General features: G+C 43.6%; 3 long non-coding RNA genes across 3 annotated transcripts; all 3 read left to right on the plus strand.

Moving 5' to 3' along the window:
- Positions 1 to 11,737: 11,737 nt before the first annotated feature.
- Positions 11,738 to 12,471, plus strand: LOC146959799 (uncharacterized). Its single transcript, XR_015035590.1, has 3 exons — positions 11,738 to 11,853; positions 12,125 to 12,317; positions 12,445 to 12,471. It is a non-coding gene; the product is annotated as an uncharacterized LOC146959799 (long non-coding RNA).
- Positions 12,472 to 18,112: 5,641 nt separating this feature from the next.
- On the plus strand, positions 18,113 to 20,604 carry LOC146959800 (uncharacterized). The gene is made up of 7 exons (XR_015035592.1): positions 18,113 to 18,175; positions 18,507 to 18,584; positions 18,712 to 18,864; positions 19,330 to 19,365; positions 19,549 to 19,632; positions 20,051 to 20,149; positions 20,376 to 20,604. It is a non-coding gene; the product is annotated as an uncharacterized LOC146959800 (long non-coding RNA).
- Positions 20,605 to 20,946: 342 nt separating this feature from the next.
- Positions 20,947 to 23,731, plus strand: LOC146959801 (uncharacterized). Its single transcript, XR_015035591.1, has 4 exons — positions 20,947 to 21,222; positions 21,649 to 21,726; positions 21,760 to 21,849; positions 23,425 to 23,731. It is a non-coding gene; the product is annotated as an uncharacterized LOC146959801 (long non-coding RNA).
- The last annotated feature ends 48,358 nt before the right edge of the window (positions 23,732 to 72,089 follow it).

Here is a 72,089-nt window from a genome sequence, read left to right on the forward strand (position 1 = left end):
AAGAGTTTGAAAAATTCCTGAATTAGGAAAAAAGTTAATGCCTACTGAAATACATTGTAAACTGACAGCAGAAGAACATTGTTGAAGAATATAGATGGAGCATTAGCTGAGGAGTAGAACATGTAAACAGCGGGTTTAATGGTGTGAAATGGTTGAGAAGAGCCTCAGTAGTTTAGGATACGTGTAAAACAATGTGTTCAACATGACCAAAATGGGGAAATGTGTATTTTCAGTTTAAATAGCTAAAGAACAAAATTAACAGCAACGAGTCCATTAACTACAACAGGAAGATAGAGAGGTACATACAAAACAGTCAGACAACTGTAGGAAAAGTGTGTGTGTGTGTGTGTGTTTGTGTGTGTGTGTGTGTGTGTGTGTGTGTGTGTGTCACTGACAGAGAGAGAATGTGTGTGATAGATATATGAATTGTTGAAATAGCACAAAGTATGAAGGAGGAGTTAGATCCTGAAAAAGAGCGGAAGAAGTAAGAATAATAATAAGTTAGATAGATAGATAGATAGATAGATAGATAGATAGATAGATAGATAGATAGATAGATAGATAGATAGATAGATGGACAAAGAGAGAGAGAGAGACAGATAGAGAGGGTGACAGAGGGAGAAAGAGAGGCAGAGAGTGAAACACACACACACACACACACACACACACACAGGTATGGGGGCGGGACTAGATAAGCTTTTGCTTCTCCCACTTTCCCTTTCGGCCATGTATTGTATTATTTGATGATGAAGTGTGATGATGATGATTTAAATTGACATGCCCGAAATAAACAAATTGATTGATTGATTGATTGGTAGATAGATAGACAGACAGATAGATAAATAGACAAACAGACAGATAGATAGATAGATATAGAGAGAAGGAGAGAGGGAGAGAGAGGGAGGGAGAAGAGAGAGAGAGAGAAGGAGAGGGAAGGATAGAGAGAGGGAGGAAGGGAGGGAGAGAGGGAGGGAAGGATAGAGGGAGGGAGACAGAAGAGAGATAGGGAAGGATAGAGAGAGGGAAGAAGGGAGGGAGAGAGGGAAGGATAGAGAGAGGGAGGAAGGGAAGGAGAGAGGGAAGGATAGAGAGAGGGAGGAAGGGAGGGAGAGAGGGAAGGAGGGAGACAGAAGAGAGAGAGGGAAGGATAGCGAGAGGGAGGAAGGGAGGGAGAGAGGGAAGGATAGAGAGAGGGAGGAAGGGAGGGATTATAATTATTATTATTATTATTTAGAAGTATATAGTATTGAATAATATCATTCCAGACAGACAGACAGACCCAGAGAGAACAAGAGAGAGAGACAAATAGAGAGGGTGACACAGAGAGAGAGAAAGAGAGAGAGAGAGAGAGAGAGATAGACAGACAGACAGACAGACAGACAGACGGACAAAGAGAGAGAGACAGATAGAGAGGGTGACACACACCCATAGATAGATAGATAGATAGATAGATAGATAGAGAGAGAGAGAGAGAGAGAGAGAGAGAGAGAGAGAGAGAGAGAGAGAGAGAGAGAGAGAGAGAGACAGACAGACCATGCCACAGCATGGTGGCAGCTTTAACCATAGGCTTTAACTGCTCTGTGACACCCTCAAACAGATCTAATGTACGACAAATCTGTACTTAGTACGAGCAAAAGGTTTACATTTTCCGAACCATAAGACCTTGCTGAACGCGTCCGTGTCACTTTCGTGTTTCTAGAGTAAAAATTGTTGATTGTGTCGCAGGTTGGAAACTTTGGGACGTTTAGAAAATCAGCGCCTACTTTTGAATGGGAGTCAATGAGAGGAGAGAGGGAAATGGCTGCACTCAGAGGCTCCCAGTTTAAATTGTGTTCGTCTCTCTGGTTTTTTGAGCACATGAAGAGATCAAGGATGAGCTTGTCTACAAACGTGGCCGAAATTATGTGTGTTGAGTATAATCTGTGGCCGTACTGACAGGATAGAGAGAAAAATGTGAGAGGATTTTTAGACCCTCTGTCACTCTGCCAACTGCCAACGTCCGAACATTCCGTCCCATTGACTTTCATGTTAAATCTGAATTTTGTCAGAAATTTTAATGATTTTAAAACTATACATATATCTAAAACTGTTGAAGATATCAATAAGCTGAGATAGAGCTGAATAGTTGAAAGGTTTGTGAACAGTTTAAAAGTTGAATGAAGTCTGTAGCTGAAAGTATGCTGAAGCTATTAGAGGCTGAATGAAGCAGAAAATTTGAAGAGTTTGAAGACTGTTTCAATGTATTCCTATGGGAGAAAAATTGCAGAAAAAGTTAAATATTTTAAAAAGTATAAATAGTTGAAAAGAGTAAAATAATAGCAGAATTGTCCAGAAAAAGCTGCACGTTTTGATATATGAATTGTTGAAATAGCACAAAGTATGAAGGAGCAGAAAACTGCTGAAAAAGGGAAGAAGAAGTAAGAATAATAACTAGAAAAAGATAGCATTTCCTGCAGAAAATGCGTGTGAATGCTGAAAGCAGCTGAACGCTGTTGCTGAAGCAATGCTGAATGAGCTGAAGAAATTGTTGAATCAATGCTAAATTAGTTGACGAAACTGCTAAAGCAATGTTGAAAAGACTAATGCTAGAGTAGAGTAGAGAGTAGAGGAATACTTTATTCATCCCTAGGAGGGAAAAAGCTGAAACATATAACTTGTAGTGTGAGATGAATGCCTTTTTAAAGGTAAAAAGCAGTAGAAATGCTAAAGGGAGAAGAAAACATTGAAATTCTGCATGTTTAAATGTAATGGTTAAATAGTTTAAATCTGTAGCTAACCTGACAGGAAGGACAACTGATGAACCAGCACTAACATAGCCGAAGCAATGGCTGAGAATATATTTAAAAGTAGAAGATGTGAGACTTTGTATGAAATGGCTGGAAATTACTTGAATTGTCAAAGAAGAGTTTGAAAAATTCCTGAATTAGGAAAAAAGTTAATGCCTACTGAAATACATTGTAAACTGACAGCAGAAGAACATTGTTGAAGAATATAGATGGAGCATTAGCTGAGGAGTAGAACATGTAAACAGCGGGTTTAATGGTGTGAAATGGTTGAGAAGAGCCTCAGTAGTTTAGGATACGTGTAAAACAATGTGTTCAACATGACCAAAATGGGGAAATGTGTATTTTCAGTTTAAATAGCTAAAGAACAAAATTAACAGCAACGAGTCAATTAACTACAACAGGAAGATAGAGAGGTACATACAAAACAGTCAGACAACTGTAGGAAAAGTGTGTGTGTGTGTGTGTGTGTGTGTGTGTGTGTGTGTGTGAGAGTGAGGAAGATATACAAAAGTGTGTGTGTGTGTGTGAGTGAGGAAGATATACAAAAAGTTCTGACCTGACAACTGTATGAAATGTGTGTGTGTTGGACGTGTGTGTCTGTTTGTGTATGGTTAGTGTGTGTCCATTTGTGTGTGTGTTTGTTGTGTGTGCATGTGTGTCTGTTTGTGTGTAATTGTGTAAATTGTGTATGTGTTTGGTAAGTGGTTGTATGTTTGTTGGGTGTGTGTGTGTGTGTGTGTTTGTGTGTGTGTGGTAGTTAGTGTGTGTCCATTTGTGTGTGTGTGTTGGATGTGTGTGTATGGTGAGTGTGTGTGCGTGTGTGTGTGTGTGTGTGTGTGTGTGTGTGTGTATGGTGTGTGTGTGTGTGTGTAGTAGTTAGTGTGTGTCCATTTGTGTGTGTTGGATGTGTATGCATGGTGAGTGTGTGTCCATTTGTGTGTGTGTGTGTGTGTGTGTGTGTGTGTGTGTGTGTGTGTTGGATGTGTGTGTATGGTGAGTGTGTGTCCATTTGTGTGTGTGTGTGTGTCCATTTGTGTGTGTGTGTGTGTGTGTGTTGGATGTGCCCTTACTTAAGCCTAGATTGGGGACTTTCATCAGCACACACACCAGTTGTTTGGGGACGCCTTTGCCTTTGGGGACCAAAACCACCGTCCCCAATTAGATTTCAATTGAATCGTATTCAGCACGCTCCAAAATGTGTTTTTTTCTTAAAATCTCAGTTGTCCCTAAAAGTGACTTATTTCAGACTTTTTGTGTATCTGTGTGTCGCCCCCCCACCCCCCCCACTCAATCTGTGTATCCCTCTACATTGCCCCTAGTGGAAGTGTGTGGAATTGTCTAGGACCCCATAGGTGGTCCACATTCTGCCTGACAATAAAGAAGCGGTATAGGTAGCCTGCATTTTGCCTGATAAGAAAGATAGCTATAGATGGATGGATGGATGGATGGGTGGATGGATAGATAGATGGATAGATAGCCAAGCAAAATATAGTTTGGCTACATTTTCATAGCAGAGCACTAGCAATGTGTTAAAATGAGTTAGCTAATATTAGCATGCTAGCGCTACATGCTAACACAACATGCTAACTACTTTGATGATGTGAATTGGCAAATAGAGAGCTAATAGATAGCCTGTATTATGCCTGATAGATAGATAGATAGATAGATAGATAGATAGATAGATAGATAGATAGATAGATAGATAGATAGATAGATAGATAGATAGATAGATAGATAGATAGATAGTCAAGATCTATATGTAGCCTGTATTTTGCCTGATAATATATATATATATATATATATATATATATATATATATATATATATATATATATATATATATATATATATATATATTTTACAGTTTTCTATCTCCTGATATCACATTCTTGCATCACATATTTTAAAAATCACAATTTGTAGGCTATGTATATAATAGGTATATAAGCGAAACCCCTCCTTGGGTTGGCTGTATAAAGAAGGCTACATCCACATACATAAAAGGTTTTCATGTCAGAAAGGACATTTTGACAACAGTATACCAGTCAGTTATAAAAATAGTTCTCACATTCAACATGGACAACATCAAACATCAAAACACAACACAGAGACTGTTGACTGCTACCACTATCATATGTACTGTAAGGAGATTCAACAGGTGTATTATGAACTGTAAGATCGACACAACATCAGCCATACAGTTGCATCAGAGAGAATCTTGACCAGCTACATCACTGTGTGGTATGAACCACAGTGACATGGACCACAAATGCTTGCAGAGAGTGGTAAAAACTGCTGAGAGGATTGTCAAGATGCCCCTACCATCTCTGCAGGACATCATCATCAAAGACTCCCCCAAACTGCAACACAAGCTTTTCACACGTATGCCCTCTGACAGAAGGTACAAACGATGCAGGACCTCTAGGCAGAGGGACAGTTTTTATCCTCAGCCCTCAGACTGATCAATAGATCTAATCCACTGCCCCTACCACAACCCTAACCCACCTCATCATACAGGAAGGTTCACTTTGGATACATTACACAATCTCATACGTACTGCACAATCACAGACAGATTTTGCCTGGACAGACTTTGCACAGATATTAGTTGCTCGTATTGTATATTGTATATTGATATTGTAAAGTATATATTGTACACAGACTATTGTGTTCTTCGGATACTTTTCTTTCTTTATCTCTCCAAATATCTTAATTTATTTTATTGTATTTTGAATGGCATTCAGAGTGGAAGGAAATGTAAGACGTTTATTGTACAGGGAAAGTTGGTTTTCACTGTACATAACAATAAATGCTTTGATTTGAATTGAATTGTACACAGTATAGTGTGAATAGCTAGCCAGTACAGTAGGCTATGCGCTATGTGAAAGCAGGTGCAAGTAAAGCCATCATTATCATTTCATCAATGCACATGTGCATGATAGTAACATATGGGATTAGCATTCAGGACTCCAATGGGGGAATCATCAACCCATCACCATGGACACACAGCAGGTGTACCTATCTAATATACTGTAAGCTAATTGATAAATCCTATAGGCGTGAACTGTTGCCTATATTATTTATTTATATCTTATAATCACTGTATAATATTTATAAACTAAACACAAATTACAAACTCATGCAATACATTGATCAATCCAAAATCAACTACAAAGAAGTGGGGATGATAGAGGGTTTTCACCTACGTCACGTTCTGGGCGGTAACCCGGGTGCACGGCCATATTGGAGGCACTCGGAGGTAAACACTGCGATCATACATACAGGATTGCGATGGATAAATGTCCGAAACCACAGAAAAGCTCCTCAAAATGTGTTGTAGACGCAAAGGCATACAGGGAAGGACTTGGTCCTCAGGAAAAGGCACGATATTTGGAAAAGTTACGGTTTATTGGTGGTACAGATCCATACGAGTTGGCTCCCTCATCTTGGATCAATGACGACCTGGAGAGTCTTCCATCAATTGTGTATCCTGATATCGTAAACTACCTGGTTTTCTCGCCAAGCCCATACACAGCGGAAGACCTTAAATCTTATAAAAGTTTGAAGGCCTATAACCAGATGGTCTGTGGATGGGTGAGGGAGATGCAGTATCAAGTCATCAACGACAGATGTGTTGTGAATGCCAAAGTAAGTAATGCAATAACGTCTTTAATCAACCTAAATGATGATGATATCATGAATACCCAGGTGTAACGTTAGCCAAGAGTTTTTAATTTCAAGGACCTCCAGTTTGATATGCATTAGTATATGATATGCACAGTCTACATTTCTATATACACTGTACAAAACTACAGAGCACTCATCACTATCAGAGTTAAAAACCCCTGGGAGGCCTGGACCTTATTGTGAACAAGTGATGCAGATAAGGCTACGTTACCTGTTATTTTTTTTAAAGTGAAATGGTGAGAAACTATTTTGTTATTCTTACGGTATTATTTTGTTGCTTTGTCTTTTATTCAGGTACTCCATTCTCAATCAATCCGAGCAACACCCCCTATAGAAAGATAAAAGTGAAGTCCCTCAAAATTAATTGGATTAGCGTTACCTCAAGTTTCCAACCTCTAAATGGAACTTTATTCCCCATTATGATTTTTCTTCAGTCGGCGGGCTCCAGTTCTTGTTGCTCTGCACTTACAATGCTGACAAACTTCCCCTCAAACTTTCCTCATTCCACAAACAAATGCTGCTAGCATGGTGTTTAATTTACAAGCATAACTTTACTCCGTAAAGGTTCTTTATCTGGAACAATATATATCTTTTGTACAAAAATAAATCTAAAAAATAAATCTACTCCAACAATGGTTTGATAACAATATACTTTTACTGAGTCAGTTGTTTGACCGACATGGACGTCTTTACAGTTATGTTGAATTTATGCAACAGTATGGAGTAAGGATTTTTCTATTGTTTTTGATGCTGTGCCTTCGGGTATTATTTCCCTCTTTAAAAATCTTAATGTAAACAACAACTTGCCCATATATTTAAACATTACTGAAACAGTAATGGGGAAAGCTTGTTTCACGGGTAATAATAAAAATAAAAATAAGTTTATTCGTCAACTATTTCAACAAGATATTGTAAGTTAACCTTCTGCTTTATCCTACTGGTCTACATTTGTTGGAAATATTAATTAGGAAAAAGTCTGGCTACTACCTAATAAGTTTTTTTTAACCAACAAGGTCAAAGAGATTTCATTTAAAATGCTTCATAGTTTTTACCCAACTAATCATTATACACAAAGGCTTAAGAAGGACATTGATGTGAACTGTACCCACTGTGTCTCTGTCAACGAAACCTTGGTTCATTTATTTTGGTCTGGCCCACACACCAGACAACTCTGGAGCAGACTGGCACGCTTTATCACTGATCATATTTATCCCCAGTTTAATTTATGCTGGAAAAATGTTTTGTTTGGCTACACTGAATATGATAAAAAACTAAATTCTCAGTTTTATATGATTAACTTGTTAATTATTTTATTCAAATTTTATATAAATAAATCTAAATTTTCTGGTAAGAAGCCAAACTTCTTGGAACTGTCTGCATATGTTGGTCAATATATCTCCTCCCTCTGTGATTGTGAGAATAAAAAAGCTGTTAAAACGTATGATCTTTGTAAGCTTTACAAAATATTTATTTAAGTTTATGTTTTTTCAGTTTTGCTGTCATCCCCTGGGCGTATTTATGATGGTTTGGTTGTGTATTAATGTTGTATACACTTATTTCATCTAACTGTATTCAGTCCTGTGTATACTCTTGTTGTCAATAAAGTTGTACAAAAAAAAAGTGAAGTCCCCCCTCCATGACGTGCGCAAGCCCCGCCTAGAATGCATGAGGCACGGAGATGGACAGCAGGGAGATGACATGAGGAGCAGCATTTAAGGTAAGCAAACATGATGTGTCTTGAAAATGTATCAGGTTTTTATGCCATGTGTCATGTTATGACAGGGAACTCATAGAAAATGTGAGACTGACCATTTTCTGTCGAGTTGGTAACGATAAATTGATATTTATCCACAAAGCTAGCTAGGAATCTGTCGAGTGTCTGCTATCCTGTGGCTACAATTAGCTCCTGGTCAGATCAGAGAAGGCTGTTTGCTGGCTCGTTTCTCTGTCTAGCTCCTTTTTCGGTGTTTGTTCGTCCGTCCTACGGATGGTTTATATGAACGTTTAGCGGAGATTCTCAACTTTCTGTTGATATGCAGCATGTCTGTGTGTGTGCTACGGGCTTGTTGCTTGTGCGGAAGTTGTTGTTGTGTTGTCGGAGAGCCCCCTGATACGGGGGCTTCAGGGAAGAACAGTGCCAATTTTCAGGAATTGCTTGGCATGAGATTAGTTAGCAGGGAGTGGTAGGATGGGCACGGGTCATAAATTATTAAATACAGTAATATTGAAAAGCTCTGACATGATTCTGAGGTTCTTTTATCTGTACTTTTTTAATGTTTTGGTGTAATTTCTCAAGCTGCAGCCTCTCCACTCCTCTCTGTCAGGGCTGACAGCTCAGACACTGAGAGGAGAGGAGCTCCTTATGCTATGCTCTTTACTGTAAGTGCAATACATTTTCAGGAGAGAAATGCCAGTGCTTTATCAATATACCTGTTCAACAAGCATAAACATGTAAATATGTAGAAAGCGGTATTTTCCCAGGTCAATTGACTGTTTAGCTTACTGTGCCAGAATCTTAAAATCTGACAAATACTAACTGACGTCTGTGTTCTAAATTATTTCTTAACTTCACTCAGTATTTTGATGTTGGGAATATGATTTACTATATACATAGATAAATTCTTGTGTGCACAATAAAATAACGAGTGTGTGAGACACAACAGGTGTCCTCCAGGTAAATCCACTGCAAATTTGCTACTTAAGAGTTTTGATTAAGAGGGTAAAAAGCCTGCATTAGTTTGTGACTAAGCTATCAACATAAAAATTATATCCTGGTATAAAGGAAACCAATAAAGGTATGTCAGCTAAACTGGATGGCTCATATATGTTAATTATACATGAAATATTCTGTCAAACAGATGATATGGCTGGCAATGAAGCGATCATGGAGAGATCTGTAAGGAGAAGACGGGTCCGTCCTCAACAGGATGCCGAACAACACATTAAACTGAAAACTGATAAGGCTGGTCTCACAGAGCATTTTATCAACCCATACAAAGGTACGTTCTTACATTTTGCAAGTAGTGTTAGTGTCAGTTGTACACATCCTATTAATAATTATGTTGAATTACACTATGCAAATTCAAAATTCATCATTGCTTCCTATGCATATCTCATTTACACAAGGCTTCTTTGTACTGCCAGTGTGGATTGGCTATTAACATTTTAAAGCTGGGTTAGACAACTTTTTAGAACAATTTTGGTTATATTTAGTTAGTCTTTTTACCTTGCAGAACATGGGAGTTGCTAGTCTACCACTGCCTGCCTGATTCGTTAGTTTGTGTTTTTGTGTGACTTTGGTGTTGTAAGCCCAGTTCAGACCAAAGATTTGCGATGAGATGAAACTAAACCATTTTAGAACGCTGCAGATACCCTAAATTCCAGACTATAGAGCGCACCTGAATATGAGCCGCACCACCTCATTTTTAAGTGAAAAAAATTGTACATATAGGCCGCACTTGACTATAAGCCGCACGTGTCCAGGTCTGCCCTCTGTGTGTTCACGGGGGATGGAAATTAACACCTGCTACCCGCCAAATGCGTGTGAATTTGTGTGCTGGCGGGTAGGGATGTGCACGGTTACCCGGCTACTCGAGTACTCGAGTAGCAATCTGCTACTCGGTTATGAATTTATTACTCGGGTACCCGAGGATTAAAAAAAACGGCACGTCAGAGCGCAATCTAGTGTCGGATCAAACTACATTATCATGCCCTGGGTCGGCTTTTTGTAGTGTTAAACAGTTTCGGATCAAGCAACGTGATTTTCTGCTGTGTAAAAGTGTTTTTGGATCGAGCCTCAGACTTTCAAACCTTTTACAATAATTCTCCCTCCCTCCCTCGGCGACGTACGCCGTCGGGAGGGAGACGACAGGTCTCAAGTCTGGTAGAAAATATACTTTCACTTTACAAACACTCTGAAACCTCCCCTGTTATTTCCTGAAACGATGCGAGGCAGAGAGGACCGAAGGCACCAACATGTGTAGTGTGGACTAATAAATAAGCACCGCTAATGATTTAAAAAAGAAAAGAAAAAAAAAGTTTTCTCCTCCGTGGCAGCCGCGGCATAAATGCGCTGCACTCAGCGCTCAGAGCGCATGCAGCGCATTTATTCCCCGGCATAAAGATGCACATCTGCCTCGTATGTGCATCTTAAACTCCAGTCTCTACTCTTATTATCCACCTGACATTGTGTGTGACGACGCTGTGTGTCAGTAATGCGGACTGTCTGACGGACAGAGCGCATTTATGCACCGGCTGCGCTCTGTCCGTCAGACATGACGTAATTTTATTTTTTATTACAGTACTCGATTACCCGATTAGTACCAGCTTCGGTTACTCGATTAGTAAATTAGTCGAAATGCCCATCCCTACTGGCGGGTGAATTGATTCAGTTTTCCAGCCACTGTGGTGGGTTCATTCCAGTCAGACCAGAAAACTCTGAACAAGAAAATTAACACAGTCAGAGTCGCATCATTTCAACACCTTGTGCTGAACAGGGGGAACTCCCGTTTTTGTTTGCCCATGGTGCCAACCAGGCTATATAATACAACTATATAATAATTAACTCACAAGTAAATTCGCAAAGAAGCACAGCTGGAGAACGTTTAAGTTAGAGACAAGAGAGACAATGAAAGAAGCAAACCGCGCGAAAAATGCTACAATGAAACCCTGTGAAATGATGAACAGTCATTATGACCGCTTAAAAAACATATCATATTTTGTGTAATTTACATAAAAACAATTCTAGATTAAAATACAGACAGTTTTAGGAAAAGTCATGTAACAGCAGTATTTCTCTATAGGTATTGATGTTTTCCTCAATTCCTAATATACAATTAATGAAAAGAAATGAAATGTTAAATAAACTTGGTTTAACACGGTAGATCCTTTTGTATTGTTTTTCATATGCAGTTATAATGCAACATTTGGAATTGGGACATTGAGGTTAATGGGTAATTGTGGTAAGGACTTGGTGTTAACTTTCCCCTAAAGGTCATTAGCTTGTAATAATCTATAGTTTAGCCGCATCATATTATAGGCCGCAGGGTCCAAAGCGTGGGAAAAAAGAAGCGGCTTATAGTCCGGAATTTACGGTAAACGTGTGAACTGGCCCGTTTTGTCTCGACTCAAACCGTCTGATGTTGTCCCCTTCAACTCAGCTTGTCAAGTCTCCAGCAGCTGGTTTTAGAATGTAAATCACATCATGTTCTTTTTAATTTTAAAGGTCGAGGTGTGCTTGCTGTGGAAGTTTTCAACCAAGGAGATTTTGTGCTTGAATACCGTGGTAAACTTTTCAAACAAGATGGTCTTCTTACGAAGAACTACAATGACACAGAAGCAGTATTCCTGTTTGACTTCAAATGGAAAGGGGGATGTTGGTGGTAAGTTATATTAAATATGCTTTTGTTGGCAGGTGTAATACATTGCAATAGTTTTAGGAGATGAGCTTTGAATGACCTGTTAACCTAAGGACATCCCAATTCCTAACAAACCATGCAAGAAACTCATCACCCCAATAATACTGCAAATGTGTATTGCTGCAAGCTACCTCAATTGCTTGCTCAACTTCCAAATAAAATGTGTCCTTCTTAACACTGTATCCAAACAAAGTAGGTTATTTCTACTCTTAACATCAGTATTCTCTTCTTTAAGTCTTGATGCATCTGTTGAAGACAAGTCTCTGGGAAGGCTTGTGAATGATGACCACATCAAGCCTAACTGCAAGATAAAAGTTATTGATGTTGGTGGGATGCCACATCTTTGCCTGTTTGCCCTAAGAGACATCACCCCAGGTGAAGAAATGACTTACAATTACGGGGATTCAGACTGGCCTTGGCGCAGACAGGTACAATTTGTTTAATGTTGATAGTAGTTGTTTTAGTAATTTTCAGATGAAACTGTTCTCATTGTGTCTTGAGATTTCACCTATATCATAATTGTTTTAATTTTTTTCCTGTTTCTGTTTCCAGCAGAAAATGGCACCTGATGTCAGCAAGCAGCTGACACCTGAAGTGAGCAAGCAGCTGATACCTGATAACAGGGACAGACCTCAGGTAGGGGCCAGTTTATAAAATACTACTTAGGGCCCTAGTTTCCTAGACCGAGCGAAGTCTAAGCGCAGCTTTGCCACGCCAACAAGGCGTGTCCAGGTCCATTTTGCAAGTTTGGTGGGCAGCGCAGTCCGATGCAGGCCAGCGCAAGCCCTCCCCTCGTCCCTCCTACCGGCGCAAACGGCAAAGGGGAGGGAGACAGGAGGAGGAGAGAAAGGCCGATTCTGATCTTCACCGCGCTGCAAGTTTGTCATTTTATACTTAGACATGGACGAAGGAGACAGCGACGCCAGGGGCCGAACCTCTCCCCGTAGGAAACAGCTGTTTTGGTCCGGAGGTCCGAGCTCAGAGTGACAGAATAATGAGTTTACTAATATATATAATAATACTAATACTAATATCCTTAATCAGTTCCTTAAACAATTGATCTGATACACTGAGAACCGCTGCCCAGTGTAAAAAACTACAACTACTAAACAATAATAAAGAAACTCATATTTATTCACACCCTGTGTAAGAAAGATGAGAGGTGTAACACCACCACAACATAAACAAACACCATGGTAACAGGGATGAAATCAGCATAAAGGACGCTCTCTCTCTCTCTCTCTGTCTGTCTGTCCTCCTCCTCTCTTTTTTTTCTGTGATAGAGATGCTGAGTATACTGTAGTAGGCTATATACTGACTATCTGATACCGAGGCTGTTGTGGTGGACTAAGAGAGATTATGATTTGTGTTTTGTTTTTCATTACGGCTGCGTGATGCGGTCGCTCACCCTCTAATGAATTAATAAGTAAATAAATAAATAAAGCGATCATCACAAGGGCAGAGTGGTATCTCAACACGGCAGCGACATGCAGTCATCCACCCTCAGTCCTGCTTTTGGGACATCCACAGCTGCTTTTCAGTGCCAGTTCGTCCCTGCTGTGTTAATTCAGGTGGAGTTTCCTTTACGCACCGACAGCCTTTGATCTCTGCTTTGATCTGACGTCAGATGTGACAGGACAACCTATATAGATATAAATTCACGTGTTGATTCCGTTAGTTGCATTAAATAGTGGTTATTGTGGATATTTATTGCATTGAAATGTGTCTGGAACTGTGGAGATCTGCCTGTGAGGTCTTGGTGACGTGTGTGCACTGCAGGTCAGTCAGCCAAACTTCCACTGCACCTGCTGCGCTTCGCGCTGCGCTGAGATTAGACCTGGTTGGAGGTGGCGAGCTTTCAGCGCAACCTCGGCGGGACATTTTCGCACAAAACTTCCACTGCGCCAAGCTGAATCTGTGACACCTCCCCCTGCTGCGCGGCCACGCCTATCTCAGCGCAGCGCGATCTACCAATCTGACCTTGAGCCAGGCTGCGCTGGTCCAAACTTGCATTACACCGGCTGCGCTACCTTGCGCCACCTGCGCTGCGCCACCAAACTAGGGCCCTTAATCTCTTAGAGATTATATGGTATTTGTTCTCAGTGTAGTACTCAGTGGGTGTAAGTGTATGTTTCATTATCCAGTGTTTATCTTATGACAACCCAGGTAGTAATGGACTATAAGGACAATGATCTGTGTTTGGAACATCTCCTAAAGTACTGATAGACTTACATATTGGTGTCCTAACAATATACATAGATGAATGTCCCCAATTGGCTATGAGTAGCTTGTGTGTGTGTGTGTTTGAAACGACCCCAAAAGTACTGATAGACTTACATATTGGTGTCCTAACAATATACATAGATGAATGTCCCCAGTTGGGTATGAGTAGCTTGTGTGTGTGTGTGTTTGAAACGACCCCAAAAGTAGTAAAAATGGTAAATAACATTGTTTTTCCTTTTCCAGCAGCAGTTGGCACCTGATGATAGCCAGCTGATTGAGGAAGAGAGTGATAGACCTCAGGTAGGGGCCAGTTTATAAAATACTACTGAAAGACCTGTTGAGCAAGAATTTCTTAATTTAAATAGCAAGAAATTCTCCAAAAATGGTCCTACTCATTCATTCCTGTGTGACAGTGTTTGTGTCCACAGAGAGACTGCCTTTACCTGTATTTTCTTATTTCTTCGTGTTGGGGGTCTATGCCTGCCACCTAAACCACTGCTGAATCCCTTTATATTAGTGTGTTTTATTGTCCAGTGTTTATCTTATGACAACCCAGGTAGTAATGGACTATAAGGACAATGATCTGTGTTTGGAACATCTCCCAAAATACTGATAGACTTACATATTGGTGGCTTAACAATATACATAGATGAATGTCCCCAATTGGGTATGAGTAGCTTGTGTGTGTGTGTGTTTGAAACGACCCCAAAAGTACTGATAGACTTACATATTGGTGGCTTAACAATATATATAGATGAATGTCCCCAATTGGGTATGAGTAGCTTGTGTGTGTGTGTTTGAAACGACCCCAAAAGTAGTAAAAATGGTAAATAACATTGTTTTTCCTTTTCCAGCAGCAGTTGGCACCTGATGATAGCCAGCTGATTGAGGAAGAGAGTGATAGACCTCAGGTAGGGGCCAGTTTATAAAATACTACTGAAAGACCTGTTGAGCAAGAATTTCTTAATTTAAATAGCAAGAAATTCTCCAAAAATGGTCCTACTCATTCATTCCTGTGTGACAGTGTTTGTGTCCACAGAGAGACTGCCTTTACCTGTATTTTCTTATTTCTTCGTGTTGGGGGTCTATGCCTGCCACCTAAACCACTGCTGAATCCCTTTATATTAGTGTGTTTTATTGTCCAGTGTTTATCTTATGACAACCCAGGTAGTAATGGACTATAAGGACAATGATCTGTGTTTGGAACATCTCCCAAAATACTGATAGACTTACATATTGGTGGCTTAACAATATACATAGATGAATGTCCCCAATTGGGTATGAGTAGCTTGTGTGTGTGTGTGTTTGAAACGACCCCAAAAGTACTGATAGACTTACATATTGGTGGCTTAACAATATATATAGATGAATGTCCCCAGTTGGGTATGAGTAGCTTGTGTGTGTGTGTGTTTGAAACGACCCCAAAAGTACTGATAGACTTACATATTGGTGGCTTAACAATATACATAGATGAATGTCCCCAATTGGGTATGAGTAGCTTGTGTGTGTGTGTGTTTGAAACGACCCCAAAAGTACTGATAGACTTACATATTGGTGTCCTAACAATACTGTATACATAGATGAATGTCCCCAATTGGGTATGAGTAGCTTGTGTGTGTGTGTGTTTGAAACGACCCCAAAAGTAGTAAAAATGGTAAATAACATTGTTTTTCCTTTTCCAGCAGCAGTTGGCACCTGATGATAGCCAGCTGATTGAGGAAGAGAGTGATAGACCTCAGGTAGGGGCCAGTTTATAAAATACTACTGAAAGACCTGTTGAGCAAGAATTTCTTAATTTAAATAGCAAGAAATTCTCCAAAAATGGTCCTACTCATTCATTCCTGTGTGACAGTGTTTGTGTCCACAGAGAGACTGCCTTTACCTGTATTTTCTTATTTCTTCGTGTTGGGGGTCTATGCCTGCCACCTAAACCACTGCTGAATCCCTTTATATTAGTGTGTTTTATTGTCCAGTGTTTATCTTATGACAACCCAGGTAGTAATGGACTATAAGGACAATGATCTGTGTTTGGAACATCTCCCAAAATACTGATAGACTTACATATTGGTGGCTTAACAATATACATAGATGAATGTCCCCAATTGGGTATGAGTAGCTTGTGTGTGTGTGTGTGTTTGAAACGACCCCAAAAGTACTGATAGACTTACATATTGGTGGCTTAACAATATATATAGATGAATGTCCCCAATTGGGTATGAGTAGCTTGTGTGTGTGTGTTTGAAACGACCCCAAAAGTAGTAAAAATGGTAAATAACATTGTTTTTCCTTTTCCAGCAGCAGTTGGCACCTGATGATAGCCAGCTGATTGAGGAAGAGAGTGATAGACCTCAGGTAGGGGCCAGTTTATAAAATACTACTTAAAGACCTGTTGAGCAAGAATTTCTTCATTTAAATAGCAGGAAATTCTCCAAAAATGGTCCTACTCATTCATTCCTGTGTGACAGTGTTTGTGTCCACAGAGAGACTGCCTTTACCTGTATTTTCTTATTTCTTCGTGTTGGGGGTCTATGCCTGCCACCTAAACCACTGCTGAATCCCTTTATATTAGTGTGTTTTATTGTCCAGTGTTTATCTTATGACAACCCAGGTAGTAATGGACTATAAGGACAATGATCTGTGTTTGGAACATCTCCCAAAATACTGATAGACTTACATATTGGTGGCTTAACAATATACATAGATGAATGTCCCCAATTGGCTATGAGTAGCTTGTGTGTGTGTGTGTGTTTGAAACGACCCCAAAAGTACTGATAGACTTACATATTGGTGTCCTAACAATATACATAGATGAATGTCCCCAGTTGGGTATGAGTAGCTTGTGTGTGTGTGTGTTTGAAACGACCCCAAAAGTAGTAAAAATGGTAAATAACATTGTTTTTCCTTTTCCAGCAGCAGTTGGCACCTGATGATAGCCAGCTGATTGAGGAAGAGAGTGATAGACCTCAGGTAGGGGCCAGTTTATAAAATACTACTTAAAGACCTGTTGAGCAAGAATTTCTTCATTTAAATAGCAGGAAATTCTCCAAAAATGGTCCTACTCATTCATTCCTGTGTGACAGTGTTTGTGTCCACAGAGAGACTGCCTTTACCTGTATTTTCTTATTTCTTCGTGTTGGGGGTCTATGCCTGCCACCTAAACCACTGCTGAATCCCTTTATATTAGTGTGTTTTATTGTCCAGTGTTTATCTTATGACAACCCAGGTAGTAATGGACTATAAGGACAATGATCTGTGTTTGGAACATCTCCCAAAATACTGATAGACTTACATATTGGTGGCTTAACAATATACATAGATGAATGTCCCCAATTGGGTATGAGTAGCTTGTGTGTGTGTGTGTTTGAAACGACCCCAAAAGTACTGATAGACTTACATATTGGTGGCTTAACAATATACATAGATGAATGTCCCCAATTGGGTATGAGTAGCTTGTGTGTGCGTATGTGTGTTTGAAATGACCCCAAAAGTAAGAGAGAGAGCCCAGAAGTAATAATGTAATAATGATAATGATTATGATTACTATTATTATCATTATTATTATCTTTATTTATAGAGCACCCTTCTAAATCCATGTGACAAAGTGCTTCATAAAGGAATTAAAATAAAAGTCATAAAATCATCAAGTTTTAAATGAAAATATATAGAAAACAATTTAGTGTCTAAAACCCAGTACATATCAAGAAAATAAAAAACTTAATGATAATCAGGAACGGCTATGTGATAAAGGTATTAAAACTTGATGATTTTATGACTTTTATGTTGATCCCTTTATGAAGCACCTTGTGACATGGATTTAGAAAAGTGCTCCTTCTGTAAAGATTATTATTATTGTTATTATATTATTACTTTTGGGGTCGTTCCAAACACACACACAATACTCATGCCTAAATGGAGTCATGCAGCACATTCGTCTCAATGTCTTGAGATTTCAACTGTATCAAGGTTGATTTATATATTTACTTTATCCGGTTTGCTTTTCCAGCAGAAAATGGCACCTGATGTCAGCGAGCAACTGACACCTGATGTCAGGGACAATCCTCTGGTAGGTGATCACAGGGGTCAACACACTTGTCTCTGAAGTCTGCAGTTCAGTGTGCCCTCCCGTTTAATCTGAAAAACACTTTGGGGAAAAAAAAACCCACTCTGTTTTGTCTCACTGTGACGACGTTAACACGATATCATTTTGTAAGATCAATTTAGCCAACCCATGCCTTATGAACACCACGATTCTTTAGCATTAACAGTTGGTGTTAGCATGTAGCTAATGTTTGCTATTCGCTAGGATAACAATTACATGACATCAGTTGCTGTAACACTTAACAAAAATCATGTGGGCTGCACACACAATTTAAATTTTTTTTTTTTTTTTTTAGCTGTCATCTAGTCGTGTGAATGCATCTCAGGTGTATGATGAGATCAACATAAACAGCAGCAATCCAGCGGCACATACAGTAAGAGCCCATTTTCATCTTTAAATGTAATCACTATTGTTCATTTTTGGCTGTGAGGTGTTATAATTTGTAGTTGTATTCGCAAACTGTCTTTGTCAATCGGTTCTTTATTTGATTACTGTCATAGTCTCGAATGGCCAAATATAGACAGCACCATGAGGAATGCTTCAATCATTACAAAATTGCAGAGGAGGAGCGAAATGCTAAAGAAAGACAGCATACAATGAATTTGTTAAAGCGTGCACAACTGGTTCAACAATTGGCACAACTGGATACGCTTGTGAGTAATACACTTGAACATCTTGCAGAAATTACTCTCTGTGCCCAACCTCTTATGGTTCATTACTAGGAACTTGATTGTGTTTTTTTATTACTTGTTATTCAATGCAGCACAGTCAAAGCTGGGTTCTTCAACTGATGGCCAGTGGGGCAGATACAGCCCTTAATTTTTTTTTTTTTTTACTCGTCCTCTGATTAATTCCCATGAACCCTGAGAAAAATGTTTGGCCTATTATATTTCATCTGTAAGCACTGGATTTTTACTGTGAATGTCCATTTGTCATGAAATGTTGTTGTCTTGCTAACTTTCAGACATTAGTAAAGCAATGATGAGTAGTCTACATTTTATTTCCTGACCATATATAACTTACCATTGGTCTAATTTTGTTTTGCTGTTGTCCTGGAGTCAACAATCTTGTTTCTTTTCATCACTTTTGACATGCCTTTCTTTCTTTTCCTCCCTTAGCTAACTTCGCAATCCCCATTGCATGATGATATTCAGGTATGTCTACAACTTCAAACGGGCAAGTTTTAAAAGGGAAGCTTCTATAAAACTCCATGATCATTGACATGCTCTGTGTACATCAAGCAGTGATAGGGGTGCAATTATTTGGCATGTTTTTAAATGTTAAAATGCCAGTTGAATTTGAACATTGCACACAGTAAGTTGGATTTGTCTTTTTAGGCACTAGCCTCATCAGATACCTCGGATGAATCAGTGATAACCAGTGATCCGTTGGAAGATGGAGAGCCAGCATCAAAAACACAGGTAACACTGCATTGCTTGCTGCATTTGAACAATAGCCTATTATTTACTTTTCAATTGTACAAGTATATTCAGTGTGGATAATATCACTATTATCATTTGGCATCGTTAAATAAACCATCATTAATCCAATAATTTTCATCGTGCTCTTCAAAAATACATACTCATATAATTTGTTTATTTACCAATGTATTATCCCTGAAAAAGAGTGAAGGTTGATCACTCTTTGATCATTATAGGGAGTGGAATTTTTTTTCATTTTACATCATTTTCAATCATACCAATGTTTATTATGTATTATTATTTATTATGTCATTTAATTTAAGTTAAAAAAAAAACAACATGAATGTTTTTTTTTTTTGCTGAGTAATTTGTACTAAATGGAATGCTTTTATTTTTTTGTCCTTTTTTCTATTCAAAGACAACAGCTCCTCTTGCGTGTGCTACATCATCAGATGGTCAAAGATCTTGGAATTGTTCAGTGGATTACTCAAAAAGGATATCCTCAAGACAAAGACCGGTATTTTTCTACAGTCTAATAACAGTTGTATACATTTTGATGTATACATAAAGCTAAATCCATTAAATCACCGTTGATAAATGTAGCCTTTATATGTCATACCCCAAAGCTAAAAGAGATAATCTTCCTGTAATAAAAGTCCAATGCATCAATACAGTACATGACACTCAGTATAGTAAAGGATGACCTATGTTACAAAACAGAATCTTTTTTCCTTTTTTCCAAGGCCACTTCATATATGGAAACATCCCTTGATGACTCTGATGTCACAGACTGTAGTGATCGTGACTATGTCCCAGACTCTGAAGCAGGAAGTTCCTCTGAGCATGATGAAGACACACCGCTGTATCCAGTTGCGAAAAAGCCCCTGTCATCTCTACGCTATCCCATTTTATCTCCATCAAAACAAGATATTGATTCAGGAAGCCCAGAAAAAAGGGACAATGCAGTCAGCCCTAAGAGGAACTTGATCATTCAAAGGAAGAGAAAGATCTCATCCCCCAGTCCAAAGAGCAACTCAAACACTCCTAAGAAAAGCAGAATCCAACAAATTTGTGGCTCAATAAGAGTATTGCCTCCCTCAAATTCTGAAACTCGTCGAGTGTACAACAAGAGGAACTACTGTCCCTTCTGCCTCCATCCCTCATCCAAAATTTCAAGACACCTGGAAGCTGTACATGAGGATGAAGCGGAGGTTGCCCTAGCCTTTCAGCATCCAAAGAATTCCAAAGAGAGACGCAAAAAGTTGGACATTCTTAGAAGACGTGGAAACTTTGCCCACAACGCCAATGTTGTGAGGGAGTGTGGTGCGAAACATCCCGAGGTCTTAACCTCAACAAGGCTCCGGAAGCACATAGCCACGATGTCTCAAGTTCTTAATCTTCAAGAAAATGAAGCAGACCAACTTGCTGACTTCCTGGGTCATGACATTCGTGTCCACAGGCAGTATTACCGCCTTCCGCAGGGAACACTTCAGTTAGCCAAAATGAGTAAAATGCTTTTGGCAGTGGAGAAGGGGACTCTATCACAGTATCAAGGTCAAACCCTTGATGACATTGAGATTGACCCTGAAGGTATGGATACATGTGTGTATCTTAGTGTATATTAGTACAATATATGTAGTTCAGATGCTGGGGCAACCCATGGTTTTTGCCTGATGAGAAATGCATCATCAGTACTTCTTTAACAGTAAGGTAATGTTTATGCTGTATTTGGTAATTGAAGTCTAGAAATTAAGAACCTTATCAATCTGTTTAAAATTGAAAGAATGCAAATGTAGTCTTATCAGGTCAAATATGGATTACTTTCTCCTTAGATATTGCGTACATGTATGGTTAATTGATATAGAACACTACACTATATCAAATTATTTTGATTAAATGTGCAACTGCAATAATGTGGGCAATACATTCAGAGTTGGCTGTTGGTTTTTCATCTTAAGGCTACAACTGCTGAGGCTATGCCATATTTTTAAAAAATATTCTCTTACATTTTCTCAGAAAAAGTTGATTCCTCCCAAGATCAGGATGCGTCAAGTGATGAGGATGAGTCTGTTGAGTCGTCTACTGAGACTACAGGTGAAGACGGCCAGGAGCCACCAGAGACTACAGGTGAAGACGGCCAGGAGTCACCAGAGACTACACCTTTACTTCCGGCCACTGCTTCCAGTTCCACTCCTCCCACTGGTCTTCGCAATCAAGGTTTGTTTTGGCTTGGGTTAGATATTTTTTTAATGTAAGAAAGTTAGTATCTACAATATAAATCTAACCTAATAAACCAGGTCTTACAGCTGAATACTGAGCCCTTCAAGTAATTTTGCAGCCAAACCATCCCAGCCACTCTGGCACTGTGGATAAGGTTTTGAATTGTGGTAAAAATAAAGACACATATTCAGAACGTCCTTTTTTGACTTAGGCTATTTAATGATAAATGGACATACTAAAAACATACTAATCACTAACAACTGATCAGTAATATGTAGGGATGGGAGAAACAGGACTAATTTGGTACCTGTTCCTGACTATTCAGTAAAGAAATATTGCTGCCATGAGTGTTTATATAACATGAATTTATTTTAACATAGCAGGCATTTTTCTTAATCGTCCCCTAATGATGAAGATGCTGGTGTCAGTAATCATATTTGACGTGCTGTAACTTTGTGTTTACATTCTGTGCTCCCCAGTCATGGCTGAGAGGGCAAAAAGTTCAAAGGTGTTGGTTCACTTTACAAAATTGAATGAAAATGCAGCTAAATCTAATATATGTCTAAAACATATTACACCAGCAACCTCATGAAAGACTTACAAATACAACGATCAATAATGTAATAATAACATAGCTAATGGTTCTCCTAGCTGTCCCTCCCGGCACCTCCCAGCTCAGACATTACCACTGTTTACCATGCTTTGCTGCCGGTCTTGCGACCTACCTATAACATAAATGTGTCTGTCTACTGCACTAACAGACAACTTGTCTGTCCGTGATAGCCTAAAGAAGGGCATTATGGCAGAGTCTGCACTGCAGTCTCTGTTGAGACAAAGGCTGAACTTCATATTCACATTAGAACATGCTCTCCTTACAAATCATAGCTTAAAGTGCATGCAGATAATAACATCTAATGACTCTTGTCCCTAATGGGAAAGTTAGGCACCAACAGGTGACTTTTATCAGTTTATATGTGTACAGCTGAAGATCTCAAAAGTGACATGACATGATTAAAATGATTTGTCCTCAGTCTTAAGGTTAAAATTCTGTTAAAAAGTTGTTTGATACTAAAATCTCTGATTAAAAAGTGTTAACAACTGCAGCTAACAATTGAATTTGGAGAAGAATCTTAAGTTTAAGTAGTAACACTTTGAAAAGTGCTTAAAACGTTACATATTGTAACTCCAGATTCTATGAATAAAGGTGTAACCCTCTAAGAGCTATTGGTCGATATCGTGAAAATTTTTCTTTCTGTTCATGTCTGTATGACATCGTCAGGACCTGAGCTCTGCTCCCAGAAAGGCAATGCTTTCTTCAGCTAATGTCGTTGGAGCAGGGAGCCTGCTTTTTTTTTTTTTTTTTTTTTTTACAAATTTAACTGTTTAAATAATTAAAAACCTTTGTAGCGATATCTAGCATTCATGGCCTTCTATTTTTAATCAGTTTACCTTGGTTTTGTCCTTGCATTTTGAACAATAGTACGAAAAGACAGCACAGGTTGTGAATACATTTTTGGATGGACTGCAAACAATGCTTTTAGTAATGAGATATTGACACCTCTTTCTTCACAGACAACAGAGGTAACTCCAAACGTAAGTGGGAAGACAGTGAGGTGCGTGCTGTTCAAAGACACATGATGCGCTTCATCAACACGTGCAAGGTACCTCAAAAGATGGACTGCATTCGGTGTATCAGTGCAGAACCCCATGCACTCAAAGACAGAAACTGGACTGGAGTGAAAAATTATGTCCGAAATCGGATCACTGCCTTAAAGAGACAGGCTTGTTCTCAGGACTCACGATAGCTATTTGTTGAAGTATACCTGTGTGAACTAAAACTGTTACCTTATTTCAGAGGCTAATGTTAAATTTGCTTGTGCCCAAAGCCCTTCTTTCTTTTTATATAGCCAAAGTTCTTGCTGTTGCTAGCGAGCCCAAGAAATTGTTTCTCTGAACATTCTCTAGTCAAGTATGTTAACTGACTGTTGTCCAGATGCATTCATTTGAAAGCTAGCCAAGTTTGTAGTGACCTGTAATTTTCAAGGACATTCCATTTGAGCTGTGTGACACTTATACATTATGTCCATGCACTATGTTACTAAAATACAAGTTAACAGCAAACGTAATTCTGTTGGGTGTATTATTATTTCATGCAGATTTTCATTGTGGTGCTACTATGACATATTCAGTCTACCGCTTAATCTGCATTATTCCATGGTCTGGGTGAGTATGTGATGTCCACTGATGTGTGCCCACATTTGTGGAAGATTTATTTTGGTTTTTACAAAACTTACCTTTGAGAGCTTCTCCAGTTTGACTAGTATGTGGCAGTATAATGCCAGGTGATCATCCCAGGGGGCAGGCATTTCCGGGTTTTCCGCCTGAGTTTTCAGTCTTTATGAGAACTCAACAGAAGCGGCTGTGTCCTGCTAACTCTTTCCTTATTGCTCAGGTTAGTCTGGTTTTCTTAGATATGATAACTATTTTGTTATCGTTAATCTAATGTGAATGAATATGATGTGTAAACGTCCTGGAAAACTGTTAACTGTCCATATTGCCGAGTCACTGAGTCCAGTGCAAGGGATGGACCGATCTTGTCTCACGCCAGACGACGAAGAGGCTTCTTTTGAATACATCTGCAGTTTCATACACAGTAAGCCCTTGTTAGAATCAGAGGATAAAGGTATGGCCCACTTGCTAGAGTTAAAAGATGTTGTTGATGCAGCTATGCCTCAAGTACCTGTAACGGATGATGTTGTGTCACCTATGAACCCACAAGCTGACTGTGTTGATACTGTAAAAAAACAAACAACAAAAATCTGTGGATGGTAATGTGGGTTTAGCCGTTCAAAGTGAGATTTCTGAGGTTGATAGTGCAGTAGCTCCTACTTTAACTACAGATGTAGAAATTCAGAGGATGCTAACTACTTATGAGGAGCTTGGCAAAAAAATTAAGCAACATTTGCCCACATCAACTCAAACTCAAAAGTACTTTATTATTCCGTTAGGAACTTCGTTGCGGAAGGACATCAAAAGTGCAGGTGCAAAACAACAATCCACACATACATACCACAGCCATACCCAACACAATAATAATACACATTCCTACAACCACCCATAAGTACAAGTACTCACAGACAAGGATAAAAATTTGTTAAAAACAGGTTAATTAAAAAGGAAAAAGTTCTGGTGGGAGTTAAGTGTTTAGAAGTCGGATTGAGGTGGGAATGAAACTGGATGATGCTCTCTTTGTCCGGAGTGGGAGTGATCTGTATCTGCAGGCTGATGGTAGTAGGCTGCTGTAGTTGCTGTGTAGTGTGTGTGTTGTGTCTGTGGCAATCTGTGTGCCTTTTTTCTTGACCTGAGTGTTGTAGATGTTGATGAGTGGCTCCTGTTCCTGATCTATGATTTTATTGCTGAGTTTGACTATTTTGTTTAGACTGTTTCGGTGGGTGATGCTGAGTGAACCAAACCAGGCTGTGATGTTGAATGTGAGGATGGATTCGATGAAACATTTATGGAAAGCAGAGAGTATTGTTTGATGAACCTGAAGTTTGCGAAGTTTACGGAGAAAAAAGAGACATTGCTGACATTTAGAAAAAAGATGTTCACTGTGTAGTTGAAATGTGAGTTTGTAGTCCATTATTGTACCGAGGTATTTGTATGATTCCACCCTTTCTATTATTTCAGTGTTAGTGGGAGTGAAGTTAACACTGAAACAATAGAAACATCCACATTCCAACCCACACCTCAGTCTAGTGCAAAAACTCAGTCCATGATGCAGAATAGGTATGCAGCTGACACCTATCAGAAACCCGCACCACATGATCAGATGATACCCTTAAAATAGTTTTCTTACCTCCATTGCAGAGAGTTTAAGATTCAGGGGGGTCAGATTGGGGATGAGGGGTCAGACATCAGCTACAATAACATCTGTCGCCAAATTGATGAAGGATTAAAGGAGCAGTTCAGCAACGCAGAGATTGTGAGAGCTGTCCTCAGAGTTATCAAGCATGGAAATTTCAAGGACATGTTAATGAACAAGGATGATCTGAGTGTTGAGGAACTGAAAGGCTTTCTCCATTCTCATCTGGGTGAGCAGAGTTACATGGAACTTTTTCAAGAACTCATGTGCACAAAACAAAAAGACAATGAGACATCTCAACAATCTTTATATAGAGTCATGGGTCTGAAACAAAAGATCATATTGGCCTCAAAACACGCTGATGCAGATGTCAAATACAGTGTAAATACAGTTCAAGATGTTTTCTTCATACTGTGTATCAAGGTCTGGGCCACAAACATGATGACATCCGCAGAGAGCTCAAATCAGTGCTTATTGACACCAGTGTGACTGATGAGGTGATCCTGAAACAAATGAAAAGGATAATGAATGATGAAAGTGAACGTAAGCGGCGTTTAGGCCCAGCTGCCCGCTCAAGACCCACAAATGTACACAGCGCTCAGGCTGAAGTAAAAGCCGCTCAGTCCCCCAGTGTCAAGGAAGAAAACTTGGAGAGTACGTGGAAAACAGACACAATTCAACAATTAACAGAAAAAGTAGAAAAACTCACAAACCTTGTTGAACTGTTGCAACAGTCAGTACAGACACAACAGTCGGAACAAACCAACGTTCTACGGAGAGGCAAAGCAGACAGTAAAAAAGAAAAACTGTATGGTTGTAATGAGTGTGTTGAGAAAAACCTTGCTAACTGTACTCACTGTTTTCAGTGTGGTGGGGAAACAGAGCAGTTGGCTGTCTGAGGAAACCAACACGGCAGGCAAACTGGAGCCAGTCCCTGCCAGGGGACAGACAGTGACCGGACCTTCATTGTCCTGACATGGTACAGACCCTGTAGATGAGTCTAGCAGACAAAATGTGACTGACGTGACCAACGTGACTGTCGTGACCAACATGACAGAGGACACAAGACGAAGACAACCAAAACAGACACCTGACTCACCTTCTCCTGTCCCATCCCAAAGCAAAGGTGAACGTTTAGCCAAGCTAATTGGGAAAAAAAGCCCTCACCCATTGTAACCTCAACGGTTTAGCTGTCACTGCCCTGTTGGATACGGGAGCCCAAGTAAGCATGATTGACAGAGACTGGAAAAAAAAATACCTACCTGATACCACTGTAAAACCACTTAGTGAAATCATTGATGAAGAAGAGGGGTTCAAGGTGCACGCAGTGAATGGTGACATTATCCCATTTGATAGCTGGGTTGCACTTACTGTTAACTTGGTGGGGAATGAAAATCCTGATTTGTCCATTACGGTGCCTTTTCTTGTCAGCAGATCAACTCTGGAGAGACCACTGTTGGGCTTTAATGTGCTGGGGGAGATGATACAGGAGCAGCCAGAGCGACTGGTTCCAACACTCACCATACTGCTCTGTAATGCCATGTTGATCGCAGAGGAACAAGCAGAGCTCCTTGTAACTTTCATCCAGACCAACAGACCCGCCATGCAGTGTGCACGCCTGCGCAGCCAGAGGCAAGACACCACCATCCCAGCTGGCCAAGTGGTCTGGATCAAGTGTCCCGTCCCGCCCAACATGACAGATCCGGTCTTCCTGTTTGAACCTGGTGAGAGTGCACACTTGGAAGAATTAGATGTTGGTGAAGGTTTGTTGCCAGTGCAAAACACACGTAGACCCTATGTAGCTGTACCAGTTGGAGACAACACCAAACACACAATCATGCTTCCTAGAAAAACAGTCCTAGGCAGTATCCACAGTGTTGAAAAGGTAATCCCAACAAACTCACCTGACATTTCAGAGCCCACAGTGACCGTCAATAGTGCCACTTCAGCATCTGTTAACGCCAGCCCAACACCATGGCAACCACCTATTGATCTCAGTCACCTTGATGAGGAAAAAAGAACAGTGGTTAACAAGATGCTTTGTGAGGAAGCTGGGGCCTTTGCCCATGACAGTGGGGATATAGGATGTATACCAAGTCTGCAAATGTCTATCACCCTCAATGATGATATCCCTGTGCAGAGAAGCTAATCCTCGGTCCCTAAACCGCTCTTTAAAGAGGTCAAGGAATACATACAAGAGTTGCTGATGAAAGGCTGGATAGTCAAATCTAAATCTCCATACGCTGCCCTAGTCGTCTGCGTAAGAAAAAAGGATGGCAGCCTGAGATTGTGCATCGACTATCGCCTCCTGAACAAGAAAACCGTTCCTGATCGCCATCCGCTGCCCAGGATACAGGACCTGACAGACACTCTTGGTGGTAATGCTTGGTTTAGTATCCTGGATCAAGGCAAAGCATATCATCAGGGATTAATCTCTGAGGATTCTCGCCCGTTCACTGCCTTCATCACTCCCTGGGGGCTCTATGAGTGGGTCCGGATCCCGTTTAGGCTCTCAAACGCTCCTGCAGCCTTCCAGCGGAGTATGGAGGAAATGTTGGGCCCCCTCAGAGATGAATGCTGTATTCCATATCTAGATGATGTGCTCTGTTATGCAGAAACATTCGATGAGCATGTTGAGGCCCTCCGCAAAGTTCTCCAGGCACTTCAGCATCACGGAGTGAAACTGAGACCTGAGAAGTGGGAGCTGTTTAAACAAGAAGTCAGGTACGTTGGTCGTCTTGTATCAGCTGAGGGGGTAAAGATAGACCCATGAGACCTTGAAGCTGTAAAAGTGTTAACAACAAAGAGACCACAGACAGTTGGAGAAGTGAGGAAACTGACAGGCTTCCTGGGCTATTACCGCTCATACAGTACATCCAGGATTTCTCCCGGATAGCAAAACCAATCTACAGGCTGCTCCAAATCAAACCAGGTCACGCCCAGAATCCAACACAAGGCAGAAATGTCAAAAATCCTCAGTTGTCCTCCCGAGAACCTGTGAGTTGAACTGTCGAACATCAGGAAGCCCTTAAACAACTAGTAGCTATCCTGACAAATCCACCTGTTTCAGCCTACCCAGACTTCAAACTGCCTTTCACACTACACACAGACGCATCAAACCAAGGCCTCGGAGCTGTCCTATATCAACGTCAGAGTGGGAAACTGAGAATTGTAGGATATGGTTCAAGAACACTCACACCAGCTGAACGCAATTACCATCTGCACAGTGGAAAACTAGAGTTTCTTACATTGAAATGGCTGTGTGTGAGAAGTTACGCGACTACTTTTACTATGCTCCACACTTCACTGTCTACACAGACAACAACCCGCTGACTTATGTCATGAGCACAGCGAAGTTGAATCCAGTGGGTCATCGGTGGGTGGGTGAACTCTACGATTTTCAGTTTGACATCAAATACAGACTGGGAAAGTCTAATGTGGACGCAGACACTTGCACAAAGGGAGGATCAAGCCATAAGTCAGATCATCCAGTTAAAGGAGTCACACACCAAATTAACAGATGAAGTACGGAAAACATTAAGTGGGGCTGCTCAAAAACTACTCCATGAGTGGAGCAAGTTACACATGGAAAAGGGACTTCTATACAGAAGAACAAAAGAGCAAAATCAGTTAGTCCTTCCTGCTAAGTACAGAACATTAGCTCTGAAACAACTACACAATGAGATGGGCCACGTTGGCACTGAAAGAGTGTTCCATCTGGCAAGAGAAAGATTCTATTGGCCCTTTATGACCAAAGAATTGACGACTATGTCACACGAAAATGTCCCTGTATCAAGTCCAAGAAACCTGCAACACATGTTCGTGCCCCGATGGGTAGCATCACATCTAGTTTTCCTTTAGAACTTGTGTGTATTGACTATTTGCATTTGGAAACCAGTTGTGGAGGCCACGAATATATTCTAGTAGTAATTGATCATTTCACTAGATTTGCTCAGGCGTACCCCACAAAGAAAAAGAGCGGGAAGACAGCTGCTGAACGCATTTTCAGTGATTTCATATTTGGTTATCCATCAAGACTGCATCACGACCAAGGCCGTGAGTTTAAGAACATACTGTTTCAAACACTGCAACAGCTATCTGGAGAAGGTCACTCGAGAGCAACACCATACCATCCTCAAAGCAATCCAGCGGAGCGGTTGAACCGCACCATACTCCAGATGCTGAGGACCGAGAGTGAGAAATTGCGGTGGAAGGACCATCTCCCAAATGTTGTACATGCATACAATTGTACCCGGCATGAAGAGAAGAGACCACCTACTCCTCAGGAGCAACCTACCTTGCAGCAGAGATGTAAAACATCTACTCCTCCAGAACCTGCAGAGGAGGAAATTCACACTGCACCTGAGTGGTTACCAAACTCTGTCTTGACATCTGAGGAAGAGGAAGTTGGAGAGAGACAAGGCTTTGATGGAGACATGTCTATCAGCACTGAATCTGAGAGATAGGCTGAGACCCACCACAGTACAGATTCTGGCACAGAAACTCACCCTCTGACCCCTCTTGTAGAACACCCACCCACGCATGTTTGAAGATCTACACGTGAAAGGAAGCCACGACAGTTCATCACATATGAGTCACTAGGTGAACCATCAGTGCAGTCACATGCTCATGTTAACTCATTAGCTGCAAACACAGTGCCACACCCTTCTGGTGTAAATGTACTTTATCATGCTTAATCTCCACACACTCTCATGCCACAACTGCCACAGATGTTCATGTCAGACTCACACCCTATCTGGTGTGCCCAGATGCCATACATGTCATACAGTTATCACACACCAGCAACATACACCTCACCTACCATGTTTTGCTGTTGAGTAGAGATTTTGAGTTCAAGAATTATGAAAATGTTTACCTGTGAGAATTGTAAATGGTTATATATTTCCAGAGAAATGTTTTATGTAATGTCAGGAGCCATTTTATTTTGTCAGGGAGCGTTTGATGCCCACTGATGTGTGCCCACATTTGTGGAGGATTTATTTTGTTTTATTATTTATTTTTACAAAACTTACCTTTGAGAGCTTCTCCAGTTTGACCAGTAGGTGGCAGTATAATGCCAGGTGATCATCCCAGGGGGCAGGCATTTCCGGGTTTTCCGCCTGAGTTTTCAGTCTTTATGAGAACTCAACAGAAGCGGCTGTGTCCTGCTAACTCTTTCCTTTTTGCTCAGTTCTCAGACGATATACAACTGGCCAATGGGCATCGGCCGCCCCGGTACCTGTTACAAGTACAGTATTACCCGATCAAAGATTGAATTTCATATTTCATCACGACATGCTCTCCTTACTGAACATAGCTGAATGTGCATGCAGATAATGACATTTAATGAGTCTTGTCCCCAAAAGGAAAGTGAGGCACCCAAAAGTGACATTTATCAGTCTGTGTATTTGTGTATAGCTGAAGACCCCAAATGGGACATTAAAATTATTTGTCCCCAATCTCAAGGTAAAAAATATTTTTGGACAAAAGATGTTTAAAACTAAAATCTCAAGTGATTTTCATAATCTGGAGACTCCCAGTAATATATTCCACTTGCCAGCATCTCTCTAAACCATTCAGAAAGTGGTGTCCTCTAAGGGAGGGTGTTGAAATGTGCGCCCCCAAAGTGGACATAAGTAAGTATGTGTGTGTTTGTGTGTGTGTGTGGTAGTTAGTGTGTGTCCATTTGTGTGTGTGTGTGTGTGTGTGTGTGTGTGTGTGTGTGTGTGTATGACCGACAGACAGTCAAACAGAGAGAATGTGTGTGCGTTGCCATGGTGACGTTGCCATGGTGAGGTTACCATGGTGAGGTTGCCATGTTGAGGTTACCATGTAACTGTTGGCTGGTGGCTTTAAGGTATGGTGGCAGCTTTAACCATAGGCTTTAACTGCTCTGTGACACCCTCAAACAGATCTAATGTACGACAAATCTGTACTTAGTACGAGCAAAAGGTTTACATTTTCCGAACCATAAGACCTTGCTGAACGCGTCCATGTCACTTTGGTGTTTCTAGAGTAAAAATTGTTGATTGTGTCGCAGGTTGGAAACTTTGGGACGTTTAGAAAATCAGCGCCTACTTTTGAATGGGAGTCAATGAGAGGAGAGAGGAAACTGGCCGCACTCAGAGGCCCCCAGTTTAAATTGTGTTCGTCTCTCTGGTTTTTTGAGCACATGAAGAGATCAAGGATGAGCTTGTCTACAAACATGCCCGAAATTATGTGTGTAGAGTGTAATCTGTGGCCGTGCTGACAGGATAGAGAGAAAAATGTGAGAGGATTTTTAGACCCTCTGTCACTCTACCAACTGCCAACGTCCGAACATTCCGTCCCATTGACTTTCATGTTAAATCTGAATTTTGTCAGAAATTTTAATGATTTTAAAACTATACATATATCTGAAACTGTTGAAGATATCAATAAGCTGAGATATAGCTGAATAGTTGAAAGGTTTGTGAACAGTTTAAAAGTTGAATGAAGTCTGTAGCTGAAAGTATGCTGAAGCTATTAGAGGCTGAATGAAGCAGAAGATTTGAAGAGTTTGAAGACTGTTTCAATGTATTTCCTATGAGAAAAAAATTGCACAAAAAGTTAAATATTTTAAAAAGTATAAATAGTATGAAAGAGAAAAATAATAGCATAAATGTCCTGAAAAAGCTGCACGTTTTGATATATGAATTTTTGAAATAGCACAAAGTATGAAGAAGTAGTTAAACACAGAAAAAGGGAAGAAGACTCAGAATAATAATAATAATAACTAGAAAATTTCCTCTCGGGAAATTTTGAATGGGCCACGGGAGCTACTGCGGGTTGTGCCATCTCTGTCAACATGGGAATCAAACCCACGATCTTAAGGTCAAGACAGAGCTGATCAGACAGACACATGATCATCTTTCTATAAGCACTGATATGGAGGAGCTGTAATCACATTAGGTTAACTGTGTGTGTGTGTGTGACTGTAATCACATGAAGCTGGCTCTAGAGTCTGTGTGTGACTGACTTGACACATAGTTAGTTAGTAGCTGCATCCTGTGTCAGTCTGATTTAGCTGTGTCTGTGTTTATAAACATTTAAACGAGCGCCAGGTGGATTGTTTATGAAGTTAACGAGCTCTGGCCTGAGGATCAAAGAGGTTACCACGGCGATAGGGGCCCCCGCAGGCTGAGACAGACAGAAACGTGGAGAAAAAGAGCCATTTTCTGCCTCTAAACCGGTCTCACAATTAGGCTTAGCATGACAAAACGGTAACTCCTATCAGAACAAAACACAGATCAACGTTGCTCTAAGGACTTACTGAAAATTTCGGTACGATTTGGTGTTTCTACAGTAAATATTTTGGCGACGCTGGCAGTTTTAAAACATCAGGCCGTTCTGCTCCTCTCAGAAAATATTTGTATTGGACTCAATGAGGAGCAGAGACAGACGTGGCCGCACTCAGAGGCTGATTCTGTAAGTTCTGTAAGTCTCTCTGATATTTTGAGCACATGACATGAGAGATAACAAGTTTGTCTTACAAATTCTGAAAAAATTATGTCTGTAGAGTGTAAATTGTGGCCGTGCTCACAGTTTATCCAGAAAAAATACAGAATGTTTCTTCACTCTCTCCCACTCTAACCGATGATGTCACGCACTCTGACACGAACATTCTATGCAATACACACCCATTATAATCTCATAATTTCTCCAAAAATGATCATGGTCATTGATCAGGGATTGATCAAAAACTATATGACCTATCAAAACGTGGAGTAATGCGACAATACACAAGACTTGTGTCTACTGTTTAAAGTTTAAATGGAGTCTCTAGGTGAAAGTATGCCTGAGCAGTAGACGTTTGTTAAACTCCAATGATTGGTCTTTTTCGCTCTTTTTTTTTCGCCCGTCCCATTGACTTACATGCAAAAATTTTGCGCAGTTTTTCGCGACTTGCGTCGCGAAAAATTCGTACACTGTTGAGAAACGTAATAGCACACCGATCCCGATCAAGCCGCACGTTCTGATATATAATATGTCCTGCAACTCTTCGAGTTGCAGGACTAGTAGCGAACCGAAAGTCGGCCGGAAGTGGAAAAATAATAATAATAAAAACTAGGAAAAAATCCACACAATAACAGTAGTGCCCGGGCTTCGCCCGGGCACTGGTCCCTGCAGCTATTTCATAGCTGTTGGGACCAGTGCCCGGTGCGATTGCCCGTGGCCCTAACTAGAAAATTTCCTCTCGGGAAATTTTGAATGGGCCACGGGAGCTACTGCGGGTTGTGCCATCTCTGTCAACATGGGAATCAAACCCACGATCTTAAGGTCAAGACAGAGCTGATCAGACAGACACATGATCATCTTTCTATAAGCACTGATATGGAGGAGCTGTAACCACATTAGGTTACCTGTGTGTGTGTGTGTGTGTGTGTGTGTGTGTGTGTGTGTGTGTGTGTGTGTGTGTGTGTGTGTGTGTGTGTGTGTGTGTGTGTGTGACTGTAATCACATGAAGCTGGCTCTAGAGTCTGTGTGTGTGTGTGTGACTGACTTGTCACATAGTTAGTTAGTAGCTGCATCCTGTGTCAGTCTGATTTAGCTGTGTCTGTGTTTATAAACATTTAAACGAGCGCCAGGTGGATTGTTTATGAAGTTAACGAGCCCTGGCCTGAGGATCAAAGAGGTTACCACGGCGATAGGGGCCCCCGCAGGCTGATACAGACAGAAACGTGGAGAAAAACAGCCATTTTCTGCCTCTAAACCGGCCTCACAATTAGGCTTAGCATGACAAAACGGTAACTCCTATCAGAACAAAACACAGATCAACGTTGCTCTAAGGACTTACTGAAAATTTCGGTACGATTTGGTGTTTCTACAGTAAATATTTTGGCGACGCTGGCAGTTTTAAAACATCAGGCCGTTCTGCTCCTCTCAGAAAATATTTGTATTGGACTCAATGAGGAGCAGAGACAGACGTGGCCGCACTCAGAGGCTGATTCTGTCAATTCTGTAAGTCTCTCTGATATTTTGAGCACATGACATGAGAGATAACAAGTTTGTCTTACAAATTCTGAAAAAATTATGTCTGTAGAGTGTAAATTGTGGCCGTGGTGGCAATTTATCCAGAAAAAATACAGAATGTTTCTTCACTCTCTCCCACTCTAACCGATGATGTCACGCACTCTGACACGAACATTCTATGCAATACACACCCATTATAAACTCATAATTTCTCCAAAAATGATCATGGTCATTGATCAGGGATTGATCAAAAACTATATGACCTATCAAAACGTGGAGTAATACGACAACACACAAGACTTGTGTCTACTGTTTAAAGTTTAAATGGAGTCTCTAGGTGAAAGTATGCCTGAGCAGTAGACTTTTGTTAAACTCCAATGATTGGTCTTTTTCGGTCTTTTTTTTTCGCCCGTCCCATTGACTTACATGCAAAATTTTTGCGCAGTTTTTCGCGACTACGTCGCGAAAAATTCGTAAACTGTTGAGAAAAGTAATAGCACAGCGATCCCGATCAGGACGCACGTTTTGATATATAATATGTCCTGCAACTCTTCGAGTTGCAGGACTAGTAGCACATCGAAAATCGGCCGGAAGTGGAAAAATAATAATAACTAGAAAATTTCCTCTCGGGAAATTTTGAATGGGCCACGGGAGCTACTGCGGGTTGTGCCATCTCTGTCAACATGGGAATCAAACCCACGATCTTAAGGTCAAGACAGAGCTGATCAGACAGACACATGATCATCTTTCTATAAGCACTGATATGGAGGAGCTGTAACCACATTAGGTTACCTGTGTGTGTGTGTGTGTGTGTGTGTGTGTGTGTGTGTGTGTGTGTGTGTGTGTGTGTGTGTGTGTGTGTGTGTGTGTGTGACTGTAATCACATGAAGCTGGCTCTAGAGTCTGTGTGTGTGTGTGTGACTGACTTGTCACATAGTTAGTTAGTAGCTGCATCCTGTGTCAGTCTGATTTAGCTGTGTCTGTGTTTATAAACATTTAAACGAGCGCCAGGTGGATTGTTTATGAAGTTAACGAGCCCTGGCCTGAGGATCAAAGAGGTTACCACGGCGATAGGGGCCCCCGCAGGCTGAGACAGACAGAAACGTGGAGAAAAACAGCCATTTTCTGCCTCTAAACCGGCCTCACAATTAGGCTTAGCATGACAAAACGGTAACTCCTATCAGAACAAAACACAGATCAACGTTGCTCTAAGGACTTACTGAAAATTTCGGTACGATTTGGTGTTTCTACAGTAAATATTTTGGCGACGCTGGCAGTTTTAAAACATCAGGCCGTTCTGCTCCTCTCAGAAAATATTTGTATTGGACTCAATGAGGAGCAGGGACAGACGTGGCCGCACTCAGAGGCTGATTCTGTAAGTTCTGTAAGTCTCTCTGATATTTTGAGCACATGACATGAGAGATAACAAGTTTGTCTTACAAATTCTGAAAAAAATTATGTCTGTAGAGTGTAAATTGTGGCCGTGGTGGCAATTTATCCAGAAAAAATACAGAATGTTTCTTCACTCTCTCCCACTCTAACCGATGATGTCACGCACTCTGACACGAACATTCCATGCAATACACACCATTATAAACTCATAATTTCTCCAAAAATGATCATGGTCATTGATCAGGGATTGATCAAAAAACTATATGACCTATCAAAACGTGGAGTAATACGACAATACACAAGACTTGTGTCTACTGTTTAAAGTTTAAATGGAGTCTCTAGGTGAAAGTATGCCTGAGCAGTAGACGTTTGTTAAACTCCAATGATTGGTCTTTTTCGGTCTTTTTTTTCCGCCCGTCCCATTGACTTACATGCAAAAATTTTGCGCAGTTTTTCGCGACTACGTCGCGAAAAATTCGTAAACTGTTGAGAAAAGTAATAGCACACCGATCCCGATCAAGCCGCACGTTTTGATATATAATATGTCCTGCAACTCTTCGAGTTGCAGGACTAGTAGCGAATCGAAAATAGTCCGGAAGAGGACGAAGAATAATAAGGAAGAAAAAATCCACACAATAACAGTAGTGCCCGGGCTTCGCCCGGGCACTGGTCCCTGCAGCTATTTCATAGCTGTTGGGACCAGTGCCCGGTGCGATTGCCCGTGGCCCTAATAACTAGAAAATTTCCTCTCGGGAAATTTTGAATGGGCCACGGGAGCTACTGCGGGTTGTGCCATCTCTGTCAACATGGGAATCAAACCCACGATCTTAAGGTCAAGACAGAGCTGATCAGACAGACACATGATCATCTTTCTATAAGCACTGATATGGAGGAGCTGTAACCACATTAGGTTACCTGTGTGTGTGTGTGTGTGTGTGTGTGTGACTGTAATCACATGAAGCTGGCTCTAGAGTCTGTGTGTGTGTGTGTGACTGACTTGTCACATAGTTAGTTAGTAGCTGCATCCTGTGTCAGTCTGATTTAGCTGTGTCTGTGTTTATAAACATTTAAACGAGCGCCAGGTGGATTGTTTATGAAGTTAACGAGCCCTGGCCTGAGGATCAAAGAGGTTACCACGGCGATAGGGGCCCCCGCAGGCTGAGACAGACAGAAACGTGGAGAAAAACAGCCATTTTCTGCCTCTAAACCGGTCTCACAATTAGGCTTAGCATGACAAAACGGTAACTCCTATCAGAACAAAACACAGATCAACGTTGCTCTAAGGACTTACTGAAAATTTCGGTACGATTTGGTGTTTCTACAGTAAATATTTTGGCGACGCTGGTAGTTTTAAAACATCAGGCCGTTCTGCTCCTCTCAGAAAATATTTGTATTGGACTCAATGAGGAGCAGGGACAGACGTGGCCGCACTCAGAGGCTGATTCTGTAAGTTCTGTAAGTCTCTCTGATATTTTGAGCACATGACATGAGAGATAACAAGTTTGTCTTACAAATTCTGAAAAAATTATGTCTGTAGAGTGTAAATTGTGGCCGTGGTGGCAATTTATCCAGAAAAAATACAGAATGTTTCTTCACTCTCTCCCACTCTAACCGATGATGTCACGCACTCTGACACGAACATTCCATGCAATACACACCCATTATAAACTCATAATTTCTCCAAAAATGATCATGGTCATTGATCAGGGATTGATCAAAAACTATATGACCTATCAAAACGTGGAGTAATACGACAATACACAAGACTTGTGTCTACTGTTTAAAGTTTAAATGGAGTCTCTAGGTGAAAGTATGCCTGAGCAGTAGACTTTTGTTAAACTCCAATGATTGGTCTTTTTCGCTCTTTTTTTTCCGCCCGTCCCATTGACTTACATGCAAAATTTTTGCGCAGTTTTTCGCGACTACGTCGCGAAAAATTCGTAAACTGTTGAGAAAAGTAATAGCACAGCGATCCCGATCAAGACGCACGTTTTGATATATAATATGTCCTGCAACTCTTCGAGTTGCAGGACTAGTAGCGAACCGAAAAAGCGTCCGGAAGATGAAGGAGAACTAGAAAAAGCATTTCCAAGAATGGAAATGGTGTGACTGCTGATAGCAACTGAACGCTGTTGCAGAATTAGCAAATAGTGCAAGCAGTGATCACCATACAAATGTTTGACTAAGGTCAGAATCGAACTCACAACCTCATGGTCATTAGACTTCCACTCTGCCTCTAGGCCACAGTGCACACACAGTTGCAGAGACTGTTGTCTGTTAATGATCTGCACACTGTCAACATCAAGAAAGCTTGAGAGTCAAGCTTGAATGACTTAGAATGAAAATTTCTGTGAATTTCAGGCTGAGAGCAGCAGTTTCAACATGAAGCAAGTTATCAGAAGTCAACAGAGGACAACTGGGAAAATAATTCACTATAATTGTTGTTGAGGCAAGATTTGAACCAGCAACCTTCAGGTTTCCAGACCAGCAAGCTAACCACTAGGCTACAGACAGAGACAGTATGTGAGGGGTAAAGAAAACCTTTGATAAGAGGATCACTGGCTTCTGCTTAAAAAAAAAAAGTAAGGAATTGAACCCATGACCTCATGATCAATAAACCTTTACTCTGCCACTTCGCCACAGAGAGCACAGACATAAGCATGTTTCAGACAGAGTTGTGGAGAATTCTCAGCATTGGGCTGAATGAGAGCAGAGAGCTCCCTGGCTGCATTTAAAAAATATTTAAAATTATTATCTAAGTCTCTTTGCATTTTTGACCAGAATTTTAGCCAGAAGACAAGTGTGGCTACAAAACTGGAGAAAATAATTTGTCTAGAGTTTAATTTGCAGAAAAAGTTAAATATTTGAAAAAGTATAAATAGTTAAAAAGAGAAAAGTAATGCCGATAAAGTTCAAAAAAAGCTGCACGTTTTGATATATGAATTGTTGAAATAGCACAACACCTAACACACTAACCATATGGCCACAGAGAACCTGAGTTACAATGAGCTTTATACTATGAGGAATCAAAGACTGTCCAATGACAGCTGAATAATTGGAATCAAAAGTCAAGCAATGATGTGAAATGACTGAGGCAGGAATCGAACCCATGACCATATGATCACTAAACCTTTACTCTGCCACTCGGCTACAGAGAGCACACTGCTGTCAAGACTGTTGTCATTCATTGTAATGTGATGATGTGCTGCAAACTGGTATGAGTAATCAAGGAGATAACAAACACCTGTAACCAATTGAAGGCGGGGGAGGAGAGCAGAATTCAACATAACATAACAAGAGGTCTTCCCTTGGATTCGAACCAGTGACCTTGGGGTTGGCAGGCAGTTACACTAACCCCTACACTACAGTGGAGTTGTCAAGAAGAGAGGTTGAGACTTTGATGAATGTGAGATTTTTCAATGATTCTTAAAATAAAGAGAAATTAGTATAAATTAGCCACACCAAGCAAGAAGAGGACTTTTTTGTGACCTGTGACTATTTTTTGGTGAATTAAAATGAATTAAAAAGCACTTAACAGCAAGTTACAAAGTTCAGCTCCTTCTCCTGCTGCTGTGAAAAAAATACATTGAGCTGAATGAGAGCAGAGAGCTCCCTGGCTGCATTTAAAAAATATTTAAAATTATTATCTAAGTCTCTTTGCATTTTTGACCAGAATTTTAGCCAGAAGACAAGTGTGGCTACAAAACTGGAGAAAATAATTTGTCTAGAGTTTAATTTGTGGCCGTGCTGACAGTTTAGCCAGAAAAACTCTAGAATGTTTTTTTGCCTCTCTCCACTCTGACACCACTCTGGCTCTGCTCGTTAGACGCAACACACACACATTATAAAGCTGAAAAAAATCAGAAAAAGTTAAATATTTTAAAAAGTATAAAGAGTTAAAAAGAGAAAAGTAATGCCGATAAAGTCCAGAAAAAGCTGCACGTTTTGATATATGAATTGTTGAAATAGCACAAAGTATGAAGGACTAGAAGAAGACCGTAAAAAGGCGGAAGAAAATGGCCAAACAGAAGAACAATAGTGTGACTGCTTCAGCAGTCACACTAATAATAAGAAAAAATCCACACAATAACAGTAGTGCCCGGGCTTCGCCCGGGCACTGGTCCCTGCAGCTATTTCATAGCTGTTGGGACCAGTGCCCGGGGCGATTGCCCGTGGCCCTAATAATAATAAGTTTAAAGAAACAAAATGGCCGAACAGAATAACAATACTGTGAATGCTTCCAGCATTCACACTAATAATAATAATAATAATAATAATAATAATAATAATAATAAGTATAAAGATTTGAATAACAATAGTGTGAATGCTTCCAGCATTCACACTAATAACTAGAAAAAGATAGCATTTCCTGCAGAAAATGCGTGTGAATGCTGAAAGCAGCTGAACGCTGTTGCTGAAGCAATGCTGAATGAGCTGAAGAAATTGTTGAATCAATGCTAAATTAGTTGACGAAACTGCTAAAGCAATGTTGAAAAGACTAATGCTAGAGTAGAGTAGAGTAGAGTAGAGTAGAGTAGAGTAGAGTTTTTGTATGAAATGGCTGGAAATTACTTGAATTGTCAAAGAAGAGTTTGAAAAATTCCTGAATTAGGAAAAAAGTTAATGCCTACTGAAATACATTGTAAACTGACAGCAGAAGAACATTGTTGAAGAATATAGATGGAGCATTAGCTGAGGAGTAGAACATGTAAACAGCAGGTTTAATGGTGTGAAATGGTTGAGAAGAGCCTCAGTAGTTTAGGATACGTGTAAAACAATGTGTTCAACATGACCAAAATGGGGAAATGTGTATTTTCAGTTTAAATAGCTAAAGAACAAAATTAACAGCAACGAGTCCATTAACTACAACAGGAAGATAGAGAGGTACACAAAACAGTCAGACAACTGTAGGAAAAGTGTGTGTGTGTGTGTGTGTGTGTGTGTGTGTGTGTGTGTGTGTGTGAGAGAGAGAGTGAGGAAGATATACAAAAGTGTGTGTGTGTGTGTGTGTGTGTGTGTGTGTGTGTGTGTGTGTGTGTGTGTGTGTGTGTGTGTGTGTGTGTGTGTGTGTGTGTGTGTGTGTGTGTGAGTGAGGAAGATATACAAAAAGTTCTGACCTGACAACTGTATGAAATGTGTGTGTGTTGGACGTGTGTGTCTGTTTGTGTATGGTTAGTGTGTGTCCATTTGTGTGTGTGTTTGTTGTGTGTGCATGTGTGTCTGTTTGTGTGTAATTGTGTAAATTGTGTAGGCTATGTGTTTGGTAAGTGGTTGTATGTTTGTTGGGTGTGTGTGTGTGTGTGTGTGTGTGTTTGTGTTTGTGTGTGTGTGTGTGTGTGGTAGTTAGTGTGTGTGTGTGTGTGTGTGTGTGTGTGTGTGTGTGTGTTGGACGTGTGTGTATGGTGAGTGTGTGTCCATTTGTGTGTGTGTGTGTGTCCATTTGTGTGTGTGTGTGTGTGTGTGTGTGTGTGTGTGTGTGTTGGATGTGTGTGTATGGTGTGTGTGTGTGTGTGTGTGTGTGTGTGTGTGTGTGTGTAGTAGTTAGTGTGTGTCCATTTGTGTGTGTGTGTGTGTGTTGGATGTGTGTGTATGGTGAGTGTGTGTCCATTTGTGTGTGTGTGTCCATTTGTGTGTGTGTTGGATGTGTGTTTGTGTGTGTGTGTGGTAGTTAGTGTGTGTCCATTTGTGTGTGTGTGTGTGTGTGTGTGTGTGTATGACCGACAGACAGTCAAACAGAGAGAATGTGTGTGCGTTGCCATGGTGACGTTGCCATGGTGAGGTTACCATGGTGAGGTTGCCATGTTGAGGTTACCATGTAACTGTTGGCTGGTGGCTTTAAGGTATGGTGGCAGCTTTAACCATAGGCTTTAACTGCTCTGTGACACCCTCAAACAGATCTAATGTACGACAAATCTGTACTTAGTACGAGCAAAAGGTTTACATTTTCCGAACCATAAGGCCTTGCTGAACGCGTCCGTGTCACGTTGGTGTTTCTAGAGTAAAAATTGTTGATTGTGTCGCAGGTTGGAAACTTTGGGACTTTTAGAAAATCAGCGCCTACTTTTGAATGGGAGTCAATGAGAGGAGAGAGGGAAATGGCTGCACTCAGAGGCTCCCAGTTTAAATTGTGTTCGTCTCTCTGGTTTTTTGAGCACATGAAGAGATCAAGGATGAGCTTGTCTACAAACGTGGCCGAAATTATGTGTGTAGAGTGTAATCTGTGGCCGTACTGACAGGATAGAGAGAAAAATGTGAGAGGATTTTTAGACCCTCTGTCACTCTGCCAACTGCCAACGTCCGAACATTCCGTCCCATTGACTTTCATGTTAAATCTGAATTTTGTCAGAAATTTTAATGATTTTAAAACTATACATATATCTGAAACTGTTGAAGATATCAATAAGCTGAGATATAGCTGAATAGTTGAAAGGTTTGTGAACAGTTTAAAAGTTGAATGAAGTCTGTAGCTGAAAGTATGCTGAAGCTATTAGAGGCTGAATGAAGCAGAAGATTTGAAGAGTTTGAAGACTGTTTCAATGTATTTCCTATGAGAGAAAAATTGCACAAAAAGTTAAATATTTTAAAAAGTATAAATAGTATGAAAGAGAAAAGTCATAGCAATATTGTCCTGAGAAAGCTGCACGTTTTGATATATGAATTGTTGAAATAGCACAAAGTATGAAGGAGCAGAAAACTGCTGAAAAAGGGTGGAAGAAGTAAGAATAATAATAATAACTAGAAAAAGATAGCATTTCCTGCAGAAAATGCGTGTGAATGCTGAAAGCAGCTGAACGCTGTTGCTGAAGCAATGCTGAATGAGCTGAAGAAATTGTTGAATCAATGCTAAATTAGTTGACGAAACTGCTAAAGCAATGTTGAAAAGACTAATGCTAGAGTAGAGTAGAGTAGAGTAGATTAGAGTAGAGTAGAGTAGAGTAGAGTAGAGTAGAGTAGAGTAGAGTAGAGTAGAGTAGAGTGGAGTATAGTAGAGAGTAGAGGAATACTTTATTCATCCCTAGGAGGGAAAAAGCTTAAACATATAACTTGTAGAAAGGTAAAAAGCAGTAGAAATGCTAAAGGGAGAAGAAAACATTGAAATTCTGCATGTTTAAATGTAATGGTTAAATAGTTGAAATCTGCAGCTAACCTGACAGGAAGGACAACTGATGAACCAGCACTAACATAGCCGAAGCAATGGCTGAGAATATATTTAAAAGTAGAAGATGTGAGACTTTGTATGAAATGGCTGGAAATTACTTGAATTGTCAAAGAAGAGTTTGAAAAATTCCTGAATTAGGAAAAAAGTTAATGCCTACTGAAATACATTGTAAACTGACAGCAGAAGAACATTGTTGAAGAATATAGATGGAGCATTAGCTGAGGAGTAGAACATGTAAACAGCGGGTTTAATGGTGTGAAATGGTTGAGAAGAGCCTCAGTAGTTTAGGATACGTGTAAAACAATGTGTTCAACATGACCAAAATGGGGAAATGTGTATTTTCAGTTTAAATAGCTAAAGAACAAAATTAACAGCAACGAGTCCATTAACTACAACAGGAAGATAGAGAGGTACATACAAAACAGTCAGACAACTGTAGGAAAAGTGTGTGTGTGTGTGTGTGTGTGGGGTAGTTAGTGTGTGTGTATGGTGAGTGCGTGTCCATTTGTGTGTGAGTGTGTGTCCGTGTGTGTGTGTGTGTGTGTGGTAGTTAGTGTGTGTCCATTTGTGTGTGTGTGTTGGATGTGTGTGCATGGTGAGTGTGTGTGTGTCCATTTGTGTGTGTCTGTGTGTGTGTTGGATGTGTGTGTATGGTGAGTGTGTGTCCATTTTTGTGTGTGTATGTATGTGTGTGTGTGTGTGTGTGTGTGTGTGGTAGTTAGTGTGTGTCCATCGGTGTGTGTGTGTTGGATGTGTGTGTGTGTGTGTGTGTGTGTGACACTGACAGACTGAGAGAGAATGTGTGTGATAGATATATGAATTGTTGAAATAGCACAAAGTATGAAGGAGGAGTTAGATCCTGAAAAAGAGCGGAAGAAGTAAGAATAATAATTAGATAGACAGATAGATAGATAGATAGATAGATAGATAGATAGATAGATAGATAGATAGATAGATAGATAGATAGATAGATAGATAGATAGATAGATAGATAGATAGATAGATAGATAGATATAGAGAGAAGGAGAGAGGGAGAGAGAGGGAGGGAGAGATGGAGGGAAGGATAGAGAGAGGGAGGAAGGGAGGGAGAGAGGGAAGGAGGGAGACAGAAGAGAGAGAGGGAAGGATAGAGAGAGGGAGGAAGGGAGGGAGAGAGGGAAGGAGGGAGACAGAAGAGAGAGAGGGAAGGATAGAGAGAGGGAGGAAGGGAGGGAGAGAGGGAAGGAGGGAGACAGAAGAGAGAGAGGGAAGGATAGAGAGAGGGAGGAAGGGAGGGAGAGAGGGAAGGATAGAGAGAGGGAGGAAGGGAGGGAGAGAGGGAAGGAGGGAGACAGAAGAGAGAGAGGGAAGGATAGAGAGAGGGAGGAAGGGAGGGAGAGAGGGAAGGATAGAGAGAGGGAGGAAGGGAGGGATTATAATTATTATCATTTAGAAGTATATAGTATGAATAATATCATTTCAGACAGACAGACAGACCCAGAGAGAACAAGAGAGAGAGACAAATAAAGAGGGTGACACAGAGAGAGAGAAAGAGAGAGAGATAGATAGAGAGAGAGATAGATAGATAGATAGATAGATAGATAGATAGATAGATAGATAGACAGACAGACAGACAGACAGACAGACAGACAGACAGACAGACAGACGGACAAAGAGAGAGAGACAGATAGAGAGGGTGACACACACCCACAGATAGATAGATAGATAGATAGATAGATAGATAGATAGATAGATAGATAGATAGATAGATAGATAGATAGATAGATAGATAGATAGATAGATAGATAGATAGATAGATAGAGAGAGAGAGAGAGAGATAGAGAGAGAGAGAGAGACAGACAGACAGACAGACAGACCATGCCACAGCATGGTGGCAGCTTTAACCATAGGCTTTAACTGCTCTGTGACACCCTCAAACAGATCTAATGTACGACAAATCTGTACTTAGTACGAGCAAAAGGTTTACATTTTCCGAACCATAAGACCTTGCTGAACGCGTCCATGTCACTTTGGTGTTTTTAGAGTAAAAATTGTTGATTGTGTCGCAGGTTGGAAACTTTGGGACGTTTAGAAAATCAGCGCCTACTTTTGAATGGGAGTCAATGGGAGGAGAGAGGGAATTGGCCGCACTCAGAGGCTCCCAGTTTAAATTGTGTTTGTCTCTCTGGTTTTTTGAGCACATGAAGAGATCGAGGATGAGCTTGTCTACAAGCATGCCCGAAATTATGTGTGTAGAGTGTAATCTGTGGCCGTGCTGACAGGATAGAGAGAAAAATGTGAGAGGATTTTTAGACCCTCTGTCACTCTACCAACTGCCAACGTCCGAACATTCCGTCCCATTGACTTTCATGTTAAATCTGAATTTTGTCAGAAATTTTAATGATTTTAAAACTATACATATATCTGAAACTGTTGAAGATATCAATAAGCTGAGATATAGCTGAATAGTTGAAAGGTTTGTGAACAGTTTAAAAGATGAATGAAGTCTGTAGCTGAAAGTATGCTGAAGCTATTAGAGGCTGAATGAAGCAGAAGATTTGAAGAGTTTGAAGACTGTTTCAATTCATTTCCTATGAGAGAAAAATTGCAGAAAAAGTTAAATATTTTAAAAAGTATAAATAGTATGAAAGAGAAAAATAATAGCATAAATGTCCTGAAAAAGCTGCACGTTTTGATATATGAATTGTTGAAATAGCACAAAGTATGAAGGAGCAGAAAACTGCTGAAAAAGGGAAGAAGAAGTAAGAACTAGAAAAAGATAGCATTTCCTGCAGAAAATGCGTGTGAATGCTGAAAGCAGCTGAACGCTGTTGCTGAAGCAATGCTGAATGAGCTGAAGAAATTGTTGAATCAATGCTAAATTAGTTGACGAAACTGCTAAAGCAATGTTGAAAAGACTAATGCTAGAGTAGAGTAGAGTAGAGAGTAGAGGAATACTTTATTCATCCCTAGGAGGGAAAAAGCTGAAACATATAACTTGTAGTGTGAGATGAATGCCTTTTTAAAGGTAAAAAGCAGTAGAAATGCTCAAGGGAGAAGAAAACATTGAAATTCTGCATGTTTAAATGTAATGGTTAAATAGTTGAAATCTGCAGCTAACCTGACAGGAAGGACAACTGATGAACCAGCACTAACATAGCCGAAGCAATGGCTGAGAATATATTTAAAAGTAGAAGATGTGAGACTTTGTATGAAATGGCTGGAAATTACTTGAATTGTCAAAGAAGAGTTTGAAAAATTCCTGAATTAGGAAAAAAGTTAATGCCTACTGAAATACATTGTAAACTGACAGCAGAAGAACATTGTTGAAGAATATAGATTGAGCATTAGCTGAGGAGTAGAACATGTAAACAGCGGGTTTAATGGTGTGAAATGGTTGAGAAGAGCCTCAGTAGTTTAGGATACATGTAAAACAATGTGTTCAACATGACCAAAATGGGGAAATGTGTATTTTCAGTTTAAATAGCTAAAGAACAAAATTAACAGCAACGAGTCCATTAACTACAACAGGTGTGTGTGTGTGTGTGTGTGTGTGTGTGTGTGTGTGTGTGAGAGAGAGTGAGAAAGATATACAAAAAGTTCTGACCTGACAACTGTATGAAATGTGTGTGTGTTGGACGTGTGTGCGTGTGTGTCTGTGTGTGTGTAATTGTGTAAATTGTGTATGTGTTTGGTAAGTGGTTGTATGTTTGTTGTGTGTGTGTTTGTGTGTGTGTGGTAGTTAGTGTGTGTCCATTTGTGTGTGTGTGTGTTGGATTTGTGTGTGTTTGTCCATTTGTGTGTGTGTGTAGTAGTTAGTGTGTGTCCATTTGTGTGTGTGTGTGTGTGTGTGTTGGATGTGTGTGTATGGTGAGTGTGTGTCCATTTGTGTGTGTGTGTGTGTGTGTGTGTGTTGGATATGTGTGTATGGTCAGTGTGTGTCCATTTGTGTGTGTGACTGACAGACAGTCAAATAGAGAGAATGTGTGTGCGTTGCCATGGTGACGTTGCCATGGTGAGGTTACCATGGTGAGGTTGCCATGTTGAGGTTACCATGTAACTGTTGGCTGGTGGCTTTAAGGCATGGTGGCAGCTTTAACCATAGGCTTTAACTGCTCTGTGACACCCTCAAACAGATCTAATGTACGACAAATCTGTACTTAGTACGAGCAAAAGGTTTACATTTTCCGAACCATAAGACCTTGCTGAACGCGTCCATGTCACTTTGGTGTTTCTAGAGTAAAAATTGTTGATTGTGTCGCAGGTTGGAAACTTTGGGACATTTAGAAAATCAGCGCCTACTTTTGAATGGGAGTCAATGAGAGGAGAGAGGGAAATGGCTGCACTCAGAGGCTCCCAGTTTAAATTGTGTTCGTCTCTCTGGTTTTTTGAGCACATGAAGAGATCAAGGATGAGCTTGTCTACAAGCATGCCCGAAATTATGTGTGTAGAGTGTAATCTGTGGCCGTGCTGACAGGATAGAGAGAAAAATGTGAGAGGATTTTTAGACCCTCTGTCACTCTGCCAACTGCCAACGTCCGAACATTCCGTCCCATTGACTTTCATGTTAAATCTGAATTTTGTCAGAAATTTTAATGATTTTAAAACTATACATATATCTGAAACTGTTGAAGATATCAATAAGCTGAGATATAGCTGAATAGTTGAAAGGTTTGTGAACAGTTTAAAAGTTGAATGAAGTCTGTAGCTGAAAGTATGCTGAAGCTATTAGAGGCTGAATGAAGCAGAAGATTTGAAGAGTTTGAAGACTGTTTCAATGTATTTCCTATGAGAGAAAAATTGCACAAAAAGTTAAATATTTTAAAAAGTATAAATAGTATGAAAGAGAAAAATAATAGCATAAATGTCCTGAAAAAGCTGCACGTTTTGATATATGAATTGTTGAAATAGCACAAAGTATGAAGAAGTAGTTAAACACAGAAAAAGGGAAGAAGACTCAGAATAATAATAATAATAATTAAAGCCGCAAGCGGCTATGACGGGCCCTCGCTCCACGCCACTCGGCGTCCCCGCTACCCCCGGGCCGCTCTTCGAAAACCCCCGCGCGCGACCGGACGTGGGCGGCTGCGTCGAGGGCGGTCCCCTCGTCGAACACGTGAAGTTTCGAGCAAATCGGACAACGTACGATGGAGTTACGGCAGGTTTACGGTTCGTCCACCAGGGGGCGGTAACGGGATGTGGGCCGTTGCGTTCGGGGTCGTGACCTCATCACACATGTGAAGTTTCGAGCCGATCGGACAATGTCGATGCAAAACGCGACATTTCCTGTGTCCACAAGGGGGCGTCTTGAGCGAGCTAGCGTACGATCAAATGGAGGCGTAGAGGGCGGGCCTCTGATCATGTACTGAAATTTTGAAGTGACTACGACCAAGTATGTGGGCGTGGAAGGCAAACGTGATAGCATGGCGACTAAACGAGCAGTTGACCAACTTTGTCGGCCCCTAGCGGCCACGCCGTTTGACGTAGAGAAAAGCTTTTAATAGTGTTCGACCAGCTCGGTCTCCTGATGACTTGTAGCGAATATGAAGTCAATCGGGCAAAATCCGTGGGAGGTGGCAGTTCGCGGTGGAGCGCTATTCCTGTCGCCGCCACAAGGGGGCCATTAGCCGTAGCGTCATAGCGTTCACGAAATACCTTCACCAACTTGTTCGGCATGTTTTAGAAGTGGAATGAAGTTGATGGGGTCAACGATGTATTTTTTAATGAATTTTAGCGCACTTCCTGTTACCACCGGGGGGCGCAATGAGTGACGTAGGAAAATAATATGTCGGATCGTTCAGGGTCACGCCCTCATCATGTGCACCAAGTTTGAAGCCGCTGCGATCAAATCTGTGGGCGTGATAGCATTGCAAACTTCTTAGCTGAATTCGGCAAATTGGCCGTGCCCTAGCAGCCACGCCCTTTTGACCTACACACCTGCGGAGCACAAGCCGTAATCAGCTCGGTCTGGAGATGTTCCGTACCCAATTTGAAGTCAATCGGGCGAACTCCCTCGGAGGAGTTCGTTTTGCGTCAAAGAAATGCTAACCAAAATGGCCGACTTCCTGTTAGGTTTAGGGCGTGGCTCCAATTCAATTTTTTGTATGTTTGGGTATGATACACGTGTGTGTCGAGTTTCGTATGTGTACGACAAAGTAAGCGAAATTTGTCTATGGAGAAATTCGGAAAAACTTCTAGGGGGCGCTATTGAGGCATTTAGCCACGCCCATGGGAAACGACTCTATCCCCTGAAAGAGCTCGCCATTCTTGACCCGTGTATGAAATTTCGTGAGGACACGACTTCGTTAAAGCCACGAAAAAGGCAAACGTAATTGTACGATAAAAAATCGTCAGTCGCCGCGGCGGCACACGGACGCCGTTCGTCGTATCTTCACAGCGTTCATAATGTAGCTTCAGCAACTGGTTCTGCATGTATTAGAAGTGGAATGAAGTTGATCGGGTGAAGTATGGATTTTTAATGAATTTTTGCGTACTTCCTGTTACCACCGGGGGGCGCTATGAGCCAGGCAGGAAGTCGATACATCAAAACGTTCAGGGAGGAGCCAACGTCATGTCCTTTGAATTTCAAGTGGCTACGACGAAGTATGTGCGCGTGAAAGGCAAACGAAATTTAAATTGGGATGATACACTTTCGCCGCGGCGGCACACGGACGCCGTTGCTCGTAGGGTCAAAGCGTTCATGATGTAGCTTCGTCATCCGGGTCTGCATGTACTAGAAGTGTAACGAAGTCGATTTGGTCAACTACGTATTTTTAACGAATTTTTGTACGTTTCCTGTTACCACCGGGGGGCGCTATGAGCGACGTCGGCAAATAATATGTCGGATCGTTCAGGGTCTCTCCATAGATTTTTGCACCAAGTTTGAAGCGTCTACGATCAAGTATGAGGGCATGAGAGCCGTTCGTATTTACATGGCGAGCACCGAAACAGTCGCCAAACTTCGGGGCACGCCAGAGGCCAAGCGCTTTGAGCTACAGACCTGCGGAGCACAAGATAAGCTCAGCTAGGTCTGGCGATGTTCTGGACCCAATTTGGAGCCGATCGGGCGTAACCCCTCGGAGGAGTTCGTTTTGCGTTTACAAACTTTGAAGCAAAATGGCCGACTTCCTGTTGGGTTTCGGGCTTCGCCAGAAAAGGATTTTTTGTTCATCTTGCATTGATAAATATGTGTGCCGACTTTTGTCCGCTTTTATTAACGTCATTTTTTTCCCTATGGGTTTTTGACAAGTTTGTAGGGGGCGCTATTTTGCCATTTGGCCACGCCCACATGCGAGACCACCACTCAACGCTAAGTTGCCACAGGCCCCACGTGCGTGCAAAATTTCGTCCGTTTCTCGGCTTGGGAAAGGGGTCGAAATGGCCTTCGAAGTTAATAATAATAATAATTAAAGCCGCAAGCGGCTATGACGGGCCCTCGCTCCACGCCACTCGGCGTCCCCGCTACCCCCGGGCCGCTCTTCGAAAACCCACGCGCGCAACCGGACGCGGGCGGCTGCGTCGAGGGCGGTCCCCTCGTCGAACACGCGACGTTTCGAGCAAAACGGACAACGTACGATGGAGTTACGGCAGGTTTACGGTTCGTCCACCAGGGGGCGGTAACGGGATGTGGGCCGTTGCGTACGGGGTCGTGACCTCATCACACATGTGAAGTTTCGAGCCGATCGGACAATGTCGATGCAAAACGCGACATTTCCTGTGTCCACAAGGGGGCGTCTTGAGCGAGCTAGCGTACGATCAAATGGAGGCGTAGAGGGCGGGCCCCTGATCATGTACTGAAATTTTGAAGTGACTACGACCAAGTATGTGGGCGTGGAAGGCAAACGTAATAGCATGGCGACTAAACGAGCAGTTGACCAACTTTGTCGCCCCCTAGCAGCCACGCCGTTTCACGTAGAGAAAAGCTTTTAATAGTGTTTGACCAGCTCGGTCTCCTGATGATCTGTAGCGAATATGAAGTCAATCGGGCAAAATCCGTGGGAGGTGGCAGTTCACGATGGAGCGCTATTCCTGTCGCCGCCACAAGGGGGCCATTAGCCGTAGCGTCACAGCGTTCACGAAATACCTTCACCAACTTGTTCGGCATGTTTTAGAAGTGGAATGAAGTTGATGGGGTCAACTATGTATTTTTAATTAATTTTAGCGCACTTCCTGTTACCACCGGGGGGCGCTATGAGTGACGTAGGAAAATCATATGTCGGATCGTTCAGGGTCACGCCATCATCATGTGCACCAAGTTTGAAGCCGCTGCGATCAAATCTGTGGGCGCGATAGCATTTAACCCTTCTTAGCTGAATTCGGGAACTTGGCCGTGCCCTAGCAGCCACGCCCTTTGACCTACACACCTGCGGAGCACAAGCCGTAATCAGCTCAGTCTGGAGATGTTCCGTGCCCAATTTGAAGTCAATCGGGCGAACTCCCTCGGAGGAGTTCGTTTTGCGTCAAAGAAATGCTAACCAAAATGGCCGACTTCCTGTTGGGTTTAGGGCGTGGCTCCAATTCAATTTTTTGTATGTTTGGGTATGATACACGTGTGTGTCGAGTTTCGTATGTGTACGACAAAGTAAGCGAAATTTGTCTATGGAGAATTTCGGAAAAATTTCAAGGGGGCGCTATTGAGGCATTTAGCCACGCCCATGGGAAACGACTCTATCCCCTGAAAGAGCTCGCCATTCTTGACCTGTGTATGAAATTTCGTGAGGACACGACTTCGTTAAAGCCACGAAAAAGGCAAACGTAATTGTACGATAAAAAATCGCCAGTCGCCGCGGCGGCACACGGACGCCGTTCGTCGTATCTTCACAGCGTTCATAATGTAGCTTCAGCAACTGGTTCTGCATGTATTAGAAGTGGAATGAAGTTGATCGGGTGAAGTATGGATTTTTAATGAATTTTTGCGTACTTCCTGTTACCACCGGGGGGCGCTATGAGCCAGGCAGGAAGTCGATACATCAAAACGTTCAGGGAGGAGCCATCGTCATGTCCTTTGAATTTCAAGTGGCTACGACGAAGTATGTGCACGTGAAAGGCAAACGAAATTCAAATTGGGATGATACACATTCGCCGCGGCGGCACACGGACGCCGTTGCTCGTAGGGTCAAAGCGTTCATGATGTAGCTTCACCATCCGGGTCTGCATGTACTAGAAGTGTAACGAAGTCGATTTGGTCAACTACGTATTTTTAACGAATTTTTGTACGTTTCCTGTGACCACCGGGGGGCGCTATGAGCGACGTCGGCAAATAATATGTCGGATCGTTCAGGGTCTCGCCATAGATTTTTGCACCAAGTTTGAAGCGTCTACGATCAAGTATGTGGGCATGAGAGCCATTCGTATTTACATGGCGAGCACCGAAACAGTCGCCAAACTTCGGGGCACGCCAGAGGCCAACCCCTTTGAGCTACAGACCTGCGGAGCACAAGATAAGCTCAGCTAGGTCTGACGATGTTCTGAACCCAATTTGGAGCCGATCGGGCGTAACCCCTCGGAGGAGTTCGTTTTGCGTAAAAAAAAAGCTAACCAAAATGGCCGACTTCCTGTTGGTTTTTGGGCTTCGCCCGAAGCAAATTTTTTTCATGTCTGGGTATGATACATATGTGTACCAAGTTTCGTCAACCTGCGGCAAAAAAAATTTTGATCCCTATGGCAAGGGGTCCAAAGTTCTAGGGGGCGCTGTTTCACCATTTGGCCCCGCCCACAAACGGCAATGCCAAAATATCAAATTTTTCGCAAGACTGGATGCGCGTGCAAAATTTCATTCGAATTTGAGCATGTTAAAGGGGCGAAATTGGCGATTTCGGAGGCGGAAAAATAATAATAATAATTAAAGCCGCAAGCGGCGATGGCGGGCCCTCGCTCGCCCATGCCACCGCGGGGCCTGAGGCACGCCGGGGCCGTGGCGCGGAGCAGAAATGGAGAAAAAACCTGGAAGGAGGCCAAAAATGCAATGTTTCGTTCATCCACTAGGGGGCAGTCACCGCATGTGGTGTGGAGCGTTCAGGGGCCGCCCCTCAGCACTCATGTGAAGTTTGGAGTGAATCGGACAAAGCATGAGGGAGTTATGAGCAGTTAAAAGTTTGTCCACTAGGGGGCAGTAATGGGATGCGTGCAGGTGTGTTCAGGGTCAGTCCCTCATCACACATGTGAAGTTTCATGGAAATCGGACAATGTTGATGCAAAAAATGGCACTTCCTGTTTCCACTAGGGGGCGAATGAGTGAGATTGTCTATGAGTACATAGAAACGTTAAGGTCGTGACCCTGGACCTGTGTACCAATTTTCATGTTGATACGAGTTCAATAAAGCCATCCAAAGGGCAAACGTATTGTCATGGCGAGGAATGTTAGCCACGCCCCCACAGGGACGCCATTACTCGTAGCTTCACAGCGTTCATAATGTAACTTCACCAACTGGTTCTGCATGTTGTAGAAGTGGAATGAAGTTTATGGGGCAAAGTATGTACATTTTCAAATTTTAGTACACTTCCTGTTACCACCGGGGGGCGCTATGAGTTACGTGGGAAGTTAATATATCGGGACGTTCAGGGCGGAGCCATCATCATGTCCAGCAAGTTTGAAGTTGATTGGATGAAGTATGTGGGCGTGAGAGCCACACGTATGGACATGGCGAGAACGCCAAAGTCTGATGAGCGCTGGCAGCCACGCCCTTTGACCTACGGACTCACGGAGCACAAGATAAGCTCAGCGAGGTCTGGAGATGTGGTGTACCTAATTTGAACTTGATCGGGCGAACGCTCTGGGAGGAGTTAATTTTAGGCGGGAAAAATCAAAACCAAAATGGCCGACTTCCTGTTGGGTTGAGGTCATGAGGTCAAGAGGCTTTTTTGTATATCTGGGTATAATACATATGTGTACCGAATTTTGTGAGCATAGGACAAAGTTAGATAGCAAAATTCTCTATGGGCATTTTTGACTTTGTAGGGGGCGCTATTTCGCCATTTCGCGTCGACCATGTGCGACCACCCAAAAATATCGAATTTCGGATCAGGCCGGACGTCCGTGCAAAAGTATACGCATTTTCGCATTTGGGAAAGGGGCGAAATTGGGGCACGAAATGTCGGAAGAATAATAATAATAATAATAATAATAATAATAATAAACATTACAATTTCAATATAGCATTTTTCCCCGGGGGTCTTCCATACCACATGATTACTTCACTACTTGATTACTTTGGGGTCACTTGCACTTTGGGGTCACTTGCACGTTGGGGCATGAACGAATTTCAATAGGGCTTTCGCCAGGCGACTTGCAGTCGCCGCTCGGGCCCTAATAATAAACATTTGCATTTCAAGATAGCGTTTTTTCCCTGCCAGGTCACTTGAGTACTTGATTACTTGCTTGGTTACTTGTTGCTTGTCGGTGATCGGTGTGGATGTCGAATTACAATAGGGACCTCCCTGGGTCGTTGACACAGGCTCGGGCCCTAATAATTAAAGCCGCAAGCGGCTATGACGGGCCCTCGCTCCACGCCACTCGGCGTCCCCGCCGCCCCCGGGCCGCTCTTCGAAAACCCCCGCGCGCAACCGGACGCGGGCGGCTGCGTCGAGGGCGGTCCCCTCGTCGAACACGCGACGTTTCGAGCAAAACGGACGACGTACGATGGAGTTACGGCAGGTTTACGGTTCGTCCACCAGGGGGCGGTAACGGGATGTGGGCCGTTGCGTACGGGGTCGTGACCTCATCACACATGTGAAGTTTCGAGCCGATCGGACAATGTCGATGCAAAACGCGACATTTCCTGTGTCCACAAGGGGGTGTATTGAGCGAGCTAGCGTACGATCAAATGGAGGCGTAGAGGGCGGGCCCCTGATCATGTACTGAAATTTTGAAGTGACTACGACCAAGTATGTGGGCGTGGAAGGCAAACGTAATAGCATGGCGACTAAACGAGCAGTTGACCAACTTTGTCGCCCCCTAGCAGCCACGCCGTTTGACGTAGAGAAAAGCTTTTAATAGTGTTTGACCAGCTCGGTCTCCTGATGATCTGTAGCGAATATGAAGTCAATCGGGCAAAATCCGTGGGAGGAGGCAGTTCACGATGGAGCGCTATTCCTGTCGCCGCCACAAGGGGGCCATTAGCCGTAGCGTCATAGCGTTCACGAAATACCTTCACCAACTTGTTCGGCATGTTTTAGAAGTGGAATGAAGTTGATGGGGGCAACTATGTATTTTTAATGAATTTTAGCGCACTTCCTGTTACCACCGGGGGGCGCTATGAGTGACGTAGGAAAATAATATGTCGGATCGTTCAGGGTCACGCCATCATCATGTGCACCAAGTTTGAAGCTGCTGCGATCAAATCTGTGGGCGTGATAGCATTTAAACCTTTTTAGCTGAATTCGGGAACTTGGCCGTGCCCTAGCAGCCACGCCCTTTGACCTACACACCTGCGGAGCACAAGCCGTAATCAGCTCAGTCTGGAGATGTTCCGTGCCCAATTTGAAGTCAATCGGGCGAACTCCCTCGGAGGAGTTCGTTTTGCGTCAAAGAAATGCTAACCAAAATGGCCGACTTCCTGTTGGGTTTAGGGCGTGGCTCCAATTCAATTTTTGGTATGTTTGGGTATGATACACGTGTGTGTCGAGTTTCGTATGTGTACGACAAAGTAAGCGAAATTTGTCTATGGAGAATTTCGGAAAAACTTCAAGGGGGCGCTATTGAGGCATTTAGCCACGCCCATGGGAAACGACTCTATCCGCTGAAAGAGCTCGCCATTCTTGACCTGTGTATGAAATTTCGTGAGGACACGACTTCGTTAAAGCCACGAAAAAGGCAAACGTAATTGTACGATAAAAAATCGTCAGTCGCCGCGGCGGCACACGGACGCCGTTCGTCGTAGCTTCACAGCGTTCATAATGTAGCTTCAGCAACTGGTTCTGCATGTATTAGAAGTGGAATGAAGTTGATCGGGTGAAGTATGGATTTTTAACGAATTTTTGCGTACTTCCTGTTACCACCGGGGGGCGCTATGAGCCAGGCAGGAAGTCGATATATCAAAACGTTCAGGGCGGAGCCAACGTCATGTCCTTTGAATTTCAAGTGGCTACGACGAAGTATGTGCGCGTAATCGGGAAACGTAATTTTACGACAAAAAATCGGCAGTCGCCGCGGCGGCACACGGACGCCGTTGCTCGTAGGGTCAAAGCGTTCATGATGTAGCTTCACCATCCGGGTCTGCATGTACTAGAAGTGTAACGAAGTCGATTTGGTCAACTACGTATTTTTAACGAATTTTTGTACGTTTCCTGTTACCACCGGGGGGCGCTATGAGCGACGTCGGCAAATAATATGTCGGATCGTTCAGGGTCTCGCCATAGATTTTTGCACCAATTTTGAAGCGTCTACGATCAAGTATGTGGGCATGAGAGCCATTCGTATTTACATGGCGAGCACCGAAACAGTCGCCAAACTTCGGGGCACGCCAGAGGCCAAGCGCTTTGAGCTACAGACCTGCGGAGTACAAGATAAGCTCAGCTAGGTCTGACGATGTTCTGAACCCAATTTGGAGCCGATCGGGCGTAACCCCTCGGAGGAGTTCGTTTTGCGTTTACAAACTTTGAAGCAAAATGGCCGACTTCCTGTTGGGTTTCGGGCTTCGCGATAGGAGGATTTTGTGTTTATCTCGCATTGATGAACATGTGTGGCGATTTTGGTCCGCTTTCGTTAACGTCATTTTTTTCCCTATGGGTTTTTGGGAAAATTGTAGGGGGCGCTATTTAGCCATCTGGCCCCGCCCAAATGCGACGCTGCCAAAATATCAAATTTTTCGCGAAGCCCCACGAGGCTACAAAGTTTGGTGAGTTTTCGTGCATGGCAAAGGGGTCGTTTTTGCGATTCTTTGCGGGGAATAATAATAATAATAATAATAATTAAAGCCGCAAGCGGCTATGACGGGCCCTCGCTCCACGCCACTCGGCGTCCCCGCTACCCCCGGGCCGCTCTTCGAAAACCCCCGCGCGCTACCGGACGTGGGCGGCCGCGTCGAGGGCGGTCCCCTCGTCGAACACGTGACGTTTCGAGCAAATCGGACAACGTACGATGGAGTTACGGCAGGTTTACGGTTCGTCCACCAGGGGGCGGTAACGGGAGGTGGGCCGTTGCGTACGGGGTCGTGACCTCATCACACATGTAAAGTTTCGAGCCGATCGGACAATGTCGATGCAAAACGCGACATTTCCTGTGTCCACAAGGGGGCGTCTTGAGCGAGCTAGCGTACGATCAAATGGAGGCGTAGAGGGCGGGCCCCTAATCATGTACTGAAATTTTGAAGTGACTACGACCAAGTATGTGGGCGTGGAAGGCAAACGTAATAGCATGGCGACTAAACGAGCAGTTGACCAACTTTGTCGCCCCCTAGCAGCCACGCCGTTTCACGTAGAGAAAAGCTTTTAATAGTGTTTGACCAGCTCGGTCTCCTGATGATCTGTAGCGAATATGAAGTCAATCGGGCAAAATCCGTGGGAGGTGGCAGTTCACGATGGAGCGCTATTCCTGTCGCCGCCACAAGGGGGCCATTAGCCGTAGCGTCATAGCGTTCACGAAATACCTTCACCAACTTGTTCGGCATGTTTTAGAAGTGGAATGAAGTTGATGGGGTCAACTATGTATTTTTAATGAATTTTAGCGCACTTCCTGTTACCACCGGGGGGCGCTATGAGTGACGTAGGAAAATAATATGTCGGATCGTTCAGGGTCACGCCCTCATCATGTGCACCAAGTTTGAAGCTGCTGCGATCAAATCTGTGGGCGTGCTAGCATTTAAACCTTTTTAGCTGAATTCGGGAACTTGGCCGTGCGCTAGCAGCCACGCCCTTTGACCTACACACCTGCGGAGCACAAGCCGCAATCAGCTCAGTCTGGAGATGTTCCGTGCCCAATTTGAAGTCAATCGGGCGAACTCCCTCGGAGGAGTTCGTTTTGCGTCAAAGAAATGCTAACCAAAATGGCCGACTTCCTGTTAGGTTTAGGGCGTGGCTCCAATTCAATTTTTTGTATGTTTGGGTATGATACACGTGTGTGTCGAGTTTCGTATGTGTACGACAAAGTAAGCGAAATTTGTCTATGGAGAAATTCGGAAAAACTTCTAGGGGGCGCTATTGAGGCATTTAGCCACGCCCATGGGAAACGACTCTATCCCCTGAAAGAGCTCGCCATTCTTGACCCGTGGATGAAATTTCGTGAGGACACGACTTCGTTAAAGCCACGAAAAAGGCAAACGTAATTGTACGATAAAAAATCGTCAGTCGCCGCGGCGGCACACGGACGCCGTTCGTCGTATCTTCACAGCGTTCATAATGTAGCTTCAGCAACTGGTTCTGCATGTATTAGAAGTGGAATGAAGTTGATCGGGTGAAGTATGGATTTTTAATGAATTTTTGCGTACTTCCTGTTACCACCGGGGGGCGCTATGAGCCAGGCAGGAAGTCGATACATCAAAACGTTCAGGGAGGAGCCATCGTCATGTCCTTTGAATTTCAAGTGGCTACGACGAAGTATGTGCGCGTGAAAGGCAAACGAAATTTAAATTGGGATGATACACTTTCGCCGCGGCGGCACACGGACGCCGTTGCTCGTAGGGTCAAAGCGTTCATGATGTAGCTTCACCATCCGGGTCTGCATGTACTAGAAGTGTAACGAAGTCGATTTGGTCAACTACGTATTTTTAACGAATTTTTGTACGTTTCCTGTTACCACCGGGGGGCGCTATGAGCGACGTACGCAAATAATATGTCGGATCGTTCAGGGTCTCTCCATAGATTTTTGCACCAAGTTTGAAGCGTCTACGATCAAGTATGAGGGCATGAGAGCCGTTCGTATTTACATGGCGAGCACCGAAACAGTCGCCAAACTTCGGGGCACGCCAGAGGCCAAGCGCTTTGAGCTACAGACCTGCGGAGCACAAGATAAGCTCAGCTACGTCTGACGATGTTCTGAACCCAATTTGGAGCCGATCGGGCGTAACCCCTAGGAGGAGTTCGTTTCGCGTAAACCAACTTTGAAGCAAAATGGCCGACTTCCTGTTGGTTTTAGGGTATGTCAGTATAGCAAATTTTTTGAAGATCTCGGGTTGATGAATAAGTTTACCAAGTTTCGGACAAATCGGTGACGCAGACCCTCATTCCCTATGCGCGGTCTAGGGGGCGCTGTGGCGCCAATAGGCCACGCCCACATGCGAAACCACCACTGAACGCTAAGTTGCCACAGGCCCCACGTGCGTCTAAAATGTCGGCCGTTTCTCGGCTTGGGAAAGGGGTCGAAATAGCGTTCGAAGTGGGAGAACGGGAATAATAATAATAAGAATAAACATTACAATATCTGGGGTTTTTGCTGCCAGGTCTATGCAGTACTTGAGTACTAGCTTGCTTACTTGTTGTTACTCGTCGGCTGGCACGTTGACTAATGTGCATGTCGAATAACAATAGGGACCTCCCTGGGTCGTTGACACAGGCTCGGGCCCTAATTAAAGCCGCAAGCGGCTATGACGGGCCCTCGCTCCACGCCACTCGGCGTCCCCGCTACCCCCGGGCCGCTCTTCGAAAACCCCCGCGCGCAACCGGACGTGGGCGGCTGCGCCGAGGGCGGTCCCCTCGTCGAACACGTGACGTTTCGAGCAAAACGGACAACGTACGATGGAGTTACGGCAGGTTTACGGTTCGTCCACCAGGGGGCGGTAACGGGATGTGGGCCGTTGCGTACGGGGTCGTGACCTCATCACACATGTGAAGTTTCGAGCCGATCGGACAATGTCGATGCAAAACGCGACATTTCCTGTGTCCACAAGGGGGCGTATTGAGCGAGCTAGCGTACGATCAAACGGAGGCGTAGAGGGCGGGCCCCTGATCATGGACTGAAATTTTGAAGTGACTACGACCAAGTATGTGGGCGTGGAAGGCAAACGTAATAGCATGGCGACTAAACGAGCAGTTGGCCAACTTTGTCGCCCCCTAGCAGCCACGCCGTTTCACGTAGAGGAAAGCTTTTAATAGTGTTTGACCAGCTCGGTCTCCTGATGATCTGTAGCGAATATGAAGTCAATCGGGCAAAATCCGTGGGAGGTGGCAGTTCACGATGGAGCGCTATTCCTGTCGCCGCCACAAGGGGGCCATTAGCCGTAGCGTCATAGCGTTCACGAAATACCTTCACCAACTTGTTCGGCATGTTTTAGAAGTGGAATGAAGTTGATGGGGGCAACTATGTATTTTTAATTAATTTTAGCGCACTTCCTGTTACCACCGGGGGGCGCTATGAGTGACGTAGGAAAATAATACGTCGAATCGTTCAGGGTCACGCCATCATCATGTGCACCAAGTTTGAAGCTGCTGCGATCAAATCTGTGGGCGTGATAGCATTTAAACCTTTTTAGCTGAATTCGGGAAATTGGCCGTGCCCTAGTAGCCACGCCCTTTGACCTACACACCTGCGGAGCACAAGCCGTAATCAGCTCAGTCTGGAGATGTTCTCTACCCAATTTGAAGTCAATCGGGCGAACTCCCTCGGAGGAGTTCGTTTTGCGTCAAAGAAATGCTAACCAAAATGGCCGACTTCCTGTTGGGTTTAGGGCGTGGCTCCAATTCAATTTTTGGTATGATTGGGTATGGTACACGTCTGTGTCGAGTTTCGTATGTGTACGACAAAGTAAGCGAAATTTGTCTATGGAGAATTTCGGAAAAACTTCAAGGGGGCGCTATTGAGGCATTTAGCCACGCCCACGGGAAACGACTCTATCCGCTGAAAGAGCTCGCCATTCTTGACCCGTGTATGAAATTTCGTGAGGACACGACTTCGTTAAAGCCACGAAAAAGGCAAACGTAATTGTACGATAAAAAATCGTCAGTCGCCGCGGCGGCACACGGACGCCGTTCGTCGTATCTTCACAGCGTTCATAATGTAGCTTCAGCAACTGGTTCTGCATGTATTAGAAGTGGAATGAAGTTGATCGGGTGAAGTATGGATTTTTAATGAATTTTTGCGTACTTCCTGTTACCACCGGGGGGCGCTATGAGCCAGGCAGGAAGTCGATACATCAAAACGTTCAGGGAGGAGCCATCGTCATGTCCTTTGAATTTCAAGTGGCTACGACGAAGTATGTGCGCGTGAAAGGCAAACGTAATTTAAATTGGGATGATACACATTCGCCGCGGCGGCACACGGACGCCGTTGCTCGTAGGGTCAAAGCGTTCATGATGTAGCTTCACCATCCGGGTCTGCATGTACTAGATGTGTAACGAAGTAGATTTGGTCAACTACGTATTTTTAACGAATTTTTGTACGTTTCGTGTTACCACCGGGGGGCGCTATGAGCGACGTCGGCAAATAATATGTCGGATCGTTCAGGGTCTCGCCATAGATTTTTGCACCAAGTTTGAAGCGTCTACGATCAAGTATGTGGGCATGAGAGCCATTCGTATTTACATGGCGAGCACCGAAACAGTCGCCAAACTTCGGGGCACGCCAGAGGCCAACCCCTTTGAGCTACAGACCTGCGGAGCACAAGATAAGCTCAGCTAGGTCTGACGATGTTCTGAACCCAATTTGGAGCCGATCGGGCGTAATCCCTCGGAGGAGTTCGTTTTGCGTAAAATAAATGCTAACCAAAATGGCCGACTTCCTGTTGGTTTTTGGGCTTCGCACGAAACAAATTTTTTTCATGTCTGGGTATGATACATATGTGTACCAAGTTTGGGCAGCCTGCGGGAAAAAAAATTTTGGTCCCTATGGCCGGGGGTCAAAAGTTCAAGGGGGCGCTGTTGTGCCAATTTGCCCCGCCCACAAACGGCGATAGCATCAGACGTCAATTTTCGCAAGACCCGACGTGTGTCCCAAATTTCGTGAGTTTTCGAGCGTGGCAAAGGGGTCAAATCGGGGTTTAAAGTCGCGGAATAATAATAATAATAATAATTAAAGCCGCAAGCGGCGATGGCGGGCCCTCGCTCGCCCATGCCACCGCGGGGCCTGAGGCACGCCGGGGCCGTGGTGCGGAGCAGAAATGGACAAAAAACCTGGAAGGAGGCCAAAATTGCAATGTTTCGTTCATCCACCAGGGGGCAGTCATCGCATGTGGTGTGGTGCGTTCAGGGGCGGCCCCTCATCACTCGCGTGAAGTTTGGAGTGAATCAGACAAAGCATGAGGGAGTTATGAGCAGTTAAAGGTTCGTCCACTAGGGGGCAGTAATGGGATGCGTGCAGGTGTGTTCAGGGTCAGTCCCTCATCACACATGTGAAGTTTCTTGGAAATCGGACAAAGCATGAGGGAGTTATGAGCAGTTAAAGGTTCGTCCACTAGGGGGCAGTAATGGGATGCGTGCAGGTGTGTTCAGGGTCAGTCCCTCATCACACATGTGAAGTTTCGTGGAAATCGGACAATGTTGATGTAAAATATGGCACTTCCTGTTTCCACTAGGGGGCGAATGAGTGAGATCGCCTACGAGCATATGGAAACGTTGAGGTCGTGACCCTGGACCTGTGTACCAATTTTCATGTTGATATGAGTTCATTAAAGCCATCAAAAAGCCAAACGTATTGTCATGGCGAGGAATGGTCGCCGCGTCGCCACACGGACGCCATTACTCGTAGCTTCACAGCGTTCATGATGTAGCTTCACCAACTGGTTCTACATGTTTTAGAAGTGGAATGAAGTTGATGGGGCAAAGTATGTACATTTTCCAAATTTTAGTACACTTCCTGTTACCACCGGGGGGCGCTATGAGTTACGTGGGAAGTTAATATATCGGGACGTTCAGGGCGGAGCCATCATCATGTCCAGCAAGTTTGAAGTTGATTGGATGAAGTATGTGGGCGTGAGAGCCACTCGTATGTACATGGCGAGCACGCCAAAGTGAATTGAGCGCTGGCAGCCACGCCCTTTGACCTACGGACTCACGGAGCACAAGATAAGCTCAGCTAGGTCTGGAGATGTGGTGTACCTAATTTCAACTTGATCGGGCGAACGCTGTGGGAGGAGTTCGTTTTAGGCGGGAAAAATCAAAATCAAAATGGCCGACTTCCTGTTGGGTTGAGGTCATGAGGTCAAGAGGCTTTTTTGCATATCTGGGTATAATACATATGTGTACCGAATTTTATCGACATCGGACAAAGTCACTCAAATTCCCTATGGGGATTTTGAAAGTTTGTAGGGGGCGCTATTTCGCCATTTCGCGTCGACCATGTGCGACCACCCAAAAATATCGAATTTCGGATCAGGCCGGACGTCCGTGCAAAAGTACACGCGTTTTCGCATTTGGGAAAGGGGCGAAATTGAGGCACGAAGTCGGAGAAGAATAATAATAATAAACAGCGCGATTTCAATAGGGCTTTCGCTGGGCGACTTGCAGTCGCCGCTCGGGCCCTAATTAAAGCCGCAAGCGGCGATGATCGGCCCTCGCTCGACCCATGCGACCGCGGGGGCCTGAGGCGTGCGGGGGCCGTGGCGCGAAGCGAGAATGGCGAAAAAGCGCTGCGGGAGCGGAAAAAACGCAACGTGCGGTTCGTCCACTAGGTGGCGCTACGAAGCCAGAAGCGGGTAGCGGCGTTCAGGAGCTGACCGGGATCAAGCACCTGAAGTTTGATGTGAATCGGACAATGTAAATGTAAAACAGGTCACTTCCTGTTACCACCAGGGGGCACATTTGTATGAATCCAGATGTGGGTGGGTGTGTTCAGGGGCGGAGTGTCATCACACGTGTAACATTTGAAGTCGATTTGACAATGTAAGTGTAAAGCAGGTCACTTCCTGTTACCACCGGGGGGCGCATTTGTATGAAGCCAGATGTGGGTAGGTGTGATCAGGGGCTGACCGGGATGAAATCTGTAAAATTGGAGGTCGATTGGACATTGTAAGTGTAAAGCAGGTCACTTCCTGTTACCACCGGGGGGCGCATTTGTATCAATCCAGATGCGGGTAGGTGTGATCAGGGGCTGACCAGGATCACATGTGTTAAATTTGAAGAAAATCGGACAATGTAAGTGTAAACCAGGTCACTCTGACCACCGGGGGCGTATTTGTATTAGGTTTGTTCAGTGGCTGACTGGCATCACCCATGGTAAATTAGAATTGAATCTGCTCATGTAAGTGAATGCAACAATAAAGCAGGTCACTTTCTGTTACCACCGGGGGGTGTACATGGGAAGTTTATACATCAAAACGTTCAGGGCGGAGCCATCGTCATTCACAGCAACATTGAAATTGATAGGATTAAGTATGTGGGCGGAGCATCCGCTCGAAGGTGAAATGGCGAGCAAACAAAAAGGCGCCAAACTTGACAAGGCCGCAGAATCCACGCCCTTTGACCTAGAGACTTGCGGAGCACAACTTTTAATCAGCATGGTATCTCGCTGGTCTGTAGCCAATTTGAAGTTGATCGGACAAAATCTGTGGGCGGAGTTAACTTGTTTATGTAAAAAAAGTCACTTCCTGTTACCACCGGGGGGCGCATTGAGTAAAGTGGGATATTGATATATCGGGCGAATCAGGGACTCACTGCCGTAATTGCAATTCAAGTTTGAAGTTGATAGGATAAAGTATGTGGGCGTGACAGCCAACCGAATTTGGATGGCGATCGAGCCCAACTTTGGCGCCCACCAGAGGCCACGCCCTTTGACGTATCGAGCTACGGAGCACAATCTTTACTCAGCTAGGTCAGAAGATGTTGTCTATCAAATTTGGAGCGTGTCGGGCGAATCGTTTTGGACGAGTTAATTTGGCGCCAAAAACGACCAATTCAAAATGGCCGACTTCCTGTTGACATTTCACCATGACATTAAGAGGCTTTTTTGTATATCTGGGTATGGTACATATGTGTACCGAATTCCGTCCGTCTACGCCAAAGTGAACCGAATTCCCTATGGGCTTTTTTGAACTTTGTAGGGGGCGCTATTTCGCCATTTCGCGTCGGACATGCGCGAGCAGCACAAAATATCGAATTTCGGAAGAAGCCGAACGTCCGGCAAAAAGTTCACGCATTTTCGAGTTGGGGAAAGGGGCGAAATTGGGGTTTGAAGGCGGAGAAGAATAATAATAATAATAATAAACAGCGCGATTTCAATAGCCCCTCGGGCGAGTGCTACTCGCCGCTCGGGCCTAATTAAAGCCGCAAGCGGCTATGACGGGCCCTCGCTCCACGCCACTCGGCGTCTCGCTATCCCCGGCCCGCTCTTCGAAACCCCCGCACGCAACCGGACGTGGGCGGCTGCGTCGAGGGCGGTCCCCTCGTCGAACACGTGAAGTTTCGAGCAAATCGGACAACGTACGATGGAGTTACGGCAGGTTTACGGTCCGTCCACCAGGGGGCGGTAACGGGATGTGGGCCGTTGGGTTTGGGGTCGTGACCTCATCACACATGTGAAGTTTCGAGCTGATCGGACAATGTCGATGCAAAACACGACATTTCCTGTGTCCACAAGGGGGCGTCTTGAGCGAGCTAGCGTACGATCAAATGGAGGCGTAGAGGGCGGGCCTCTGATCATGTACCGAAATTTTGAAGTGACTACGATCAAGTATGTGGGCGTGGAAGGCAAACGTAATAGCATGGCGACTAAACGAGCAGTTGACCAACTTTGTCGCCCCCTAGCAGCCACGCCGTTTGACTTAGAGAAAAGCTTTTAATAGTGTTTGACCAGCTTGGTCTCCTGATGATCTGTAGCGAATATGAAGTCAATCGGGCAAAATCCGTGGGAGGTGGCAGTACACGATGGAGCGCTATTCCTGTCGCCTCCACAAGGGGGCCATTAGCCGTAGCGTCATAGCGTTCATGAAATACCTTCACCAACTTGTTCGGCATGTTTTAGAAGTGGAATGAAGTTGATGGGGTCAACTATGTATTTTTTAATGAATTTTTGCGCACTTCCTGTTACCACCGGGGGGCGCAATGAGTGACGTAGAAAAATAATATGTCGGATCGTTCAGGGTCCCGCCCTCATCATGTGCACCAAGTTTGAAGCTGCTGCGATCAAATCTGTGGGCGTGATAGCATTGCAAACTTCTTAGCTGAATTCGGGAACTTGGCCGTGCCCTAGCAGCCACGCCCTTTTGACCTACACACCTGCGGAGCACAAGCCGTAATCAGCTCAGTCTGGAGATGTTCTGTACCCAATTTGAAGTCAATCGGGCGAACTCCCTCGGAGGAGTTCGTTTTGCGTCAAAGAAATGCTAACCAAAATGGCCGACTTCCTGTTAGGTTTAGGGCGTGGCTTAAATTCAATTTTTTGTATGTTTGGGTATGATACACGTGAGTGTCGAGTTTCGTATGTGTACGACAAAGTAAGCGAAATTTGTCTATGGAGAAATTCGGAAAAACTTCTAGGGGGCGCTATTGAGGCATTTAGCCACGCCCATGGGAAACGACTCTATCCGCTGAAAGAGCTCGTCATCCTTGACCCGTGTATGAAATTTCGTGAGGACACGACTTCGTTAAAGCCACGAAAAAGGCAAACGTAATTGTACGATAAAAAATCGTCAGTCGCCGCGGCGGCACACGGACGCCGTTCGTCGTATCTTCACAGCGTTCATAATGTAGCTTCAGCAACTGGTTCTGCATGTATTAGAAGTGGAATGAAGTTGATCGGGTGAAGTATGGATTTTTAATGAATTTTTGCGTACTTCCTGTTACCACCGGGGGGCGCTATGAGCCAGGCAGGAAGTCGATACATCAAAACGTTCAGGGAGGAGCCAACGTCATGTCCTTTGAATTTCAAGTGGCTACGACGAAGTATGTGCGCGTGAAAGGCAAACGAAATTTAAATTGGGATGATACACTTTCGCCGCGGCGGCACACGGACGCCGTTGCTCGTAGGGTCAAAGCGTTCATGATGTAGCTTCACCATCCGGGTCTGCATGTACTAGAAGTGTAACGAAGTCGATTTGGTCAACTACGTATTTTTAACGAATTTTTGTACGTTTCCTGTTACCACCGGGGGGCGCTATGAGCGACGTACGCAAATAATATGTCGGATCGTTCAGGGTCTCTCCATAGATTTTTGCACCAAGTTTGAAGCGTCTACGATCAAGTATGAGGGCATGAGAGCCGTTCGTATTTACATGGCGAGCACGGAAACAGTCGCCAAACTTCGGGGCACGCCAGAGGCCAAGCGCTTTGAGCTACAGACCTGCGGAGCACAAGATAAGCTCAGCTAGGTCTGGCGATGTTCTGGACCCAATTTGGAGCCGATCGGGCGTAACCCCTCGGAGGAGTTCGTTTTGCGTAAACCAACTTTGAAGCAAAATGGCCGACTTCCTGTTGGTTTTAGGGTATGTCATTTTATGAAATTTTTTGAAGATCTCGGGTTGATGAATATGTTTACCAAGTTTCGGACAAATCGGTGTCGCAGACCCTCATTCCCTATGCGCGGTCTAGGGGGCGCTGTGGTGCCATTTGGCCACGCCCACATGCGAGACCACCACAGTACGCCGAGTTGCCACAGTCCCCACGTGCGTGTAAATTTTCCTCCGTTTCCCGGCTTGGGAAAGGGGTCGAAATCGCGTTCAAAGCGGCGGAAAAAGAATAATAATAATAATTAAAGCCGCAAGCGGCTATGACGGGCCCTCGCTCCACGCCACTCGGCGTCCCCGCTACCCCCGGGCCGCTCTTCGAAAACCCCCGCGCGCAACCGGACGTGGGCGGCTGCGTCGAGGGCGGTCCCCTCGTCGAACACGCGACGTTTCGAGCAAAACGGACAACGTACGATGGAGTTACGGCAGGTTTACGGTTCGTCCACCAGGGGGCGGTAACGGGATGTGGGCCGTTGGGTATGGGGTCGTGACCTCATCACACATGTGAAGTTTCGAGCCGATCGGACAATGTCGATGCAAAACGCGACATTTCCTGTGTCCACAAGGGGGCGTATTGAGCGAGCTAGCGTACGATCAAACGGAGGCGTAGAGGGCGGGCCCCTGATCATGTACTGAAATTTTGAAGTGACTACGACCAAGTATGTGGGCGTGGAAGGCAAACGTAATAGCATGGCGACTAAACGAGCAGTTGACCAACTTTGTCGCCCCCTAGCAGCTACGCCGTTTCACGTAGAGAAAAGCTTTTAATAGTGTTTGACCAGCTCGGTCTCCTGATGATCTGTAGCGAATATGAAGTCAATCGGGCAAAATCCGTGGGAGGTGGCAGTTCACGGTGGAGCGCTATTCCTGTCGCCGCCACAAGGGGGCCATTAGCCGTAGCGTCACAGCGTTCACGAAATACCTTCACCAACTTGTTCGGCATGTTTTAGAAGTGGAATGAAGTTGATGGGGGCAACGATGTATTTTTAATGAATTTTAGCGCACTTCCTGTTACCACCGGGGGGCGCTATGAGTGACGTAGGAAAATAATATGTCGGATCGTTCAGGGTCACGCCATCATCATGTGCACCAAGTTTGAAGCCGCTGCGATCAAATCTGTGGGCGTGATAGCATTTAAACCTTTTTAGCTGAATTCGGGAATTTGGCCGTGCCCTAGCAGCCACGCCCTTTGACCTACACACCTGCGGAGCACAAGCCGTAATCAGCTCAGTCTGGAGATGTTCCGTGCCCAATTTGAAGTCAATCGGGCGAACTCCCTCGGAGGAGTTCGTTTTGCGTCAAAGAAATGCTAACCAAAATGGCCGACTTCCTGTTGGGTTTAGGGCGTGGCTCCAATTCAATTTTTTGTATGTTTGGGTATGATACACGTGTGTGTCGAGTTTCGTATGTTTACGACAAAGTAAGCGAAATTTGTCTATGGAGAATTTCAGAAAAACTTCAAGGGGGCGCTATTGAGGCATTTAGCCACGCCCATGGGAAACGACTCTATCCGCTGAAAGAGCTCGCCATTCTTGACCTGTGGATGAAATTTCGTGAGGACACGACTTCGTTAAAGCCACGAAAAAGGCAAACGTAATTGTACGATAAAAAATCGCCAGTCGCCGCGGCGGCACACGGACGCCGTTCGTCGTAGCTTCACAGCGTTCATAATGTAGCTTCAGCAACTGGTTCTGCATGTATTAGAAGTGGAATGAAGTTGATCGGGTGAAGTATGGATTTTTAACGAATTTTTGCGTACTTCCTGTTACCACCGGGGGGCGCTATGAGCCAGGCAGGAAGTCGATATATCAAAACGTTCAGGGCGGAGCCAACGTCATGTCCTTTGAATTTCAAGTGGCTACGACGAAGTATGTGCGCGTAATTGGGAAACGTAATTTTACGACAAAAAATCGGCAGTCGCCGCGGCGGCACACGGACGCCGTTGCTCGTAGGGTCAAAGCGTTCATGATGTAGCTTCACCATCCGGGTCTGCATGTACTAGAAGTGTAACGAAGTCGATTTGGTCAACTACGTATTTTTTACGAATTTTTGTACGTTTCCTGTTACCACCGGGGGGCGCTATGAGCGACGTCGGCAAATAATATGTCGGATCGTTCAGGGTCTCGCCATAGATTTTTGCACCAAGTTTGAAGTGTCTACGATCAAGTATGTGGGCATGAGAGCCGTTCGTATTTTCATGGCGAGCAACGAAACAGTCGCCAAACTTCGGGGCACGCCAGAGGCCAAGCGCTTTGAGCTACAGACCTGCGGAGCACAAGATAAGCTCAGCTAGGTCTGACGATGTTCTCTACCCAATTTGGAGCCGATCGGGCGTAACCCCTCGGAGGAGTTCGTTTTGCGTAAACCAACTTTGAAGCAAAATGGCCGACTTCCTGTTGGTTGTCGGGTATGTCCGTAATGAGATTTTTTGAAGATCTTTGGTTGATGAATATGTTTACCAAGTTTCGGACAAATCGGTGTCGCAGACTGCCATTTCCTATGCGCGGTCTAGGGGGCGCTGTGGTGCCATTTGGCCACGCCCACATGCGAGACCACCATAGAATCGCAATTTTTGGGCTTCCCCCCCTGCGTGTTAAATTTCATCCGTTTCTCGGCTTGGGAAAGGGGTCGAAATCTGGTTCGAACTCGCGGAATAATAATAATAATAATAATAATAATAATAATAAACATTTGCATTTCAAGGTAGCGTTTTTTCCAACCAGGTCACTTGAGTACTTGATTACTTGATTACTTGCTTGATTACTTGTTGCTTGTCGGTGATCGGTGTGGATGTCGAATAACAATAGGGACCTCCCTGGGTCGTTGACACAGGCTCGGGCCCTAATTAAAGCCGCAAGCGGCTATGACGGGCCCTCGCTCCACGCCACTCGGCGTCCCCGCTACCCCCGGGCCGCTCTTCGAAAACCCCCGCGCGCAACCGGACGTGGGCGGCTGCGTCGAGGGCGGTCCCCTCGTCGAACACGTGACGTTTCGAGCAAAACGGACAACGTACGATGGAGTTACGGCAGGTTTACGGTTCGTCCACCAGGGGGCGGTAACGGGATGTGGGCCGTTGCGTACGGGGTCGTGACCTCATCACACATGTGAAGTTTCGAGCCGATCGGACGATGTCGATGCAAAACGCGACATTTCCTGTGTCCACAAGGGGGCGTATTGAGCGAGCTAGCGTACGATCAAATGGAGGCGTAGAGGGCGGGCCTCTGATCATGTACTGAAATTTTGAAGTGACTACGACCAAGTATGTGGGCGTGGAAGGCAAACGTAATAGCATGGCGACTAAACGAGCAGTCGACCAACTTTGTCGCCCCCTAGCAGCCACGCCGTTTCACGTAGAGAAAAGCTTTTAATAGTGTTTGACCAGCTCGGTCTCCTGATGATCTGTAGCGAATATGAAGTCAATCGGGCAAAAGCCGTGGGAGGTGGCAGTTCACGATGGAGCGCTATTCCTGTCGCCGCCACAAGGGGGCCATTAGCCGTAGCGTCATAGCGTTCACGAAATACCTTCACCAACTTGTACGGCATGTTTTAGAAGTGGAATGAAGTTGATGGGGGCAACTATGTATTTTTAATGAATTTTAGCGCACTTCCTGTTACCACCGGGGGGCGCTATGAGTGACGTAGGAAAATAATATGTCGGATCGTTCAGGGTCACGCCATCATCATGTGCACCAAGTTTGAAGCTGCTGCGATCAAATCTGTGGGCGTGATAGCATTTAAACCTTTTTAGCTGAATTCGGCAACTTGGCCGTGCCCTAATAGCCACGCCGTTTGACCTACACACCTGCGGAGCACAAGCCGTAATCAGCTCAGTCTGGAGATGTTCCGTGCCCAATTTGAAGTCAATCGGGCGAACTCCCTCGGAGGAGTTCGTTTTGCGTCAAAGAAATGCTAACCAAAATGGCCGACTTCCTGTTGGGTTTAGGGCGTGGCTCCAATTCAATTTTTGGTATGTTTGGGTATGATACACGTGTGTGTCGAGTTTCGTATGTGTACGACAAAGTAAGCGAAATTTGTCTATGGAGAATTTCGGAAAAACTTCAAGGGGGCGCTATTGAGGCATTTAGCCACGCCCATGGGAAACGACTCTATCCGCTGAAAGAGCTCGCCATTCTTGACCTGTGGATGAAATTTCGTGAGGACACGACTTCGTTAAAGCCACGAAAAAGGCAAACGTAATTGTACGATAAAAAATCGTCAGTCGCCGCGGCGGCACACGGACGCCGTTCGTCGTATCTTCACAGCGTTCATAATGTAGCTTCAGCAACTGGTTCTGCATGTATTAGAAGTGGAATGAAGTTGATCGGGTGAAGTATGGATTTTTAATGAATTTTTGCGTACTTCCTGTTACCACCGGGGGGCGCTATGAGCCAGGCAGGAAGTCGATACATCAAAACGTTCAGGGAGGAGCCATCGTCATGTCCTTTGAATTTCAAGTGGCTACGACGAAGTATGTGCGCGTGAAAGGCAAACGTAATTTAAATTGGGATGATACACATTCGCCGCGGCGGCACACGGACGCCGTTGCTCG

The sequence above is a fragment of the Trachurus japonicus genome, unplaced genomic scaffold (assembly GCF_045865225.1).
Source record: "Trachurus japonicus isolate A0001 unplaced genomic scaffold, Traja_1.0 AP031044.1".
In the NCBI taxonomy this organism is placed as follows: domain Eukaryota; kingdom Metazoa; phylum Chordata; class Actinopteri; order Carangiformes; family Carangidae; genus Trachurus; species Trachurus japonicus.